General features: G+C 37.8%; 2 protein-coding genes across 5 annotated transcripts; one reads left to right on the top strand and one right to left on the bottom strand.

The window, feature by feature from the left end:
- Nucleotides 1-289: 289 nt before the first annotated feature.
- sar1b (secretion associated, Ras related GTPase 1B) lies at nt 290-11340 on the bottom strand. The gene is made up of 7 exons (XM_066646672.1): nt 11172-11340; nt 9012-9087; nt 6629-6748; nt 4815-4880; nt 4628-4731; nt 2284-2415; nt 290-2152 (listed from the first exon to the last, which is right to left on the bottom strand). Exons 2-7 carry the CDS (start codon nt 9067-9069, stop codon nt 2036-2038), a joined length of 597 nt encoding a protein of 198 aa, XP_066502769.1. The 5' UTR covers nt 9070-9087; nt 11172-11340; the 3' UTR covers nt 290-2035.
- A 944-nt stretch (nt 11341-12284) lies between these two features.
- sec24a (SEC24 homolog A, COPII coat complex component) lies at nt 12285-51042 on the top strand. Of its 4 annotated transcripts, XM_066646081.1 has the most exons (22): nt 12285-12605; nt 20825-21010; nt 21104-21316; nt 23806-23969; nt 24587-24768; nt 24943-25045; nt 25911-26037; nt 26149-26258; nt 30846-30958; nt 31043-31161; nt 32792-32847; nt 33043-33249; nt 33571-33694; nt 34745-34903; nt 35217-35390; nt 35894-36004; nt 36605-36780; nt 42937-43074; nt 46235-46339; nt 47802-47894; nt 49054-49157; nt 49251-51042. In XM_066646081.1, exons 1-22 carry the CDS (start codon nt 12548-12550, stop codon nt 49372-49374), a joined length of 2946 nt encoding a protein of 981 aa, XP_066502178.1. In that variant the 5' UTR covers nt 12285-12547; the 3' UTR covers nt 49375-51042. The 4 variants fall into 4 exon arrangements, with proteins under 4 accessions (XP_066502178.1, XP_066502176.1, XP_066502177.1 ...); XM_066646079.1 differs by having other exon boundaries at nt 20825-21316; nt 23809-23969; XM_066646080.1 differs by having other exon boundaries at nt 20825-21316; nt 25914-26037.
- The last annotated feature ends 9906 nt before the right edge of the window (nt 51043-60948 follow it).

Raw genomic sequence — 60948 nt, 5'->3', positions numbered from 1 at the left:
TTATTTTCCTGCTGGTCATGAAGCCACAGCTACCCCCTTTTCAAGCACTATTATAATAAAAAGGTATAAAAAGTATGAGGAATGTATGTATGAGTGATGTGCTTCCCAAGATCCTACATTTGTTTACAAATATATTTTTGACTAGTATCAGCTTTATCGTTAATTTTTGAGTGTGGCATTCTCCAATGGTGCTTTTCACAAAGTCATTTAAACATCATGCAGATACACAAAAAAACAAAATAAATGACTCAGTTACCTTTGCAAAATATACCTCTATAAATAAACTTGTGACAATCGTGACAATCTATAAAAAGCCTTGTTTTATTCCCACTTTTGTTATAAGTCAATTTTTTGTTTCAGTTCTTGTAATAAGTTCAATGTAATAATATTATTCTGCATGGTACATAAATTTGGGCAGATTTTCAGAATATTTTCTTCTTCTTTCTATTATTAGATTTCTGCCTACTTTCGGCAGGACAACGTTTACAACAATTTCAATGGCATTATTATTCAATTCTATTTTAAGAATGTAAATTATATTTGGAAAACATTTTTATTATGAAAAAGCATGGTTTGCTTTCAGAAAATTCACTGAAAGCTTTGGATCCTGTATAAATTGCAAACATTTATTACAATTTATTATGCCAACAACAGTGTCTCCCTCACACAGAACAACTCATGGAATGATAGATAGTACACAAAGGAACAGAACAACAACATAAAAAGCCTATTGTCTTTTCCTTTGTACTTTCTTTAAAGAAAGCTTTAGATAGACTATTCCCTACTATTATTGTTAATTTGGCATCCCTCATTTTAGAGTTTTTCATGTTATGTTCATTAAAATCAAGTGAAAAGGCATGCATAATAGTTATTTCTTTAAGTAATGCACATTGATCAAATAAAGAACTACTGTGGACACTTTATATGAGTCCTTCTGTGGTATTCATGTACATTACATACTGCCCATTTACTTGTAAGACATCGTCTTGGGACATTCCTCATTTTTTTATTAACAGCTGACATGAGATACTTTAAATGATAGTCAGAATGTGTGTTAACAAGAAGAACTGTTGTTTTTCAATTAAAAAAAACAAACAAACAAATAAGATTACCTGCCAATCAAGTTTCACCTCCCATATATACTTCTGCCATATATTCTGTCTGCAAAGGAAATGCTTGAGATTTATTGCCGTATCTGTCTTGCATTTCAGGTTATACTTACATGACTAAATATCAATAATGATTTTTTTTGTGGTTGTCTATTCCATTGGATACACTAGATCCTATATCTTTAGAAAAGGGATGGACAACTCTGGGGGGGGGGGGGGGGGGATTCTGTAGTTCAGTGTTCTTCTTGTTTAAACACACCCGATTAAACTGAGCATTAAATCAGCAATATAGTTGCTTCAGATTAGAAAAATCAGCTAATTGTGTAGTGCACCTGCCTTCTCTCCCCAACACCTGCTTTTGAGGGATAAGGTAACCAGGCACCCAAAATTAATGCAAATATATTAATTAGGTAAATGTTGTGACTGCTTATCATTGTGAGCCATAAAGCTGGGCCACAAGCTCCATGTTCAGACATGAGTGGGAAAAGATATCAGATTATGACAAACACTGGATGTCCCAGAATGTCTTCTATCAAAAATCTGTGGTGGGTGCAAGCTATTTTTTGTGTTAAATACTGTTTGAACTAGGTTTCCAAACCCATTATAATCATTTGCATTCTTTCAACATCAATCAGAAGTTTTGAAAATAATGAATTAAAAAAAATCAAAGTAAATAAGAAGACTTAAAGTAATGAAAATCTTCACCAGTTTGGATCTAACACAGTCACTGCTGTCATTCTCTTAGAAAAAGGTGTGAGAAAACACAAATTGGTCAATTTAATGTCCACCTAATAAAAGTCTATTTGAATCAAGCTTTACTAGTTTGCTGTTTTTCTTTTGAAGAGTGAAGGCAGGCTTTAGAACCGAGCATGGAGCTGAGTGTTGGTGTCTGACAACTCCTGGTGCATCCACTTGTAGCAGGGCCTTTAGTCAATATACTGGGAAAGCCAGCGGAAGCCCTCTCCATATCCCTGTCTCTTGAGCACACTGCACATGAACACTTCCAGTGGTCGTGTATTCAGGTCTTTCAAGGGAATGTTACCCTGGAGAGACACCAAACAAAAGTAGATACTGTTTGCATGAACCACATGAACTACATTTGTATTAAAACATAAATATCTTGACAGATGGTTTTCTTAAAAACGGTTTACAGAATGTGATAATTATTCCTTACCTTGCCTGTTGTATGGCCATACAATCCAAATAATTCACGCAGTTTCTCCTCACTGATGGCTTCCGGCTTGTCGATCTTGTTACCAAGGATCAGGATAGGCACGTTTCCGATAGTTTCATCTGTCAATAGTGCCTGTTGGATTTGGACATATATGAATCAATCAATTAATAAATAAATAAAACCATTTATGGTTGAAGAACTAAGAGATCAGTTTTCTTGCAACATAAAATATTTGTAATTGTCACTGTGTTATGTGGCAGCAAGAAATGAATAACAGTCACTGACTTACATAAATGTTTATTTGTACAAAGATGGCTATACCAAACAAGGAAAAATACAATTGAATGTTCTGCTGGAATATGCTCAGCCATTAAATTGATTGGCTACAGCAGCAAGCCTAAATACAGCTGTTGATATTATAATAAATAGTATGATTTCTTTAAGATACCTATACTGAACAAATATATAAACACAACACTTTCGTTTTTGCTCCCATGTTTCCCCAAATGGATTACCTTGGCAAAGTGCTCACTAACACAGATTTAGACAAATTTGTGAACAATATGAGAGAAAGGCCTTTTGTGTACATAGAAAAAGTCTTAGACCTTTGAGGTCACCTCATGAAAAATGGGAGGAAAAACAAGTATTGTGTTATTTTTTATTATTTTTGTTCAGTATAAAATAAATCCTATTTACAACTAAGTGACAGTGACACTGAAGTGATTGTGGTTGGCATGTTTGTAGTAGCTGATCTGATACAGCAGTGCTGCTGGGGTTTTTATACACAGGCTATTCTATTAGATCACCTGCCATCTTTGTCCACCTTATAGATATAAAGTCACAGACCGGACACAGGAATGTGCCCGCGAGAGGCTGTTGGTGGACTATTCTCAGCAAAAGGTGTGAAAGCCAACATCTGTCATGGTATAGCAGCACATCAGTTCTCAAAGCATGGTACATTTGCATATTTGTAAAAGTACCATTGATGCAAAGGCATATATTGAGATTTTAGAGAGACATATGTAGCCATAAAAATGTCTTCTCCCAGGAAGTCCATGGTTATTTAAACAAGACAAATACAGGCCTCATTCTGTTGGTGCTACCTAAGCATGGCTTCCTTAAAATGTGTGTGTGTGTGTGTGTTTGTGTGTGTGTATGGCCTGCCTGCATTCCACATAAAAATATAAGACATGAAGAGGAGAATCAGACAGTGGTGGCCACAGACTATTGAGCATCACAGGTTTCGTGTCAAGCAAGAATGGACAAAAATTCCACCTGAAAAACTGCTACTCATTTCTAAAACAATCAAGAAATGTAATAAAAAGGAAAGGACATGTAACAAAGTTAAGCGTTATGTATCAAACTGTGCTGTATGTATCACGTCACTCCACTGCTGTGCTCCCTTCACTGGCTTCCTGTGGCTGCCCACATCAGGTTTAAAAATCTCATGCTTGCCTACAAAGCCGAAAACAGAACAGTCCCTCCCTGCCTTATGGCAATGATCAAGAGTGGGACTGCACCTTGAGCCCTTCAAGCTTCATGTACAGCTCGACTTGACCTGCCATGACCCACTTGAGTGAGCACTAAGTGTACACCGTAACAGATTGTATTTATACTGCATTTAACTCCTTTTTTTTTGAGGTTGGAGCACTGACTAGATGCTGTGTATTGCACTTACTACGTTTTTGTTCTTTCTAGGTATCAGCACTGGCCCTTGTTCTGGCAACATCTGAGCTCAGGAGAAGTTTGGAACCTATTTATACTAGCTATAGATACACATTCTGTCTGAACACTAAGCAATTTTGTGAGTCGTTCTTGATAAGAGCGTCTGCTAAATGTTGTAAAGGTAATGTATCAAATTTGCAGTAGTGCACTGTGGTGAAATAGGTAGTGTCGCTGTCACACAGCTCCATTTTACTGTGGCTATGCTTTCAAGCCCCACTGAGTGACTGTCTGTGAGAAATTTGGTGTGATCTACGTGTGTCTGCGGTGATTTAGCTGTTATAGTATGTCCGTAGGTGTGAGTGAACTTGAGTGTGGTGCCCTCTGATAGACTGGCACCCCATCTAGGGCGTATTCCTTGTACTCAGTGATTCCGGGTAGGCTTTGGACCCCTGTGACTCTAAATGGGATAAGCAGTTATGGACCATCTTGAACCTTAATGTTTAACTGTTTTTTTTTTATGGAATTTTACTAAAATTATCCAACTTTCCCAAAATAATGTTTGTATATATTAATACAAAACTGAAACTAGTTAACCACAAGCCTGAACTGGATAAGCGGTCATAGGCAATGCATAAATGAATGAAACTAGTTAATGGCCGTAATAATAACAGTGACTCACATCAAGTTCTGTTTTGGATTCAGCCAGTCTAGCGTGGTCTATGCAGTCAATGAGAAAAACAATGCCATTGATGGCTGGGAGGTAGTTTTTCCATACTCTTCGTGCTAGGAGACAAAATAAAATATTTGAGTATTTTTGTCAAAGACAGATTTAAAAGAAAATTAAGGTATTTTATTGCACAACCTACCCTGTGCGTGGCCACCAAGATCAAAGGTGGTGAAGGTCATTCCAGCAATTGTCAGCTCTTCGGAGGCTAAGAATCAAATAGAGTGAGAGGACAGTTACAGTTTTCCTTAGCTACAGCAATACCAGACAATTGTAACTGCTGCTACCAATAATTTCTAATTGGTATTTGTTGAGCGAGAGCATCTTCCCTATGAAAATGAATCACAATGAAACTAAAATGTGTTTAAACATTTTACACAAAGTCATAGCCACTGTCCCAGATTATGGAAACACTGTAAATATGTTTACATTAGGGATATAAGCTGTATAGTAACTGCCCAGTAACTGTTCCTCTTGATGTAAATTACAGCAGGTATTTTAGAGTCAGCAGCTAAAAAAAAACTCGATGTCTGAATTAGCAGCTTTTCTTTATCTGTGAAACACTACTGAGTTAAGAAATGTCTTACTCCTGTGTGATGAAGAAAGATGAGCGCATGCCTTGATTACTTAGTTTAGAAAATTAGAATTTGTAATTCATTGTATTCAGTGTGTTTCAACAGAAACCACATATAAGTATCAACCACATAAATATCTTTGTGTTCATTATTTTCACTTTTTTCCCCCCTCAGTTTCATATATTTTTTCAATAATTGTTTTATTTAATTTGATTTGGGTAATTCTTTTAATCAAAAACATTTTTTATAAAATTCCGAGGGTGTTTCCTCACCATTTACTTCTCCCCAATCTGTTAGCATGCTGGAAACCGGTCTAATGTGTTTACAAAGCCCTTCTCATGGCAAAGAAAGGCCATCTGGAATTTTTTAGACAATGGAGAGAACTCCAAACTTTAAAAAGCACAAACAGGGGATGAGGAGGTTGTTCCATTCCTGTTCCATAAGTGGGGAATACTGACTTTCTACTGCTTCAAATTACTTTAGGTGGTAATATCTCCAAATTTGGATGACAGCTAACTTTGTAACATTATCTGTAACCGCTTATCCAGTTCAGGATAGCAGTGGGTCTGGAGCCTACCCAGAATCATTGGGCACAAGGCAGGAACACACCCTGAAGCGGCTGCCAGTCCTTCACAGGGTGACACACACACACGACATTTTTGAGTCGCCAATCCACCTACCAACGAGTGTTTTTGGACAGTGGGAGTAAACTGGAGCACCCATGCGGACACGGGGAGAACACACCAAACTCCTCATATGCAGTCACCCGGAGCTGGACTTTAACTACTACCTGCTGCACCACCATGCCACCCCACTTCATTACAGAAAATGCTAAAAAAAAAAAAAAAATTAACAACTTGTGTTTTCTGTGGTAATCCAAACAGTGATTAAAACTTACATACAAGTTAATTTTCAGCCACAGACAAACAACTCTTTTCTCTCCTGAAACAAAAATCTGTTTTGCAAGGTATATGTCCGGCAGCACTGAATACGAGGGCTACCTTTAATTCACTTCCAAGTAAAAATGTATTGCTTGACTGAAGTTGTCTGTTTCATTGCTGTAAATGGCATGTTTAATGCAATTTCAATCCCATAAATACACAAGAGAAATTAGCATAAATATTATAGCCACAAAAAATAAATAAATAAATAAATAAAAATAAAAATAAAAAAAAGCCGAAAACTAAATCTCGGGCAGCCTTGGTTAACAGTACACAACAGTTTTAATCCTATTTCACAAATAAGTGGTTCATGAGTACAACCATTTCTTTATTTTAAAAAGAAAAACCCTAATCTAAATACTAACAAATATTTACTCTCAATATAAAGACAGAATCAGCATCATATTTTAGGGAACTCACATTTGAAAAGACTGACTTACTTGGATGCAAGGTTGGCACGTGTTGACCCAATCTATCATCTTTAAGCATATGCAGTAGTGTTGTCTTGCCAGCATTGTCCAGGCCAAGAAATACTAATTTACCTGATTTCTTGTACAGCCCTGAAAGAATGAGAAATAATATCACTGTGCAGCTCAGAATTTGTTGTTTCAAGGTTAAGAAAAATCTAATTGAGAAACATAGTATAAATTTTCACGAAAACCTATAAGAAATTTAATTATACAGAGTCAAGGTGTAAAGATTTCAATAAAAAAAAAATAATTTTCACTGTTGTCAAAGACAAAACAATGGTTTTTATTATTAAGGGAGGAAAAAAATACAAACCTACATTGCCCATGAAAGTTTTTTCACACAGGGCCATGTAGGTTTGGACTTTTTCACACCACTGTAAACTTGACCAGTATAGTTCGATCAGTGTGTCTTTACTCATTTTAAATGACGATGATGATGATAATGATGATGATATGAGACTGAATTATGTTATCTCTACTGGTGACTAGTTATAACATCAAAATTTTCTGTTGAGTACTTGGAACTAGTGATCTGAAAAAACCCTTATAGTGCCATGTTTTGTTCTGTTTTGACTTGACCTGTGACTTGTGTAATGCAGTTTCTACAAAACCCAAATTCAGAAATGTTGGGACACTGCAAAAATGTAAAAAAAAAAAAAAAAAAAATGCAACAAGTGGTCTGGTTGCCGTCACAGGGGGATGAAGGGTCCTTGCACAATGGTGCAAGTGGTAACCTCAAACTCAAAAAGTAATCAAAGTAGGGGCTAGTCATGTTTGCGGACTACATTTGATGCAAATTACTTTTATTGTCTGAGAATCCCAAGAACTCATATGTCAGTCTATAGTATACATGTCTTTTTCTTAGTGGCACTATACCTTTGATTCAGAATAGCTACATTTATATAAAGAAAATCAATTTTCATCTATTATTATAGGATTCAGATGAACTGTCAATGAAGATTTAGAAAGAAATCATAAAAAATGTGTGAAAAATACAAAATAAATTCCAAAAAGGCAGACTTCCTACTGGGTGGAGTCACTTAACAATACTGCAAACACATGGAATAACGTTGGTTAGGTTCATACGAAATTTCATGGGTGTTTAAGAGAAATGTTTTGGAGAAATGTTGTGGCAATCCCTGTGGATTTAAGTGCAGCATTGAGAATGATTCACCACCCAAAACATACCTGCTCTGTGGTGGACTTTTGGGGGCCCTGACAATTGTGGCTGTGTACATCATTGTAGTATGACAGTTTTTTATATTGTGCACTCTAAGGTCAAGCTCATTCAACATTGGTGTCCAGCCTGACCCTACATGGATTGGTATTTCTCTAGATTTCCTTGAATCATGTAATAATATTAAGTGTGATAGATAATATAAAAGACAGATTCTTTGGATATTTGCATTGCATTGCAATGTCCTGTTTGAACTATCTGACAATTCTCTCATGACGTTTTGCATAAGGTAATAAGCAAAAACCTATTTTAGCTTGCAAAGACTGAGCCTTTGGTGCATGGCTTTTTAGAATTCACCTTATATTCAGCTATTTATGGTGTAATGTTCAAAACAGCAGTACATATGCTTTCAATCTTATTTTGCACCTGTTCAAATGTTTTTTGGAGTCTGTTTCAGGAATTGGATAAAAATTTAGTTTATATTAAAAATAAACAAATTTAAAAAAAAGGTAAAAAACACATAATATACCAACTCTTCTGGAAATAGGGTGTATATATCCTGGCACCTACATTCCTGTATTTCCCACCAGGTTTCAAAACATTAAACATCTCATGTGCAGGGTATGTGTGGTCTTTAACCATATCTTTAACCCAACTACAGACCCTCTCTTATTAGATTTTTTTGTATGGAGAGAGATCGGTTCCTATCATACTGTGTGCTATCTTGACAAACCTTAGCAGAGCTTTCCTAGAGGTACTGTTCATTGTTAAGAAAGATTTTGGTTTTTGAAAAATGCAAATAAAGATACAAGTAGTGAGTTTAATGAAAAGCAAAATTGATAGGTGGTAACTAAAAATTACCCCCACTTGGTCTGGAAAATCACTGCAGGCTGCACATTTAGTTTGTAATATTAAAAAGGTTGGCAACCCCTGGCATATGGTTTTTGTACCAACCCACTTGAAATTCCTAAAACAATATTAGGATCCTAAAAGCAATTTTATTTTCTGTGATAATAAACTGATTATTACTGGATTACCAGGCTGCATGTTTGTGTAGCCATAGTGAAAGTTGTGAGAAAAGTGTGTTATAAAAATAATGACATCTGCAACTTTGTGCTGTTCATACTGAGAATTCTTTACTCATTTAAAGTAATTTGTATTATGTAAAACACTTACCTAGAAACTGCAGTACACTACTGAAACCACTATAAATCCAATCAAATATGAAGGACATATCTGGGTCTTATAAATTCTGAAAAAGAAAATAAAAAGTATGACACCATAAAAAAAAACATAGCGTAGTGTACTAGATTCCTGCTAGTACACTTCTGCGTTGACTCTACCACTGTGCATAAAAGTACAGCTAAATGTATTTGCTTGTTATTTTAGGTAACTGTACCAATATAACAGGCCTGTGAGTATAGATAGAGTAAAATAGTACTGCAAATATTTTTCATATTTTTTCGACTATTATCTGGAATATTTGAAATGAGAAATTAAATGTGTGATATGTCTTCATTGTTTAGCATACAACGAAATGTGTCTTCCACATTTACCCCATCTGTGGGGCAATGGACAAACACCCAGATCGGTGGGCAGCTATCCCTGAAACCCAGGGAGCAGTTATTGGTTCTGTGCCTTTTCCAAGGGCACATCAGCCATGGATTCCTTAACTCCCACCGTCCTCAATTTCCTTGTCAGTCGTGGGATTTGAACCAATGACATTTCAGTCCTAAGCCCTTTTCTCTAATCATTAGGACAGGGCTGCCCACGTGTTGGGCAATGAAATGTTATCTTAATAATAATAATAATAATGATTATTATTTTTATTATTATTAACATTAAATATATTTCACTTTTATGACTTAATCAGAAAATAAAAAACATTTAAACTATAAAAAGATTGTCCAAAATCAGAAAATACTAATCTTCAGTACTGGTGTGCAATCAACCATCAGAAAATATACTGGCATCATTTTAGCTGCATCATTTATGACATGTGATATGAATCACCCATGTATATGAGTGCTGCATTTTAGCTGTTGTTCCTTGAATATATAAAAAGAAACAAATAAATAAATCATTACGGGAGCAGTATTAAGTTACCCCCATACATTTGTGAGTAGTCAATCCAAAATTTCTAGCACAACCAGAACAAACCTGTACTATAATTAAATATTCCAGACATATAATTTGTTTTTAAATGTGACAACATATTTAACATTTCATCTCATTTGACACATCACATTCAATGCATATGTACAGTGACATTTTACAGGGATTAGGTCGCATATTTTGTGACATGCTCTTAGGAAAGTTCTTGGAACTCCAACAAGTTGAAAAATATTCAGGTAGCGCTGACTGATTTAAGTGTAAATTTAAATTGACAAAATTCAGCTGAGGAGTGGCTGTCAATAATGTTAAACTTCAGTACATTTCTCAGTCATTTGGGCTTTAGTTCCAGAACTATAGTATACTACAATAATTATACACAAAATGAGCCCTTCAATCGTTATTTGATTCAACTGTAAACAAGTATGCACAAACAAGAAGGCTGATTAAATGTACTTTCTGTCTCATCCATGAGCGCTAATATTTCTCTTGTAGCATTAATATTGTCACTGCCGTCCACTAATCTCGAAGTTATCAGTGGCTTGTGAGTCAAGTTGCACAAGTTTAATCCTAGCACTAGGTTAAAGTACAGCCACAGCAAATGTCAGGACCATATAAATACAGATGAACTACACGTCAGCATGTCTTCCTCTTGAACCCGAGTATGCTTTTTCAGATTAGTGCTGGCGCATCGACTATATTTACGTTTGAAACTTGGAGGAGGAAATGTGTTTTTCTTTGAAACAAAACGTACATTTTCAACATGTTACACTGCTGTTAAACGTGTTGTTGAGAATTAAATGGAATAAACATAGGCAATACTAAACGTTTTGCTGAATAAAAACGGCATTCTGAACTTTAATGTCTATCTACGTGTCACTCGCGTCTGCGACGTAGCTAGCGAAATTTACAGCGGAGGTTCTTCCAACGGCAAGTGATGTTAAAACGTCTGCTAGCGAAATTTTCACCAAGATCAATGTAGCTCAAGCGGCGTTCGGGTGTGACCACACATTGACTTGATGTGTCCAAACACGTTATGAGTTAAATTACATTAAGTCCAGTACACATAAGTCAGACAGTGGAGCCGGAGAACTAGGTAAATTACTCAAGAGTGCTTTCCTTTGAACTTAGCTTGTCGGCTGTTAGCCAACCTGAACTGGCTAGCAGTAGATCTAAGTGCTGAAGCAGTTCTGCTGTCCATAAACTCAACTCATGGTGACATACCTCTTAGTTATATGTAGAACAGAGAGTGGAAGTCTCTGTAATCAACAGAATTGAATGTGAAGTCCTTAGTAAGAACCGTCTCTGCTGCCCGTGTTTTGCTCCACAGCCACGACACACAGCAATGGCCGACCGCCTGTCCCCGGGCCTGCCCACCCCTTCCTCTTTCTGTATCCAGCTAAATCTTCCGACATTGACACCATTCAGAACGGTGAAGACGGCCCGAATTAGTTAACTTACTAACGTGAACGCAACTGATAGGCCATAAACACGCTAATTATATTTTCTTATGTGAAAATATAGAATCACTGCACTTTTGAAATAAATCTGACAAGAATTGATGAATGTACGCATGCACACATTTTATATAAAATCAAGTGTGAAGAAAAAATAAATAAATCAATATATATATATACACAAAGAGTTAAAATTTTATTTGTCACATGCATTGTCATACACATGAAAAGTTGCAAGTGAAATGCTGTTTGCATTGTAAAAAAACAAAAAAGCTGCATTGCAAGCACTGGAACAAAGATAAGACAGACATGCTTGCTAGGCCCTATATATCTATATACAGTTAATATGAAAATAATTACTTTATTTGTCCATCTTTATCTCGAACAGTGGCATTACATAAAACAGGATTTCTCAGCCAGCCAGCTAACTTAAGCCCAAATTTGAGGACTATCAATCTCTCTCCCAGCTCTGTTCTTAATGGACAGTTTTTAATTTGCGCTTAAGTTACCTAGTGATTCTCAGTCTTGGTCCTCTTTGGGGTTGTAGTTTTCTCCTCACTCCATTACACCAACTTAAACTTGACACTGGGTTGTTTAATATGTCTTTAGTTAACTGTGTTGGGAGAAAACGAACGACTAAATTGTGAAGCCCAGTGGCTACCAGGACCGGAACTTGGAACCACTGCGCTAAACTGAGAAATTATGATTTGTATAATACACCCCACGTTTTAGATATCTCAACAGAAATATTCCAAGTTGTTTCCAGTACGCTTCCAAACGTGCAAGCGACAGGAAATGCCACGTGTACTAAGTGCGCATGCCTGGTGCTGAGAGTGCAGTTTATCCTGAGCGCCGCCGCTTCCTGTGAACAGAGTGATGATTCGCACAGGGACACAGCTGAGCGGACAGCAATGACTACACAATCGTATTTTCACAAATTTTCTTAGCTGTGGACTTTGATAAGTGTGTCTTTTGTAGATCTGGGAGGCACATTGTAACTCATTTTTTCTTGTATGTCAAGCTGGGACGTGGTTTGTTTCGCCGCTTCTTTGCTTTTTCCATTTTGTTTCGTTTCGTTGGATCGTGAGCTAACTTATCTCCCACGAAACACCTCAAGTTTCAGCTGGGTATTCCGATTTCCAGATGTCCAACCGTGATTATAACTCTAAAAACGGGCCTGGGGGGGCGTCGTATATAAACGGTAAGTACCCTACCTGAGATAGAGTTAACTTTTATTTGAACGGAATCTTCAGTTTGACATGGCTAGCTAATGTTAACCTGACCTGCCAAACCAGAGAGGACGACTCAATCGTTAGATCCTTCAGAACCGTAACATTTCTGTGACAGCGTAAAAAAAAACGACCTGGTTTGTTCAGTGCTAATATTCCCGTCAGCTAAAATATAACGCAGCTTTGTAGAGTTAGCCAGGTAATATGTTGAAGGACTTTTACTATATAAATATTAGCTGTTGTGCCGAGTAGTTTGTAGTGTCGAAGTTTATTACTCACCGTGGTAGGAACTAGACATAATTCAGACTATTTAAGTGAGCTGACTTAAATTTGCCAGGGCAATTGCAACAGTCGGCTGTCTTGAAAAGTAAGAAGCTTAAATATGTAGTTTAGATTTCTCACATTGCACTTTTTCAAAACTAATACAGTGTACATATTTTTGAATTGACGATCATAGCTTTAGATGACTGCTTGGTTGTCGCTTAGTTAAGAGTTGATAGTGCTGTTGTGGCAGTAAACTAAGGGCGATTTTACGTGGCCCGCGAGTCCTTTAATTACAATCCTTGTCATGCAAATAGGATTACTATTTTATTAATAATTGTACTCTCTGCTAGGCCCCTAAAATTCAATACAGATATCTTTTGGAATGTGGTTAGGTATAAAATATTCTAACTAAGATTTCTTTAATCAAATTACAGTTGGAGTAATTTGAACTTGATTCTTGAATGTGATTTGTAAACACTCATTTTTTTGTAAAAACATTCATGGCACTCTTGATAAAGAAAGAATAAAGAAAATGGAACAAATTACTCGCTCAGAAACCCATATCTTATAAATTTCTGTTATCTTCACTATCATGTTCCAGTCTGTTTTCATTAATTAAAGTCAGTTTTAAATTAAAATTTCCCCCATAATGCAAAGCAAAGTGAGTATAGTGATGTTTGATTTTTTTTTTTTTTTTTTTTTTTTGCAATAGAAATCTATTGTTCTTCTGAAGTTCTAGTATGAGCTGTGGCTTTTCTGACAATTGCATGTATGTTTAAACATACCTTGTAAAAGTCTTTTGTAAGTCTTTTCAGTTTACTCAGATGCTCTTTTTCAGTCCCCTGTGTAATTACTGGCACCCAGGTAGAGTAAAAAAGAAATAATATTCTGGTGAATTAGCTCAATTTCACACTGAAAATTGAGGGGGGAAACAGGTTAATTGAAGAAAATGATCATGACAAGAAAAAAAAAGTTTATTTTTTAAAAAAATAAACAAGTGTCACAGGCCAGATGGCTCAGCTGTTAAAAATGTCATAAAGCTTCAGAAATTAAGTATAAAGATTATTAACAGTTGAATTACGTATTAAGATAAGATGCATTTTGCACTGTGCACCAACTTTCCTGGACATAGTGTCTGTACAAGCATGTATACAGTTTTGGCATCGGCATCGATACTGGCACTTAAACACGGTATCGGTATCAGCTACAGAGAGCACTGATACCATAGTTGTGTTAGAATATGGACCACTACTCACTATTCCCTACATCTAGTACACCAATCACTTTACGGGACACACCACATGAATCAAATACTGACGCACATACATGCTGCTAGATGCAGCTCAATTTAAAGTTGGGGCAGATTATAAACAGACTGGGAATTCACACTACACAATTGTTTTTGTTGATTTTTACAGAGATTAGAAATATACCATGCACATTACACAACCCCAAACTCCCAAATCAAGCATGCAACTCATGTTTCCTTAGAGACAAACGCAGACATACAACTTGCTGCAGTTATTGTTTGTGCTGCTATTTGTGTAGATCCACAAATAAAAAAACATGTATAAATGTTTTTAGGTCATGGATGGGAAAACATAATCGGCGCAGTGTCTACGCACTGCAGATTACACACTGGAGATTAGTAGAATAGCACATAGATGCGGCTACATTCCACCTTAAATGGTTCAGAAACAGCACTGAAGCACATGCCAGTGTTGTGTCATTTAAGGTGGAATGGAAAATTAGAATTCAGTGTGAACAAGGCTGTAACAGCCTGTTGTGTGGTCCACCATTTTCTCCCTCAGGTACTACTTGTCCCTGGGGGACATGTGCATCCAGCACTCTGTAATATATTGTAGTTTTTCATAGTTTTACAGTTTAATTGAGAAGGTCAGCCCTGCAGAACCAGAAATCCATAGGGAGGAGTTGAATGTGATCCAGTTCCTCCTTCATTGTGTTGTCATTGTATAAGACTAAAACTGGCTCCTCGTAGTACAATCTAACCCTTACCCTAAACCTAACCTTCCAGGAAGAATGTTGGATGTGGGCAGAGTTGGATGTGTTCCGACCCTACCGAGTGGATTTCTGTCTCTGCAGTGAGGAGTAATGGGTTTAATCCGTACTCCACTAGCACTCCACTGCACACACCTGTGTTTTCTTTCTGTTGTCCATTCTCATTGGCTGTTGAAGGGACTCATTCAGCCTATAGTTGGTGGAGAGTTTACACTACACGACTACATCCAAATTTGAGTCGAAAACATCAAACGCTTGATATGCTGCGACTGGTCTGTAACTCAGTTTCGAGGCAAAATATTTAAAATCAGGCTATATGTTGTGTAGTGTAACCCCAGCTTAAAGTATGCCAAAGAACACTGACTTCAGTCAAGCAACCGCATAGAAGCACAGGTCAGCCGCAGTCCTTATAAATTGCATTTCACAGTCGTGACAAATATCCTCATAAAAAACTGTTGTAAATGTGTAAAAACTGTTCAGTCAGGCTAGACTATGTCTTGATAATATGTACTTGATACTGCATTGTGGAAATATTTATTTATAATTTTTTTTAATGGCTCTGAGACTTAAAATTTTATGTGCAGTTAGTAAAGACATAAATTAGGTTCATTCAAACTTATCTTATTAGCAATTCTTATTAGCAATACAGAACACTGCTTTAGCAAAGAAAATCTGTAAGTATAGCAATATAAATATCTGGATGTATAGGCATCTGTCTAGTAGTTAAGATGGAGTCAGTATCGGTGCTCGTTATCGGCTGATACTTGAACATGAAACATCAGTATCCGAAGGTAAAAAGTGCACCCCTAGTATGTACATGTCTTTAATACTGAAATGCACAGAAAGAGGGCAGTTGCTTTGATGTGATGTAGACTTTGCAACTTTCACAACAAGAACATTTTATAATACATAGTTTGATAAGAGACAATGCTAGATGTCTTGGCTGACCAGTTGACCCTGGCCTTAAAAATTGTTTTCACTTACTCTCTTTTATTTTGGGTATAATTGCAGTGTTGGGGTAATGAATGTTCAAAAATATTCAGAACTGTAATTTTTTTTGCAAATACTTTTTAATTCCTTGAAATCATATTTATATAAAATACATAGTCGATATAAACCAAAAGCATCTGGTGTCTCATATTTTTATGATTGGTCAAGAAATTAAATGGAGGAAATAATGGAAAAGATGGTGAGTTCAACAAAAGAAATCAATAATTTGGTATGGTTTTCAATGTTCAATTGAGTGTAGCTGACAAAGTTTTAGGAGTTCTGGGGTGGTTTTGAGAAAAGTTAGTGTGGAGCCCTGCTTTCATATTCCATCCATCCATCATCTGTAACCGCTTATCCAATTTAGGGTCGCGGGGGGTCCAGAGCCTACCTGGAATCATCGGGCGCAAGGCGGGAATACACCCCGGAGGGGACGCCAGTCCTTCACAGGGCTGCTTTCATATTATAGACATTAAATTAAAATAAACTTTTTTTTGTCAGCTTTTCTTTCAATTTTAATATTTTGCCCAGGTCCTGATCTCAGTCTTGTCAAGTCTTGTGTTTTGTTATTGCCATTTGAAACATATAAATTGTGTACAGTACACAGTGAAACGAAACAGCATTTGACCAGGACCGGGGTGCTACATAAAATAACTTCAACAAAACTACAAACTACAAAACTAAACTGCACAAGTGCAAATGTGCAACAAAGCAAGACAAGTACAATAACAATAAACAGTAAATACTAGGGTGGATTGATGGTTCCGTTTGACCAGTCACAGTTGAGTAGGAGTGATGTAAGTGAAATACAGTGCAGTAAACATATTTATATTGCTGATAGGGACAGATATGTAAACATTGTACACAAATTTAGCTGAAGATGGATAGCAGCAATTTAAACAGTTTAAACAGCAGGTATTTAAAGTGAATAAATGAGGAAAAAAAGTGTTAGGAGGTGTGTGAGAGTGGGTTTTCAGACTTTTGATAATTGAGTCTTATGTCTTGGGGAAGGAGCTGTTGCACAATTTGAAATTGTTGCTTTTGTACATTTTTCCAGATAGTAGGAAAGTGAAGATTGTGTGTGTGATAGTAGACGAAAATTCTGGCTGCTTTGTGAATACTGTGTGTGTTGTAAATGTCAGTGATGGAGGGGTGAGCAACATGGATGATCTTCTCAACTGTCCACACTATCTGCTGCAGGCCCTTGGAATCCAAACAATACATTTCACAAACCAGTTTAACAGTTTTCCTCAGACTTTGCAGAAAGTAGAGACAATGCTGGGCTTTTTTGGTTATGGAGATTCTTTTTCAGATGAACACCAACGAAATGGGTTCTCTTCACTATCTCCACTATTGTGCCTATGCGTGGTGATAATATAATAATAATAATAATAATAATAATTATTATTATTATTATTAAGTTCAATTTATATATAGTGCCCTTCACAAACCCAATGACGCTTTACAGAGTTTTGGGGGAGAGAGAAAAAAAATGAACAAGGATAAAGAGAAGAGGAAAGTTTTAAGCAGAGATTTAAAGGAAGACGGTGAAGGACAGAGACGGAGAGATTGAGGCAAAGTGTTCCAAAGACTAGGAGCAGTTGCAGTAAAGGATCTGCCACCCATGGTTAAGTGTCTGGTTTGAGGGACAGTAAGAAGTCCAACGTTGGTCGATCTAAGTATGCAAGAGGGACGGTAAGGGAGAATCAGATCAGAAAGGTAAAAAGGAGCCAAGCCATGTATAGCTTTAAAGGTTAGATGCAGAATTTTATATTATACATGTGAAATGACAGGAAGCCAGTGGAGTTGCTGGAGGACAGGTGTAATATGTGAAGTGCGCTTGGTAGACTTAAGAACTCTAGCTGCAGGGTATTGGATATACTGGAGACGGTTAATTAATTAGACAGGGAGGGCATAGAAAAGGGAGTTACAGTAATCGATTTGAGAAAAAATAAAGGCATTGATCAACATATTAGAGTCATTATCACTAAGCATGTTGCGTAATCGTGCAATGTTACTCAAATGGAAGAATGCCGTTTAATTGACATACTTGATATGAGACTCAAAGGAGAGTGTGAAATCAATAATACAGCCAAGGTTTTTAACAACCTGGAGCAAATTGATAGCTGCACCATCAATGTCAACAGAGAAATTAGAAACATGAGAAAGTGATGATTTGGCTCCAACTAGTAGAACTTCTGTTTTATCAGCATTGAGTCTTAGATAGTTAGTGTGCAGCCAGAGTTTTAAATCAACAATACAGGATCTGTATCAGAGGCAGGGGGAGAAGCAGTGCAGATATAGATCTGAATATCATCAGCATAGCAGTGAAAGTTAAATTAACACCATGATTATGGATAATCTGACCAAGTGAGATAATGTATGTAATGAAGAGGAGAGGCCCAAGAACAGACCCCTGGAGTACACCCTGATCAACGGTGGCCATAGATGATTTATGAGATCGTAATGCAACGTAATATTGTCTATTTGTGAGATAAGACTGTAACCAATTAAGGGCTAGGCCAGTAATACCAACAGATGATAGTCTGGAAATGAGGATGTCATGATTAACAGTGTCAAAGGCGGATGATTGATCTAGAAGAACCAGGATGTTAAGAAATCCAGCATCTGTTGATAGCAGTAGATCATTACAGACTTTTACAAGGGCGGTCTCAGTGCTGTGCATAGCACGAAAACCAGATTGAAAGGGCTCATATAGATTGTTGCTTGATAGAAATTCAAGTAACTGAGTGGCTACTCTTTCTATCACTTTGGCCAGGAAGGGGAAGTTAGAGATCGGTCTGTAATTGGCCAGAGAGGACGGATCTAACCCAGATATCTTTAATATGATGACAGCAGCTACCTTAAGGGAAGATGGAAAAGTACCTAGAGAGAAAGACACGTTGATTAAATGTAAAACAGGTACAGATATCATGGAAATAGCAGATTTAAGAATAGAAGTAGGAGCAGCATCAAGCTGAGATGAGCAGGACGATGATCTAGACATAATCTGACAGGCTGTGGAAGGTTTAATAGAGGTGAAGGCAGAAAGACAGTTATGAGATGTTGGAGAAACAGCAGCCTGTGAGAGAAAGGATAGCGTACTCAAGGGGCAATATGTTTTTTAATTCGAGAAGACTTTTGCCATATCGCAATACTGTGATGTAAGCACAAGCTTCTGATGTAGGTGCATGAACGTGACTTCAGCTTAATCTAAAGATGGGGGATATATCAATACATTCCATAGTATTTTTTTTATTTATTTTTTTTTTTTACAAGATTTTGAAAATGACCATACTCGTTAAAACAAGTATGCAGAGGATACACAGGTTTCCATCTGAGTACATTTAAAACAGTGCACAAATGTTACGTTCAGCTCAGTTTTGAGTTTAATATACTTAAATCTGAATAGTTTGTAATGAAAATCTACTGTATAATCAACAAAACTAATGTTATAAAAAGGTATTTTAGATAAACGTCTTATGTTTTCTGTAATTAAAATATGAAGTTTAAAAAATTTATTTAAGTTTTAAAAAATATTGACCTGTATTTAATATTTTCCCATCAAAAATGAACTCGAAGTGCATTAAAAAATGTTTTATTTAAAATTACATCACAGCAACAAAACATTATTTTGCATAAAATAAACTAAATATGTGAAATTGTGACTAGGTGGTGCAGCAGGTAGTGTCGCAGTCACACAGCTCCAGGTACCTGGAGGTTGTGGGTTCAAGTCCCGCTTCGAGTGAGGGAGTTTAGTGTGTTCTCCCCGTGTCCGCGTGGGTTCCTCCGGGTGCTCCGGTTTCCTCCCACGGTCCAAAAACACACGCTGGTAGTTGAATTGGCGACTCAAGTGTCCGTAGGTGTGAGTCTGTGAGTGAATGTGTGTGTCGCCCTGTGAAGGACTGGCACCCCCTCCAGGGTGTATAAAACATATATAACAGGTGATTTTGAGTTAGAAGACTGGAATGTCTTGGGGAAAGTATTTGCAAGAACAGAAATGCACCTCATTAATTCACCCACCTCATTCAACCTATACTTGTGGTGGGGATACATTCATGTCCAGGTCTCGGAATGCAGCCACAAAATTTGTGCTGCAGTCAGAGCATAGTTGTTTTGCTGGCCCTCTGAGTGCATTAATGATGCTGTTGGCAGTCCATTTCTATCAGTATATAAATTCTTTCCTGAAACTTTGTAAATGACCACTGTGCTCAAATGCTGTATTTGAGCCTCTGAGCTATTTCTTGAGTTACTGAACTTTGACACGCCTACGGATGATGTCACGGTATACGCTAAAAAAATTACTTTTGTTTGTTTCAGCTGGAAGCAAAGTTTTCTGGTTCGCGAAACCAGTACATGTCGGTGGAAAGGTGCAGAACCGTTCCAAATCCACCTTGTTGGTGGAAAAGCATGTGTGCATCTTGAATAAAATTTTTCATGTGTTGTGCTTGAAAGGGGAGGCTTCCACTAAAGGGCAGACCAGAGATGGATGCAATTGCGGAATTGGCTCAGACACAGTCTTCAAAACTTTCCACCATTGAGATGCTGTTGCTTCTTGGCACTGCCCTTACCATTTGCACTGCACCTTGTGTAGGCCTGATAACGTCTATAGTCACATAGGGAAAAAGGTGGAGCTTCAACCTGTTGTTCTGCTTTCCCACAGAGCCTTCTAGAGGTAGCAAATGTGAAGAATTCTGAATTTTTTTTTTTTAAACCTGTAACCATCCAGATTCCAGATGTTCTGATGGCACTCTTTGTAACACATCTACTTTTTTACAGCCTGGTTAACAGGTGATTCTGAGTCAGAAGACAATGGAATGAGATATCTTCTTGTCTTGTTTGTTTGTTTACCAAAAGATTAAGATGTGGGGTTTAATATGATTAGCAAATGTTTAATCTTTTGTAACCATTTAATCCTCAGGTCCCTTACAGAATCCTGTAACACTTCATCCTTCAACTCAAGGGTACATGGCAACCCGACCAGATGGTTCCAACATGACTAATTTGAAAACTACATTGCTTCCTGGTCCAGAAAAAAACAATTGTATGCCTTACCAGCCACCCTCCCCACTCAGCCCATACCAAAGCCCCAGCAGCCCGCCACAGGGTACTTTGCATCCCTTTGCACCCATTACATCTGCAGTGAATAACCACAGGATGTCTCAATCACCCCATTCACAGATTTCATCAACCCCTCCAGTGTCAGACAGTTTTTCTCAACATCTTCAGCAACCTACAACCTGGCAATATGATGGGCATGCACACATGGTCAATAAAGGGAGCCCTGTTCCAAGTTCAGGATTGAGTCAGACCACCACAGTTTACAGCTTTGGAACTCCGACACCACCTATCTGTAATGTTTTGCAGTCTCCAGGACCACCACCCACCTCTGCCAGTAATGTCCCAAAATCAGGTACAGTGAAAATTTGCTTGCATTTATTTTAAAAACACTTGGTACAGTTTTATTTGTTATTTCAGATATTTCAAGTTTATTTAGGTGACACAAATTAAATAATGTACATTTAAAAAATGTAGGCCATATGTAAATATAACATTGTTCAACATCGCAACATTGTCCAATGCATTCTTTTGTAGCTGTTTATCAAATTCAGTTAATCTCAGATATGTAATTATAGTGGTCAGTGACTAAGCACTGAGAAGAATGTAAACCTATATGCTCATTTTTCAACACTGAAGTACTTTAACACACAGTCATGGAAATACTTTAAATTAGTCATGTTCATGCAAGGGTGGCATGGTGGCACAGCAGGAAGTGTCGCAGTCACACAGCTCCAGGGATCTGGGGTTAGGGGTTTAAGTCCCGCTCCGGGTCTTTGACACATTTTTGAACACTTGGAGGAAACCCATGTGGACATGAGAGAACACACCAAACTCCTCACAGTCAGTCACGAGCAGGACTTAAACCCACAACCCCAGATCCCTGAAGCTGTGTGGCAGCCAATTAGTCATATTGCAATATTTATTTGTCAGAAACCTAATCTCAGATCCGCGTTGTGTTTTCCCCCTAAAAATATGTTTGTTAAATAGGATGTTTGTTACATAGGTTAACAAATAATATATAAAGACTTTTGTCTTCTACTTTCACTACTTCTCTACACTATAAACTGCCTGTATGGAAACCCAACAGTGCATGCCATGGACATACTATTCGGTCAATCTCACTGAGCCGTATCTGCTTCCGTGGAGACGGATGCTGTAGGCTGTGATTCGTGCTGAGACACAAACAGTCGCCTCAGCCGTGTTGTTGCATAATGGGCCTTGCTATGAGGCCTGGGCTGTTGCCTCCGGGGAGTAGTTCAGGTGTTTTCCAGTTTGAGTAAGGTTTGACGTTCCTGACTCCAGATGAGCAGGTGATGTAGTGGTCCTGGCTGGGAGAGCAGACCAGAGCCTGCAGGTGGCTAATTGGCTTTGACTAGCTTCAGAATCTATGTAGAGTCTGGTGATCCCTATCTGATTTATTTATTGACTAATCTAAGATGTGATGACTTATTCTGGCCAAGGAATAAGTTTCACATGCTTTAATCAGCCTTAATGAAAAGGTTTTACTGGGCAATTAAACAAAACAAACATATGCAATAAATTAGTTTAAAAATGTTATTTTCCTTTAGAAGGCTTAAATATATGGAGCTCAGCATGGCTAAATTGTTAGCTTAAATCTTGGGACTGGTAAGGTCCTTGGGTTTACCCAGTGTTCCCATTTCTAGCTCTTGTGCTTTTGAGCTCACTTTTCTGAAGCGAGAGCTTCAGAATGAGTGTAAGCACTTCCTCTTGGTGAGTCATAGAGGATTTCTAAGCGAGCCACTGAATGAGAGAGATTCTAAGCTTGCTCGCTGGGTCCTTAGATCTGCCCACATGAGATGGAGCTACTGTTCTGATTATTTCTTTAGGTCAGTGGTTCTCAAACTCTAGTACGTGTACTACACGTGGTACATGAAGCAGCAAGAGGTGGAACACCTAAATGACCTTGAAAATTACTACTTGATTAAGTAATTTATTCTTAACTGAAAATCAAAACTTTTTATGTGTAAAGTACATAATGTTTCACAGTTTTCATAATTAAGCCCCAAATTCATTTGTATTGTAGAAAAATATAACGTGCTATGTATACCCCGTAGTTAATTATGTCTGTAAGGGAACAACGGGACAGCATTCCTTCGTGCTTTTTTGTTTGTTTGTTTGTTTCCTCCCTCCCCCAGGGAGGGAATGCAATTTTATTATAAAAAGGGCAAAGCAAAAACAAGAAAAACAAGCTGAGACCAAGCCCCAGAAATACTCCAAAGACCAAAAGGACTAAATCCAAAGGCAAACAAAGAGAAGAACTAAGCAAGAATTCTGTACATGTGAAGACAATATAGAAGAAAATATGGCTGTAATTTGCATCATTACCATGACTTTCCATTTTGTAAAATATCAGTACAGCTTAGGGCAAGAATTGGGCTGGGAGTGAGAGCTCTGTGATTGGTTAATGCTGTGTCCGATTGCTCTATGGAAGTTTACTTTTCCTGAGAAGAAGTGTTTGACCCCGACATAAATTTGAAACTGATTTATTTAGTTGTTTTTTTTGTTTGTTTGTTTTTTATCTAAATATTTCACAACCACCTAACTATTTAAAAGCATAGTTAAAATTTAAATGAATAAATTATACCATTTAATATTTCAAGTATACTAAATGCCATATAAACAATTCATATAAATATAATTCAAATATTCAAAATGCAGATTTAAATACATATGTCAGTGAAAAAGTACATACCCGTTTTTTGATACTAAGTCACATTTCTGATTGAGTAAAACAGGATATGTTTTTATGATAAAATTTTACATGTTGTTCCTGTGGAATTAGAATTTAAAGGTGTTCTGACATTTTGTTTCTCTTTGTAGCAGTTGGTCCTTACCCTCCTCAACCAGGAGAGATGAGCAAGCCAGTTGGTACTGTCTACCATTCACTGGTGCCTGGTTACCAGAGTGTACCACATGTGCCCAAGCCATTGCCTATGCACCCTCCAACACAGCCTTATAGCTCACCTCCTCAACAATACCAGCAGGTGATTTATCTTATCAGATGTTAGCCTAATCAGGGTGAGTGTTTTGGAAGACTGAAGCTTTTAATGCTGTATATTTATATTTGAAAAATCAACTAATCATTGTAAGATCAATACAATGGAATTATATTTATAGTGCTTATTTATTATGCAATGTAATCACAAGAATTTAATGTAAAATGCAAGTACTCATTTTTGAGAGGGAGTAGAATTATATGCATGACAAAGTGGCTAAAGGAAAAATCTTTTTTTTAATTTTTTTAATATCATAATATCTCTGTGTGTTTTGCTATTTGAATTAGAATCTTTTAATTTGCTAAGTACAAGTTTCAGGGAGAGCTTTAATATTAGGCTCAGAAAATTATTAGAATATTATGACCACCACCATCTTGTTTCTGGACTTACTTTTGATTCTCTCATGTCCACTGATGATGCAGTTCTTATAACTGTACAGTCATCCATTATACCAGAAAAAAATATATATATATATACATAAAAGAACCTGTCATCTTGATGTTGCAGTTTGAAATTGGTATGAAAAATCAAAGAACAATTATATTTGTGCTTTGACCACAGAGAATATAAGAAAGCCATAGTATTTATTCCTGTCATATGTTTAGCCCTCTGTAGGTCCAGCCCAACTAAGTCCATCCTTGGCAGGATTAAGTTTGCAGTCCCAGATCCCAGAAGCCCTGAGAGTGGTCAACCTCCTGCAGGAACGTAATATTCTGCCACCTGGACCTGTTTCCATCCCAAAACCTTGCTTGCCAAAGGACCTGCAGAAAATCAACTGCAGCCCAGAGTAATTATAAACCAGAAATTTTTTTAATATAAAAACTTGTAACAAATGTAGCCATTGCAGTTAAAAGATTGATATAACTAAACAGGCAAATTGAGAAATATATTTCAAGAAATTATTAAATGGTATGCTGGAAAGTAATGTTATTTGTTTTACATTGCTCTTATCTTTCCACAGGGTCTTCCGCAGCACACTTACCAGCATCCCTCAGACACAATCACTGTTAAACAAAGCTAAACTGCCCCTTGGCTTGCTGTTGCACCCTTTTAAAGATCTCTCAGTAAGTCAAGCAATTTAATTAAATTACCCAATGTGTTGTTCTGTCTTCTTGTTTGATCATGAAGTAGCAAAAAAAAAATGCAAATCAGCAAATGAAGGCTTTTTTCTCTGTAAACTTATCTGGCAAAAATTGTTACATCAGAAATTCAGATGTTAATGAGAAACTTTTCAAACAAAAAAGTCATATCCAGAAAATTCTCCATTATCCAAGACTTTTAAAATTTATTTACTCTTATATTTATAGATAACGTGAACATATTTTAAGTATATTAAAATGACAACAAAAAATTATTTAAAATAAAATATACTACATTATCATGTAATCTGTTTTCAAATTTCTAAATGATACTATTATATTGAATCTAAAATGTATAAGGTTTATTTGTTGTGTGTTTTGTTGATCATCTTCTAGTCCTTAATCAATGGTCACTGGATGCTGCCTACAGGTTGCTGTGACTAGATATTTTTAGCTGGTGGACTATACTTTGTCCATTGATGACACTGGTTTAAAATGGTACTGTAGCACTCCTGTGTCTGTTTCACTTGTAACAGCACGACCCATACTGACACACCACCACGTCACTGTAACTGCAGTGCTGTGACCAGACAAATAATACTTGCTCTTAGGTGGTCTCGTGGTTGTTCTGACCTCAGAACATGGCAACAAACGGACTGCATTATGAAATTGTAGAAACACAGAGTGCTCCTGTATAGTCAGTGGAGCTGAAAAAATGGAGAGTTAAGTGTAATGTGGTCTTCAGTGTTATGCCAGTTATTCCCCCCTTTTCCCCCTTTTGGCAGGGCATTTTGTACTGATACAGTAGAATGCAATATTCTAATACAACAGTATTGGTTTGTCTCTGCAGCAGCTCCCTGTAGTTACATCCAGCACCATAGTAAGATGTCGTTCCTGTAGAACCTATATCAATCCATTTGTATCCTTCCTGGATCAGAGAAGGTGGAAGTGCAACTTGTGCTATCGAGTCAATGATGGTGAGCATGGTTGAAACTTGAATGAATGCCTCATATTCAGAGTACTTCTCTCATGCATTAAGCTATATTGTCTTTTGGCAAGTTTTTTAAGTACTTTTTTTGGATTTGTAGTTCCTGAGGACTTCATGTACAATCCTGTCAGCAGATCATATGGAGAGCCACACAAACGACCAGAGGTGCAGAATGCAACTATTGAGTTCATTGCCCCTTCAGAATACATGGTGAGTTGCTGTACTGTTTTGTTTTCTGGCCTCCAAATTAAGTCCCTCTCAGTCTGATAATGTCTTCAATATCAAAATAGAAATATTACTACATTCAGTTTTTAAACCATTGATGATTACAGTAAGATAAGGTCATAATTGATACAGTGCATCCACATTTAAGGCACAGTTACAGGTTTGAGCCAAATCAGTCAGCCTCAAGGAAGTGCTATACAATGAAGGGCAACATGTTTGCCCCTGTATCTGGTACACAGGGACTCATAGGAAGTACTTTTTTGTAACTCATTCATTTGTCAGTTTCTTGGTACTTGTCCATGAGCTTATAACCAACAAAAATGGTAATTAGAAGGGCTAAGCCCTTACTCCTTAGATTCTCGTGAACTTCTTGTGGTATCAAGACGTCCACAATTGCACGAAATGCTATATCTGTTAATAATTTTTTATTTTTTATTTTTTTTTTTTGCGCCATATCTTACTTAAACACCCATAATCCTCAAATTGGCTGAAACTTAGAGCCTACTTTGTAGTGTGGTATGATGAATATGTATTAATTTCTAATAAGAAATTTGACTTTTTGGGACATTAATATGCCGAAAGTTATCTTATTATGCCGAAAGACCTCTCTTCACTCTCAGTCATTCTTCTCATCACACAAGGGATAACACCCAGAGAAGTGTCGTAAACCACACTCCAAGGACCTTTTATGGCACAAGGTCTTAAAGGTCTACTCTATGGAATGCAAAAGAGACACACATAGTCACATAATATTCCACTTTTAGTTTTAACAGATGTGTGAGAGGACATTTACTCAAAGAATCACACATTCATTAATTCCTAAGTTTACCTGGTGAACAGTTGCATATGGGTACAACTGTGTGAAATGAATTCCATTTAAAAAATCAAAACGGGTGGAATTAATTTACATGTGTTTAAAATCATGTTTTAATATGAACTTATGTAGCAAACAAGGTAGCCATATACTCTGTGTGTTATTTGGTTAAGAATTATGTAAAACATGGTTTTGTCTGAATAATATTACTTTGTGTTAACATATAATATCTTATATTGAAAAGTATGATTCAAAATTCTTGGATATTCATTCAACAGGAACTTTCCTTAAGTCTTTGTCTTGCCAAGTGTTATAAATTGGGTACAGGAAACATCCAATCAGGAGCAAGAGATGCTCCAGTCCTCAATCCCAGAGGACTAATCAGGCAGGTTTCCTAAAATCTGGTTAAAACCCAGTGGTGGGAAAAAGTCCGTAGAGGGTTTTTTATTTTATTTATTTATTTATTTATTTATTTATTTTGTTAGTTAGACTCGGAGTTCAAGGAGAATTCTGAGTGAAGGGAGAGCCCGTCTCTCTCAAGAGAGCTCTCAGTTCAGAGTTCAGCTCTTCAGGCTTCTTCTGAAGCTTTCCAGATCTCTTATGTCTCTCTCTTGAACAGTCTTGGTCTCCTCAAGCAGGCTCCAGACACAACAAACCCAGAACATAGAAAGGAAATGTAGAGAGAGAAGAAACGTAAGGTCACATGGTTTTATTTATTTCATAGCTCAGGAGATTGGTGCTCTGCTCCCTCATGTATCACTGTAATCCTTTTCATTATATTAATGTATAATCAATATTCATTATTTGATATTACATTTGATAAACCAGTTGTGTGATAAAACCAATCCTTGGTTATTTGTTTGTGTGTGTACCTTTCTTGTACGGAATTAATACTTTTAGTTTAGATTCAATTTCAGAGCTAAGAACCTACAGCAGGTCAATGAGCATAATTCATTAATAATAATTAGTTCTAGCTAATTCTGCTATATAATATGTAAAGTTATCCAACATGATGACCTACATGTCCAAGCTATAATTGGGAGTCCAAACATGGAGCTTAACAAAATTAATTAAATAATTAATTATTAATCAAATAATACTAAATTATCACTGACTCCGCTATATAGCTTTTATGCCGCTGCATTGTGGGTTATAATTATTTTTACTACAACTTGGAGAGACAATTTTGAGTTAGCGTTTTGATTTTCATTCATGAGTTCTTATACGGGTCACTATATCATCATCCACAAGTATAATCAAGCTGAAATTTGACATGTCAGCACAGCTAAAACTGGGAAAATTAGGGACAAGTTGATATGGTTAAAATTGTGACCGTCATCAGCCAGTCAGTGTTCTACAGGCTTAACATGCTTACCATTGGCCAGTCACCCTGACACTTCTGATGACACTGACAGTTCCTGGAAGTCTCCGGTCCAAATTGTGTTGTTTTTTTTTTTTTTGTCAAAAAAGATTTTAAAATTTATTTAAGGTCAGGTTCTATGGATTCTGCTTATAGCACATGTCTACCCTGTTTGAAAATCCATAGTCTAATTCTCACTCAAATATTTACATAGATTTTAATTTCTAACTTAATTTACTTACCTCATTGGAAATTGGTCTGATCATTTCAAAATTTTAAACACTTGTATGCTATAATAGTCTGGAATTTTTGGTCCAGATTGGGGTTTAGGGGGACCATGTTAAAAGAATACAATGTAAGAATTATTTATTTATTTATTGGTCTCCTTAGTGCTCTCTACCTGCTGTTGAGTGTAATTCACATTTACAGTACTTTCATGCAATAAAGTCTCTCTCTCTCTCTCTCTTAAAAACACGACTGGCTCTCAGGGCTTCTGCTAACACTCTCCCCGGTCTCTCACTGATAAACACACATACACCCTTCTTTCTCACACACACAGAGATATTCAATTCAGTCACAAACAGCTTTCGGGGTTTTTAAAGTTTTGGTCTCGCAGTGGGGATATGATATTTTGAAATTCAACACTAAGGACGTACACTTTGACGATGGCCCCTTACATTGGCACCTGAAGACCTGCTTAACTCAACACTCAACTGTGTTCAGACTTTCTTTAAACGAAGAATAAAAATAAAACAAAAGTGTAGTCTTGAACTTGTGATCTCTGGAGGAGGAATAAAAGTGGAAATTTTGGAAAAGTGGAAATAAAAGAGGCATGGACAGTAGTACTGTTGTTGGATATTCTGAAGCCTTTTTTTTCTGAGGGAGTTTGGGCTGAAGCCTTTTTTTTCTGAGGGAGACCGAGCTGAGGGCGTTTGGTCTGAAGCATTTTTTTCTGAGGGAGTTTAGTCTAAGGCCGTTTGGTCTGATGCCTTTTTTTTCTAAGGGAGTTCTGAGACATGATGATGGTTTTCCCGAGACTTGTTTTGAGTTGTTTCATGCAAGGAATGATGCCGTTCTGTTCAATGCCTGAGTACTGATGCTGAGGTTTTAGGATGTCCTAAAATGTACACCATACTGGTGGGATGTCTCACTACTAATTAAGTTAAAGAGCATAGTGTCATTAACAAAAAGAAGAAAACTTCACTCTGTGAAAGTCTGCATAGGAAAATAGTGCAACAGTAAAAGAATAACATGTCTGAATGTAAACCAGCAAAAATATTGGTATTTCTTCAAAGGTATTTGCATTTAACTGCATCCCCAAATGCAAAAGATCCAAAATTGCCATTACCTTTTCTGGGCCTGAGCTCATTTAAAACGGTGAGGGAATGTGTAGAAGCATGCTGCGGACAGATTAATCAAATTTTGTAGTTCTTTTTGGAGATCATAGCTGCAGAATAGTCTGAAGACTAGAGGGACTGTCCATTTTATGTTCAAAAGCCAGCATCTGTGATAACATTGGGATGAATTTGTGTGTATTGCATGGATGACTGACACATCTGTAGATGCCCCATACATTCTGAATGATTTCTGAATGATATGTTGCTCATATGCTGCCATCCAGACAAATTCTTTCAGGGAAGGCCTTGCTTATTTTGGCAAGACGATGCCAATGCAAAATTCTGCATATTCCAAAAGCATGGCTCCAGAGCATGGAGCAAACCCTGAACTATAAGATGTGAAATCCTATGTCAAATCAAAATGGGAGAGTCAGTCGGTCTCCTCGGTTCCCAAATGTTTCTGGAGTTATAAACATGCCCCTTTCGCAACTGTATTTCTACAGTAATTTTAATATAGGATATAAACAATTTGCATTGTTTTATTTTTTTCATTTTGCTCAGTGTCAGAATTATTGTGGTTTATGTTTTTAGAAACTGGTGTATCTAATAAAAAAATAAATAAATAAATAAATAGGTGTCACAGTGAGTTTTAAAAAAATTGTTTTTTACGTAACTACTTTGAAAAGGTTAATGATTTTACTAACCTGTTCTAGCTTGGACCCAATTCAGTGTTATACTTTAGTAAACAAATTGTGATTTATCCAGGTAGTGGATGCTTAAATGGGAAGTGGGATAGAGCTGTGTTGGCATCCAGAGCTTAGTGTGTGCCATGGTACTTTTATTCAAAACAAACCAGCAGATCTCCACTTACTGGTATGTCCCTGCCTGGTGTTAACTATCACAACAGGTTCAAGTCTGCTATATTTACATTCTCAGTAATTGCACAGAAGTAGGTCTTTCTGTGGAGATTTTAGGGTGTTTTGGAAAAACATTGTTGCCTTTATGTGATTTAAAATGCATCAAAATAAAAAGTATGTTAATTAAAAATTTCTGCCATCCAGCTGAGGCCGCCACAACCTGCTGTGTATCTCTTTGTGCTTGATGTGTCCCACAATGCTGTGGAAACAGGATATGTCGATGCTGTCTGTCAAACACTTCTAGAGAATCTTAATTCGTAAGTGGACATTGTATATCAAATTATAACAAAGCATTTATGTCCTCAAACCAGTGAATGTGAATATGTTTTTCTGCTCTGTAGTCTTCCAGGAGATTCAAGAACAAAGATTGGCTTCATCACATTTGATAGCATGATCCACTTCTACAACTTACAGGAAGGACTATCTCAGCCACAAATGCTCATTGTTTCAGACATTGAAGGTAAGTAATCAATGATGAAAATTATTCTATATTTTATACATTTTATATTCAGCTTCAGTACAAACTAATTTTCTAGAAAGATGGAATTTTTATCTTAAAGTAATACTATGTAGGAATCTGCTTTTTGGCCTTCTTGCTGCTTATGTAATTAATGTTTACAATACTGTCGTGAAAACAAGTCTCACATGCACACCTCTCTCTCTCTCTCACACACACACACTCACACATGACCTGCTCTCTAGGCTTCTGCTAATGCACTCTCTCCCAGTCTCTCCCTCTCACAGACAAACACACACTTCTCTACCTCTCTCTATTTCTTTCAACTATTTTAACCACACAGCTATCCACAGAAAAGCACTTTTTACCAGAATTGATGATAACTCGAAAAAGTGAGTTAATCCAGCTAAAGTTAGCAGCTGCAAACCCTGGCTTACTCTTCAACAACTCTCGAAAACCTGATAATAAAACTTTCAGCAAAACACATCACTAACACCGCAACGCATGAATAAAGTTATAATGCAAGTTACTTGCTACACTACAGTGAGTTGAAACAAACATGAGGACAAAAGTTACTGTGTAAAACCAGTCCTGTATTAAGTCTTGATGATGATAATAATAATAATAATAACGTACAATTATTTGTCATTGTACAACATAGAATGAAATGTGTCATCTGCATTCAACTCATCTATGGCAGTTAACACACACACTAGGAGCTGTAGACACACACTGAGAGAGGCAGGCAGCTGCCCAGGGAGCGTTTTGACGTTCAGTGCCTTACTCAAGAGCACTTTAGCCATGAATGTTCCTGCCAGTCCTGGGGATTGAACCGGCAACCTTCCGGTACCAAGCCCAATCCTCTACCCATATAGCCATGTCTGCGCCCAAAGTGAGAACCATATCCATTGACCAATGAGACACAACTTTTGTGCATCCGCTTGCTCTTTCTTCTGCTTGCTCCCTTTGCCATAATGTCTGTACCAGGGAATACCGAGCTATATTCTTCTTGTAGTGAGGTAAACACCTGTGAGATTTGTGTTATGCATTTCTCACAAGAGCCCTCCACCCCATTATTCAGAAGTTGCTTAGTCCAGTAAACCAGCAATGGACCTGGCATAGCAACCACAGATGCCCTATTTTGGAATGTCACAGTCATTTAGAAGATGTGTAGAAATATTACATAGTGTTGCATTTACCAGGACCATTCTTTGCCTGTGCTTCTTGGTGCTGCTACTTTTATACAATTTATATTCCCTTGCTTATAAGGGAATACTTGAAAACAACAAATTTTGAATAATATTTAAAATATGAATTATTTTGCCCATCCCTGCTGTCTATATGTTTATTTAATTTTGAGTGTGTTGTGTGCATCAAATTTGTAATTGCAAAGTATAAAAATGGCATGAAGTGACTCCTTTTCTTTCTGAGAATAGTAAATCCCAGGTGCAGCAACCCTGGTGATTATACCATAATTATACCATAGCCGTTCAATAAATGTGTTAATTTTATAAGCCTGTGTCCACTATTTTTTTTTTTTTTTTTTTTTTTTTTTTTTTTTTTTTTTTTTAGAAAATAAGAATATATTATGATATCATTTTGCTATTTATTTTTCTCTGCTCATTTTCTCCAGAGATTTTTTTACCAACTCCTGACAGCCTTTTAGTGAATCTCAATGAATGCAAAGAGGTAAATCTTAGCTTTTACAGTGTATTCATTGTATGGATTAATTGAAAATTGTATTACAGAAAGTAATTAACTAATAAAAAAATTGATATTTTTTGGAATAACATAGTATTCAGAATACAACAGTGCCAAATATTACAGTGATAATGATGCATGTCAGGCTTTCAAAACTTGCTACCTGTGCCTTTTATTGTGCAGCTGGTGCAAGACTTGCTGAAGAGTTTACCTCAGATGTTCACAAGAACAATGGAGACTCACTCTGCACTGGGTCCAGCCCTGCAGGCTGCTTTTAAACTGATGTCACCTTTGGGCGGCAGAGTGTCTGTCTTTCAGACCCAGCTTCCAACCGTGGGTGTGGGAGCCCTCAAACCTAGAGAGGATCCTAACCAGAGATCATCAGCAAAGGTTTCTTATAGATATTGTGAATAATTTCTTGGTTACAATGGTGATTTTAATAACTACATTTTAATACAGATCATACACATAATATGGAATCATAACCGTATACTTTGTCTTATATTAACATAAATTCACCAGCTTTTTTTCTTTTTTTTTTTGGGGAAGTCTTATGAGTCATTCTTTGACATTACTTCTTGTGCAAATCATGTAACTTTTATGTCTCAACAAAACCAGTCACATTCCATTCTTTGGAGGTTTAAATATCTGTTTTAAGTTTGTAGAATTCATAGTTTGTGTGTCTGACACTTGTGTTGTGTTCAATCTCAGGATGTTCAACACCTCTCTCCTGCTACGGATTTCTATAAGAAGCTAGCCCTTGACTGTTCTGGGCAGCAGGTGGCAGTGGACCTCTTTTTGATGAGTGCACATTACTGTGATCTTGCTACCTTAGGTTAGTTAATTCAAATACAAACATACACATGCATATACATACACACAAACACAAAAAAAGAAAGAAATATATAATATAATTATAAGAAACACACAGGGCATTTGCCTGTTCTTTATTTCTTTGCAGTTTTCTTTTCTGTTTTCTGATTACAAAGGAAAGTGCATAATGGGTCCAATGTTCCAATACTCTAGTCTCTGGGCTTTTACCTGACCTTCAGCTTGACATGCAGACGGACATTGTCACTGTTTATGCTGAAGAACCTGCGATTCTTTGGTTCTAGGAGGTAGTAGACCTATCAGGTTCTGGGATATATTTATTTTTGTGGAAATGTGCAGAAAGGTTAAAAATTACATGCATAAACTGGAACAGGGCCTTTAAAATTAATGGGATAAATAACACATTTAACTTATAAGTCCATTGCAAACATGATTTGGGCAGAGATTACAATCAAGAAATGCAAAATATCATTACAGGCAGCCTAGCTGGGTTAAAATAGTATCCCTTCTACCAAATTATCCAGATCAGACTCAATCCCTTGACCTCAGTCTTGAACCCAGTTTATCTATGTTGTACCCATGCGGGTGTAATTTAAGGTGTGCTGGCTGGGTTATACTAAAGTTGTGCTAGTGATTAATCACCTAGAGAGGTGATAGTCTAGTCCCAACTTTTGACCCCAACATGTTGTTCGGATCAGACTCAATTTACAGAAATAAATAACAAAAAGTAAAGCCATATTCTAAATATTGTCTTTTTGGCAAGACCAAAACAGTGGTTTGAGTTCATTTAGTGCAGCGTGCAATGATGTATGAGCAGAACTCATAATGTTTTTTTTTGTTTGTTTGTTCTGAGGCCTTTTTTCATTAAGTCTGCTCTTAAAATTCGATAATGCCCTGTTTGACCTACTCAGGCTTATCAGGCTTTTTTTTCTTTCTTTTTACTGTCTATTCAAAGTATCTGAATTGAAACAATTGTCATTTTATCCAAAGTTCAGGTCTGCACAACATTAACATCTCATCTTGACATCTTTCTGTTTTTGCTGCTTTGTTGCAGGGTGTATATCCAGATATTCAGCAGGAAGCATTTATTTTTACCCTTCATATCACAGCCAGCACAACCCTGCACACACAGAACAGTTCCAGAAAGATTTTAAGAGATATCTCACCCGCAAGATTGGATTTGAAGCTGTTATGAGGATACGCTGTACAAAAGGTTTGTGATTCTCTTTCAAAACCTCTTTCAAAACCTAAATGAGCAGGAAAAACTAACATCAAAGAGACTTTTAAATTGCGTAGTTGCATAGTGGAAATAATATTGCAAAAAATATCATGTTTACTATTTCGCTTGTACATGTACTTGATTTCTGAAAACTGTGGATAATTGCACATTTTTCCCCCAAATTCAAATATATGAACCGGTTGTTTTCCTGTTAGCATGTGCAAGTGGTTCTTGGATGTTTGAACTGGATTTTATTACCAGTTCTGTTCCTGTGTCAAGATTTAATAATACTGTTTGTTCTTCTTAGGCTTGTCCATACATACCTTCCATGGAAACTTCTTTGTGCGGTCCACCGACCTCTTATCTTTACCAAATGTTAACCCTGATGCTGGCTTTGCTGTGCAAATGTCAATTGAAGAGAACCTGCTAGACACTCAGATGGTGTCATTCCAAGCGGCTCTCTTATACACATCCAGCAAAGGTATAATTATGTATAGCATAAAAGTGTTCTTCTGTAAGCTACTATTACAGTGTACAGTTTGGAGATATGGCAGTATTTTGTGTCCAAAGTTATATAGTCTTGCCAGTGTGTCGGCGTACAGTATTTAAATCTAGACATTCTAAGACTGATAGAAAAGGTTTCTCCCCAGATTAATTTCTCCCTGAGGTCGTAATTCTCTCTCTCACACACAGTGTCTCGTTGCAGTAAAATGTTTAGTGTTTGTAAAAGTTAATGGATTTGTAAGTTATGATATATTTTTTTTTCCTAAGTATAGATGTTTCCTTGCTAAAAGCTGTAAAATCATAGTAGATATGAGTGCCCAAACTAAACTTCACGCAGCAGTCTAAACATTGTCCCAATTAATGGGAGACTGCCTGTCTGATATGTGATGATGCTCCAGCCATCTAAGCCCTCTAGTTATATACATGATTAAATCTAAACATCTGTATATAACCATCTTTGCTGTATTTGAACTCTTCCAGGAGAAAGAAGAATTAGAGTGCACACAATGTGTTTGCCTGTGGTGAATTCTTTGTCTGATATCTTTGCCGGAGCTGACGTTCAAGCCATTACTGGTCTGGTGGCTAGCATGGGTAAGGGCTTCTATACATTTGAATCAAATATTAGTTTGAAGTAGGGCTATGAAAACTGGAATGTGCACAGTGGAAAAGTACTTGCAGATTCTTGCAACATTCTCATCAAAGGTGCAAACTTTGCGAGTGTTGAAAAAATATGTTTTAATAAAGGAGGGAAAAGAGGGAGAGCTGAAGAATGTAGGGAAATTAGTGAAGAGTTTTTCATGTATAATAGTTTGATTTTGAAGGTATTACTTCCACTAAGAACTTGTAAATGAGAGACTCATGAGTGAATGTCTGAACCTATTTCATATTTACTCTCTAACGTCTACCACCTTTTCACCTGGCACAGATTTCCTCTTCACCAAACTTCCAAATGGCTGAAACTGAGATTGTATTGCATGAATTTAGCATCACACAGCTAACCACCAAAATGCAGCCATGTTAACTGAGCGCCTTTTTATTTGAACAAGACAATGTCAGGCCTAATTGTACAGGTGCTACAACAGCATTTCTTCCCATGACAGAGTATATGTGTTTGACAGTGAATGAGTCATGACATAATTGACACAGCTTCAATTTGTGACATGCATTATTATTCTGATTTACTCTTTACAGCTGTGGATCGCTCAGTGACTGCTACCCTTAATGATGCTCGGGATGCCATGACCAATGCTGCCATCGACTCGTTGATTTCCTATCGCAACTCTGTACTTGCCATCCAACAACCTGGCCTGCTTGCTCCTGCCTGCTTGAGCCTATTCCCCCTCTACATACTGGCTTTGCTGAAACAGGTAGATCTCTAAAGCTTTATCAAACTTCTAGATAATATATTACATAGCTGTCCAGTAGTCTTTTATTGTATTTCCCTAAAATCATTTTGAAAAATTTGTATACCTAATATTTGCTCTGCCGATCCATGGTGCAACACCATGAAGCCCATTGTACCGAACAACATAATGACTTTGTGAAACAGGTACAGAGTATGTCAGTACTACAGAAAGTAGTATATATGTGTGTATATATAGTAGTAAATAATGTGGTAACTGGACGCAGACATAAAGTCCGGCGCAGAGCGGTGCAATTCCAAAAATGGGACTGGCTCACACTGAATAGTTGATCAACAGGTGTTGTCAGCATTTATCCAATCAGATTACATTTTCTCATTCCCTTTAAAAGACAAAGTGCACCAGCAACCCAATGCAATAACTTGCTATATGACAGTGAGTGCAGGCACAAACAACATTTTACACTTGTGTTAATATTTATTTTATTCTCATCAGATTAAACAAAATTATTATGCAGATATGATGACCTATAACATAAATGAACTTTATCTATACCTTCACACAACATCTGTGGCACCAATCATCCCCATGAAGCAGCTCTTGGTAATTTGATGGGACTGATTCAGCACAACTGTGGGTCCTGGGACGGTGGCAAAATTCTCAACTTGTTGATAAGCTAACAAGCAGCTATTTTCATTCATTCATTCATTATCTGTAACCACTTATCCAGTTCAGGGTCACGGTGGGTCCAGAGCCTACCTGGAATCATTGGGCACAAGGCGGGAATACACCCTGGAGGGGGCCAGTCCTTCACAGGGCAACACACACACTCGCACATTCACTCACACCTATGGACACTTTTGAGTCACCAATCCACCTACCAACGTGTGTTTTTGGACTGTGGGAGGAAACCAGAGCACCTGGAGGAAACCCACGCGGCACAGGGAGAACACACCAACTCCTAACAGACAGTTACCCGGACTGCGACACTACCTGCTGTGCCACCGTGCTGCCTACTATTTGCAAAGTAGAAATGTTCCCCTGGCACATGCTTTGACAAACCACAACCCAAACCACTCCACCAAAAAAAAATCGCAAAATGCCATGAAATGTCAAAAATCATTAACTCATTTTGCCAGGATGGAAAATACTTAGCACAATATCTTAGCAGAAATACTCCCTGGCTGCACAGAGACACCTACCATTTCACTCGGGGCAGTTTTCCTCCTTATGAAACTTCAAAATGGCCAAAATTCCACTTGCGCTGCATGAAGTTAGCACCATGCAGTTTACCACTAGAGCGCAGCCATGAAAACTGAGTCTCTTTTTACTGTATACATAGATTAAGATAGAAGTGCAACTCAAATCTAGATCTACTATCCAACAGCAACTTATTCCATGCCACATCCTTAGTTCGGATTTTAACATTTGTTTGTATAGAAATATATAGTAATTCTTACCAATGACCTTTCCCAGAAAGTTGTAGGATATTGTCAGTTTTAAAATACGGTAAACAGAGTGAGAAAGCAATTTTTGTCCATAATTATATATTTCATGCAGTAGACCTTTCCAGCTATCTATTAAAGGAGGCTTGGGAGTACGCCAGCATAAAATAATAATAATTATTATTATTATTATTACTATTTTATTTTATTTTATTATTATTTTTTTTTTTACAAGCAGATATCAAAGCCCAAAACAAGTATTTATCTGGCCCTTCCCATTTCCAATTCCCTAGATACAAAACTTTAAATTGAAGTGGTATATCTACACAGAATATTTCCATCAATGCATTATGAACCTCCAACCAGAAACTTTGTAGTACTGGACACTCCCAGAATATATGCCAGTTATTGGCTGTTTGTTTCCCGCATAGCCTCCAACAATCTGCTACATTACCTGTTAAGTGTACCTTTTGTTGAGGAGTAATAAATAAACGAATCAGGCACTTCCATCCAAACTCACGCCATGCATATGAATTAGTTTGTTTCCACTGAAGATCACAAACTTTGCACAAAATAGCAAAATTGCCTACTTTTAATATATATTTATATACAGTGTGGGCCATTTATATGGATACACCTTAATAAAATGGGAATGGTTGGTGATATTAACTTCCTGTTTGTGGCACATTAGTATATGGGAGGGGGAAAACTTTTCAAAATGGCTGGTGACCATGGTGGCCAATTTGAAGTTGGCCAATTTGGATCCAACTTTTGTTTTTTCAATGGGAAGAGGGTCATGTGACACATCAACCATATTGGGAATTTCACAAAAAAACAATGGTGTGCTTGGTTTTAACATAACTTTATTCTTTCATGAGTTATTTACAAGTTTCTGACTATTTATAAAATGTGTTCAAAGTGCTGCCCATTGTGTTGGATTGTCAATGCAACCCTCTTCCCATTGAAAAAACAAACCCATTTTGAAAAGTTTCCCTCCTTCCATATACTAATGTGCCACAAACAGGAAGTTAATATCACCAAACATTCCCGTTTTATTTAAGTGTATTCATATAAATGGCCCAGTGTGTGTGTGTGTGTGGATTCCAAAAAAGTTAGGACACTAAACAAATTGTGAATAAAAACTGAATGCAATGATGTGGAGGTGCCAACATCTAATATTTTATTCAGAATAGAACACAAATCACAGATCAAAAGTTTAAACTGAGAGAATGTATCATTTTAAGGGAAAAATATGTTGTTTCAAATATACATGGCGTCAACAAATCCCAAAAAGTTAGGACAAGGCCATTTTTTACCACTGTGTGGCATCCCCCCTACTCAACAGACGACTGGGGACAGAGGAGACCAGTTTCTCAAGTTTAGAAATAGGAATGCGCTCCCATTCATGTCTAATACAGGCCTCTAACTGGTCAATTGTCTTGGGCCTTTTTTGTCACACCTTCCTCTTTATGATGCGTCAAATGTTCTCTATAGGTGAAAGATCTGGACTGCAGGCTGGCCATTTCAGTACCCGGATCCTTCTCCTACGTAGCCATGATGTTGTGATTGCTGCAGAATGTGGTCTGGCATTATCTTGTTGAAATATGCAGGGTCTTCCCTGAAAGAGATGACGTCTAGATGGGAGCATATGTTGTTCTAGAACCTGAACATACTTCTCTGCATTAATGGTGCCTTTCCAGACATGCAAGCTGCCCATGTCACAAGCACCCATCAGTGATGCAGGCTTCTGAATGGAGCGTTGATAACAACTTGGGTTATCCTTGTCCTCTCTGGTCCGGATGACATGGCGTCCCAGTGTTCCATAAAGAACTTCAAATCATGACTCATCTGACCACAGAACAGTTTTCCATTTTGCCACACTCCATTTTAAGACCCCTGGCCCAGTGCAAACGTCTGAGTTTGTGGAGCTTGCTTAGAAACGGCTTCCTCTTTGCACTGTAGAGTTTCAGCTGGCAACGGCGGATGGCACGGTGGTTTGTGTTCACTGACAATGCTTTCTGGAAGTATTCCCGAGCCCATTCTGTTATTTCCTTGACAGTGGCATTCCTGTTTGAGGTGCAGTGACGTTTAAGGGCCCAGAGATCATGAGCATCCAGTAGAGTTTTACGGCCTTGACCCTTACGCACAGCAATTGTTCCAGATTCTCTGAATCTTTTGATGATGTTATGCACGGTTGATGATGATAACTTAAAAGTCTTTGCTAGTTTACGCTGGGTAACACCATTCTGGTAGTGCTGCACTATCTTTCTGCGCAACAATGGCAGGAATGAAATTGAACACCCTTGTCTTGTTACCCACTTACCTTAATTCGTGCTTTTGGATTATCATATAAAGTCTGAATTCCTTTAATGATTTGGTCATAAAACCCAAACCTTTTGAGAACCCTATATGAAAAAATGCAACTTACAGAGACAAAAGCCTTTTCAGCATCCAAACTCACTAAGCAAGTTTCCAAATTCCATTGTTGAATATGGTTTAATGTATGTAGCGTACACCTAATATTATCATGAGTTTGTCTTTGTGGGATAAACCCTGTATGATCATTATGTATAAACTGAAGAAGAAACTTTTTTACTCTGCTGGCAAGAATAGCTGTGTATAGCTTATAGTCTACGTTTAGAACCGAACTTAGCCTATATGATGAACAGTCTTCTGTTATTTCCGCTGTCCATTCTTATTTTGCTCTTATGACAGGGCAGGCAAATGAAGAGATTCCAAAAAATATTGATCATCTTCTAGTTGTGGCTGAGAGTACAAATATTTATAGTATTTATTTTTATTTATTTTATTTTTTTTTGTGCTTCCCTATCATGTAATATGTTTTAGGGTCTACATCTCTGATTTTGCAAATCATATTTTATGCTTGCTGTTTTTGTAATCTTCTTGCCAATAGTTTAATAGCTTTCAACCCTGATTCATAATATTTTTGTTTTGTGAGTAACTGCTTTTAATGTGTCCCACACAATTTCTGAACCCACTTCCACATTATTGTTCAGTTGAAAAAAGTTTTTATTTCTTCAGCCATTTGTGCTTTAAATTGCAGGTTATTTAAAATACTTAAATTAAGCCTCCACAATGTATTTACAGTAGTTCTATTAATTTGAATCACTAATCAAATAAGTGCATGATCAGACAAATCAGTTGTTTCTATATCATTACAATGTATTCTATGTTGGTTCCTTTTTAAATATAAAAAAAATAACCAATCCTTGAGTAAGTATCATGGTGTGGGGAGTAATATGTGTAGTCACGTCCTGTTGGATTAAAATCTCTCCAAAGATCTATTATGCCCAACTCCATCATAAGTACACACAATGCTTTCACAGAAGGTTCTTTACTAGAATCTAACTTTGAATTAAGATGTTTATTTCAATCTCCCCCACAAATTTATATTCCATCGGCTTTTGCCATCCAATCAAACATTTTCCTATAGAAGGATAAGTCACTACGAGGTGGAACATAGACATTCAATATTGTTATTAAAGTACCCTTTACCTTCCCTGAAACCAAAACATATCTTCCTTCCTTATCTTTTGTTTTGGATATTTGTTCAAATGGTATTATTGGAGACAAATATTACAACCCCTCTCCTATGGCCCGATTTATAAGATGAATTGTAAATTTTTGAAAAACCCTTTCTTTTAAGTTTCTCATGTTTAGAAGTGCTAAGATGTGTTTCCTGCAAGAATCTCACTTCTCTTTACCGGGTGTGATATTCCATTTACGTTAGATGGAATTACTTTGCGGTCTTCTCAAAATTTCCCTACCTCTCTTATTCAAGCTTAAACTCCTGTATGTCCCCCTGCCTGTTATGAACATCATATAACACACACATAAAATGAAAAACACATAAACAAAAGTATAAAAAAACAAAGTAACAATGTTACATTCTAATTGAACAGTAACTTCCAAAATTGAGGCTCGTGTTAACTGAGCCCTTTGGGGGCTTGGGAAATCAGAGCACCCATTAGAGAATGACACATTCTTTACTCCGAGTAGGGCCTTCTAACAAAGTTCCATGGTAACATATCCCGACTTATTTATCTAAGTCAAAAATTTAGAGAGGGTAGACCTTGTGCCACTGCTAAATAATCTAAAGTCTTAAATGACTGAAAATAACCATGGATATTTGGATGTCTTATCTGTTCCCATTGACTGAATCGAGACATCTGTATATATTTGTCCTCCAAAGAGGATCCTTGCCTGAACTCCCACAACTTTTCCCTGTAGTATAATAAAGCAAACTTCTCTCCCTTTGTGTGTGCTTTAGCTGTAGCTTGGCCCGGTGATTTGGTAAATGGCTAACTTTACAATTAGCATGACTTCTTCCACATGTACTTCTCATTAAACCTATGCCTGCATTTATGAACTTATAAGGCAACATGGCAGCTGAATGCATGCTGTGTCTATGCAACACTATTGTAGCTTAGGAAGAATTAGATGAGAAATATCTGATAGCTCAGTAATGTTTGAATGGACACAGTTAGCTTAATGTGGATAATATAGCCATAAAAAAGAGAATTTTATGCTGTTATTGTTTTAAAATGTATTTAAAACAAAAATGATTTTGTCCTATTCGTCACGCCATTGAAACTATAGTTAACTTTATTTCTTTTTTTAATTTCCAATACCACTGCTACATTTGCTCCTTCATTACTGATAATAAAATATGTTGGGGCCTATATTTCTTTTGCAGGAAGCATTTTGGACAGGGTCCAGCACAAGACTGGATGATCGTATGTTTGCCATGTGCAAGCTAAAGTCCCAGCCCCTGGCCTACATTATGCTTATGATCCACCCTTCTCTTTACAGAGTGGACAACCTGACTGATGAGGTAGGATAATTTTCAGATTTAATGACATCTTCATGTTAAAAAGATGTACTTACTAGTCTGGTTAATACAGTAAAATTTTAGTTCTTCGTTCCATGAATTCCATGATGTTATTCGATTGCAGTTAATAATTGCATACATGTACTTTTTTGTTGTTAATCCATATAAATTCACTTAATATGGCTGCTAGTTACAATATTTCATACTTAAGCTCTATATGGATGGGATTAGTTTTGTCATATTACCACATGATGCCAGTAGTATTTGATGGTAATGATGGATTTGCACTGGATAGTGTAGAGATGGGAATGGCTGCTGGATTTACTTGAGATTTTAAGACTGTCCCTGCAGTCCACCTTTGGGGTCAGAAAAGGGTCAAAAAGATTTTGAGTTTGTAAAACAGTACTCACACATCTAACGGACTTTGTAACTGCGTTTGAGTAATTACATACATGTAAAACTAAAATCCACAAATGTATTGGAATGCACAAATTTAAAACAACAACAACAATAACTTAAAATCACAAATGTGTAAAAAAAGATTTGCATTTGTAAATCAAATGTGGTGAATATGTGAATCAGTACCTTTTTAAACGGCTTAAAACGTGCAAGAGCAAACCTTTTTAAGGTTCCAAATGTGACAGTGGGAGTTTTTGAATGAGGTGGAAAAAATCCACACATTCGCCTTCTCTTCTGCGTGTGCAAATCTCTTTTTGCAGTTGCGGATTTAAGACCCTATTTTGACGGCCAATCAATGGACCAATAGGAAAGCTTTAGCGGGACCAATCAGATCGCGAGGTTTGTTTAACCAATCAGAACATTAATTTGTTGCTGTCATCCATAGTGTTTTTCCACAAAATGGTTCTTTCCAGTGAACCGCCGCGTTTCTACGGAAAGCGGAGAAACGTAACCAAGAGCCGAGGCTCTGACCAACGCGCATGGCATCGCGCCTAACTGCACCAGAGACACATAAAAAGGGGGCGTGTTTTTTCCCTATTATTTATTTATATGAAACGTTTTAAATGACCCCACTGTATTTGAAGCTCTGAGCTCTTGGTTACGTTTCTCTGCTGTTCACAATGTCAGCAGGACGCCTCTGAACTCGGCCACAGCGTCCCCCGCTCATGACGTATTCCTGGTCCCCCTCTAAACATGTAGAAACGCTGCAGTTCACTGGAAAGAACCAAGGTTCCAAGAATCAGGAACAGAACCGGTTCAAGAACCGGAGTTCTTTTGGTGGAAAAGCGCTATGGTTGACAGCAACAAATCAGTGTTCTGACCTCGCGATCTGATTGGTCCAGCTAAAGCTTTCCTATTGGTCCATAAATTGGCCATCAAAAGGTTTGCTCTTGCACATTTTTAAGCTGTTTGAGAAGGCACTGATTCACATATTCACGACATTTCATTTACAAATGCAAATCTTTTTTTTACACATTTGTGATTTTAAGTTATTATTGTTGTTGTTGATTTAAATTTGTGCATTCCAATACATTTGTGGATTTTAGTTTTACGTGTATGTAGTTGCTCAAACGCAGTTACAAAGTCATTTGTGAGTATTGTTTTACAAACTCAATATCTTTTTGACCCTATTTTGACTCCATATCCACCAACCATACATTATCCTCAGTGAGTTTATCTTCTAGTCCATCATAACATGATAATAATAATCCCTGCATGATTATTATTATTACTGCTGTTATAAACTGTTTAATGGTAGTAACTTAACAAATTATATAAACATTTATCACACGTCAGTAGGCTGCTGTTTTGCCCAAAAATCCCCTGTGACAGTCAGAAGATTTTCTCTTCTGTATAGTATTTCAGGTCTCAATTGAGGGTGGTGTGTAGTTCAAAGCCTGAGGTTTGCCACATATTTGACATGGGTATTTGAATCAGAATTTTGAATATTTGAATTATGTTTGTCTGAATATTACATATTTTAAATTTTCAGATTAAAAAAAATATTAAAAAATACAGAGCCATAAATTAATGTCTAAAAAATTCAGATTGCAAAAATACGAATCTAGGCCAGCAGTGACCTAATGGTTAGAGACCAGCTTGGTACTGGAAGGTTGCCGGTTCAGTCCCCAAGACCAGTGGGAACATCCACGACTGAAGTGCCCTTAAGCAAGTCACTGAACCCACAACAGTTAGGCACATTTTGTTGTACAATGACAAATAATTGCATATAAATTTCACATATTCATTAATAGTTTGGAGATCTCACCTGTTTTTGTGTAAAGTTAATGAGAAAAGCTGCGGTGAATTTGTCAGAAAGGCAGCAACAGTCTGTGAAGTGAAAGTGCATGTGTCACAGAAACACATTTCTGCCAGCGTGTCCAGTATATCACTGAAACATTAAGCAGAGCTCGGCTAAACATGGCGTTAAAGGTATTTAATGCACAGTGATAGACACAGAGACTTTATCCCAGTTCTACTCTCAGACCCCTTTATCACTTGAACACTGGTTCCCTTTTGTTCATGCTTACATTGTCATTAAAGTGCCTACTTCAAGGAAGTACTTAGGGCTCAGGGCAGGAATTGAGATACTGCTTTGTGATTGGTGGCTTTGAGAAGAGTGCACTGTGATTGGCTACCTGCTGCGCCACCGTGCCACCCTCAAGTTTATCAAATGCCAAAAAAAGAAATTTGAATATAAAATTTTCAGACAAATGTAATTAAAATATTCTAAATGCAAACAAATCAAATTTAAATATTCAAAATTCAGATTGAAATACTTATGTCATTTATTTAGCTCCATACTGAATGATGCATCAGATTTGCATCACTAAATGTCTCAAGAGCCCCCATTACAGAGAAAACCTGTGAAAATCTGCTACAGACTATACCCCCACATGATAGTTCACACAGGAGTAACATTACTCTGGTTATTTATACTGTACGTTTTACAGTAGGGGAAAATTCTTTGGAATTGTTCTTAAAATGGGAATGTTCACTCAAATAAAATTATTGCAAGTATCTATTCAGATTGGACTAAAATCACTGAGATACTCTGGCATGACATTACTACATTTCCATTTTCAGGTAAAACTAATCTCATCTGCAGGTTTTTTTTTTGCTAAAGCAACTTTGCAAATATGTTTTATATCTTATTTGGTCTTGTGATGTAATAAGCCATTTTTTCTTTTCCTCTTGTCCACAGGGGGCGCTGAACATCAGTGACCGCATTATACCTCAGCCCAGAATGCTGCAGTTGTCTGTGGAAAAGTTAAACAGGGATGGGGCCTTCCTTATGGATGCTGGCTCAGTAAGGGCACATAGTGCACACACTACACCAGTGTTAACTCCTGAAGTACACACACTTGGTGTCCAAATCAAAGCATTTAGGAAGTGTCCATTTCATTATATATAATGAACATACAGGGTTTGGACAATGAAACTGAAACACGTGGTTTTAGACCACAATAATTTATTATGGTGTAGGGCCTCCTTTTGCGGCCAATACAGCATCAGTTCGTCTTGCGAATGGCATATACAAGTCCTGCAAAGTGGTCAGAGGGATTTTAAGCCATTCTTCTTGCAGGATAGTGGCCAGGTCTCTACGTGATGCAGGTGGAGGAAAACGTTTCCTGACTCGCTCCTCCAAAACACCCCAAAGTGGCTTAATAATATTTGTCTAACTTGTGTGTGTGTATATGTGTGTGTATGTGTGTATGTATATATATATATATATATATATATATATATATATATATATATATATATATTATAAAAATTAATTCTTTACACATTATTATTATATATTATTTTTTATACATTCAACATTTCACCTTCTCTAAATGCTTAATCCAGCTCTTAATGATAAATACGTTAGGAAAGCAAATTTTGCCGTTTTAGTTCTGCATTCACTTTAGGTTTGCTGTTTTTCTAACACAACTGAATTTCCCCAATTTTAAACTGGTGCTGACTGCTGATTTAAAAAATCTGATGGTATTTCAGCAGGTAAATTACCTTAAAGAGTACTGACCAAACCAATAAAATTAGCTATGCTTGGCTTTTGAGAGAGTGCAGGGAGTATAAGTGAACTGGTGCAATCAATGTGTATATTAGATATATAATTATTATAAAATTAAATAATTCGAATTAGCAGTTAATTAGTCCAGCAGGTCAAAATATTCTCACAAAGTGGGGCATTTAAAGTTAAATAACAAGTTATTTCTACATATATGGTATCAGTGCACTCATAATGCTAAGAAATTCAGAATGGGATTCCAAATGTTGCTAAACTGCTGCTGTCTGTGTATTGTTTGTAAGGATTTTTTTTTAATGAGACGTAGTCATTTAGTAGAAAAACGTAGTATTTCTGCCCAGAGCTGTTTAACCTGTTCAGTACATATGGTTGAGCACTCCAAATATTTAAATTAAGTTTGTGGATCCTTTGGGTTGGCACAAAATTCTATTAAGATTAAGATTTCTCGATTAAGTGCATTTACATAATTTTCCTTATTTACAAACATTTACATTTCTTCAGTGTTATTCATGAGAATAAGTTTTAAAATAGTTAAAGCATTAAAATTGTTACATACTTTTCCAAATTATCCACAAAGAAAAATAGACATAGACAAAAGAAACATCTAATAAAAGCTGTTACTGTGTGGAACATTTTTGATGTAACATAAAATGCATAAACACCTTTAAAAAATACAGTTGAAATGGACAGTGCTTACAAAAGCTTTATAACACGGATGTGAATGCCTTTTATCTTTCAGGACATGTATCTCTATGTAGGAAGGAACTGCAGTCCTACTTTCCTGAGACAAGTGCTGGGAGTTCAGGACTATCTGAATGTTCCTGTGAACATGGTTAAGTACATCTTTTGTCATACATCCATCAGTTTTACATTATATTATAGTTGTAAACATTTATGTCATATGTAAAATAAGGTTGAAAGGGGGTTTCTGGGATGCAGACAGAGTAGACAGAAGTGTGTGCGACGCTCTCCAGCTAAAACTTGATTATTCTATAGCTAAAACTTGTTACTCATGTAAAGAGAGATCTACAATACACCAAAAGGGCCATGACTACGTGGCGGAGATCATTCAAAAGCGCAGAGAATATAATGAGATCAAGAAAGCTCTAAAGGAGAGGAGCATTCGCTTCCAGACCCCTTACACTAATATGAGAATCCATTGGGATAACGGAATCCAAACCTATAGCAGCGCACAAGAAGCAGGGCTGGAGCTGAAGAGGCTTCAATGTGGCGGTCCCCGCAGCAAGGGAGGAGGACGACACGGCTGAGACACGACTGAAAGAGCTATTGGGCTGCCAAGGGAAAGATCCACAAGGAAAGTAGACTTATAGCTGCGGGGAGAGCCAAAAAAAGCTTTGGGAATTCCAGAGGAAGCTCCCAGATTGACAGAAAGAACCAGTGTAGGAGCAGCTATCAGTCAGATGAGTATCAAGCTTCAGAGGTTCACAGCTGGGAGCAGCAACATAAAGAATAATGAATGCTGGACACATAGGATGGTGCTTATTTCACTATTAACCTCCTACCTAGGGCCTTTCCTTTATGATAGGTTATACCCTCGACCCACCAGCAGGGTTCTGAAGGAGGACAGGTTTCAGCCTCAACATTGGAGCTCACAGTATTTTATGTTAGATTTTGTTCCATAGTTCAGGTCTTTTGTAATATATGTGTATTATTTAGAGGGATGACTGTTATATTAATTATGATAAAAATTAATGGCACATAAGGTTAAGATTGTGTCCTGGAATGTCAATGGCCTTGGTAATCCTATAAAAAGGAGCAAAGTCATTGCAAAACTGAAAAGGGTAAAATCAGATATCGCGATCCACCAGGAGACGCATATGTCGAGGAATGAACACGAAAAGATGAAAAAGCTAGGCTACACTAACTAATTCTACAGTTCATGCAAGAACAGTAGAAAGAGCACTAAATAAAGAGTTAAAAAAAATAAGTTTGAAAGACCTGTGTGTTAAACATGGCTTTGTGTTTCACAGAATCAATTACCAGAACTGGATACAGCAGAGTCTACAAAAATAAGGGCTTTCATTGGATGGCTGAGAGAGCAACGTCCATTCTACCCTGTTTTACATATTATCAGGTTGCCATTTTTACATTGAAGTGTAACAAAATGTATGTAATAAAACATATTTAAGTGTAAAACCACAAATTTAACTTTCAATTTCTATTACAGGGATGAAAGTCCGCTCAAGGCCAGATTTATGCAGAGTATGATTGAGGACAGGACTGAGTCAGCCCTGTCTTATTATGAGTTCCTCCTTCATGTCCAGCAGCAAGTCTCCAAGGAGGCCAAATGAACAAAGCCTCAGTCAAATGTGGCCGTTTGAGAGCCGGATATATTTGTTGAACGCCATGATCTGTTTGTGATTGTTTCTTCAGCACAGTACTGAGTACACTGACTTAATCCTGTTCATGTTTTTCTTAACCTGGATACAAAGTCTTTTACTAATCTTATATTTTTTAACAAAACGCGCAATACAGATTCTTATTTTTTCTTAATAAAAATTAATTCAGTATTATTTTTTTTTCTCATTTTGCGAAATATTACGCATACAAAACGTTAGCAAGATCAGTGTGGTGTTGGACATACATCATACAACCCCAATTCCAATGAAGTTGGTATGTTGGGTAAAATATAAGTAAAAACAGAATATGATGATTTGCAAATACTTTACGAATTATATTCAATTGAATATCAAATTCAGAATGAGTGAATATTTGCAAAAAACAATACATTTGAACATTAAAAATCTTGTCTTTTTAGTGTATTCAATTGAATATAGGTTGAAAATGATTTGCAAATCATCGTATTCTGTTTTTATTTATGTTTTACACAATGTCTCAACTTCATTGGAATTGGGGCTGTACACAAGCCCGGGGGAAGACACACATTTTCATGTAAATTATGAATCTTTGTGAAGAGTATTGGTTATTTATGTTATATTACACCACTATAACATCAGTTGAATGTAATGCAGTTATGTTGGGAAGTCAAATTTCCTTACAAGTTGAACAAATATGTAGCCTTGTGATTTATTTATAGATTGGGGAATGACCCTTTTTTTTCCTTCTTTTTTTTTCTTTCTAATTTATTAATTTTCTGTTGACTAAGTGAAAATTATTTAGAGACATTGTTTGTTTGTTAATGTCTGTGTTGTTTTGTTTTTATTTTTTGTTCTTGCTTGTTTTATTTCCTGAGAATCCCAATTAAGTTAGGATCTGTATTTGCCTTGGGTGGTAATTTGGTATAATGTACATGCTATATATATATATATATATATATATATAATTTTTTTATAATGGAATGTGTGAAAATCCTTTAACATGTACATATAACATTGTGATTAAAAAAAAAAATCTTAATATCCTGTCTGTGTGTGTGTGTATGTATGTATGTATGTATGTACACACGTGTGCGTGTGTGTACACACAACACATTCAGAACAAACTAAGTAGCTGGGCCTTTTGTATAATGTATGAACGAATGAAGATATGTCTTTCAATACTACTTTTGAAAATGTCCAAGTATTGATTACAAAAAAAAACCTTATCATGCATTTATGATAGTGATTATGTCTTTATTATGACTTGTGGAGTCATTTCAACATGCGCATTGTTTGTCATATTACTTATTTTTCATAAGATCACCAGTAATATATTGGCAATATGTTATATTTAAAAAAAAATACTTTTCACTGAATCATAGTTACTACTAAACTACTGTTTGGAAGAAGTCATTCTAAATGTTTAAATAAGCCTTTGATTATAAATAAATGAAAATATTCTAGAAACTGCAGAGAATTGCTTAAGACATATCAAAAATGAAAATGATTTTTTTTCTTTTTTTTTTTTTTACCCATGCCAGTTAAATTCTTGAATTTATTATAAAATCAATCCAGACATTTGTACCAGCAAATAAATCATCTGAGAAACAATGATTGGTATGTTGTCAAAAGTTTTGTAAATGTGTAACCATTAAAGGATTAAATAATAGTTGTTAATGTTTTATGTTTTTTCAGTCTTCTTAGTGTGGAAAATTTGCATGTTATGGTTGTAATTAATTTATGCTTTAAATTATATTCCCATAGAAGTATGTCCCATCCTAATGTTAACTTACATGAACCTTTGCTACTTTTGCTGTTTCTTTATTTTTGTTTCATCTGTGTTCAAAATAACATGAGGTCTTTCAATGTTTCACAAACACATCTTTACAAACATAATACCCATAATACCATGTACAAGCATTTTAGAGATGGTGTGATAAAAGATAAGTAAGATGTAAGGAAATATGACTTCTAGTCATGATTTATGTGGTCCTAATGCAGGTCTGCAGTTGGAGCCTCAGTGCAGCCAGTCTTCTGTGATGTTAATCGTACAGATGTTCAAGATATAAAAGATATGAGTCTAAGCAATTAACGTGTTATTGCTAGAGTGTATCAAAGTTGTGATTCATCACAGCCTTGATGTAATTTGTCACACAGTGGCCTGGAGTTGTGGGTTCAAGCCCCACTCTGAGTGACAGGATTTTGGTGTGTTCGTAGGTTTCCTCCAGGTGCTCCAGTTTCCTCCCACAGTAAAAAAAAAAAAAAAAAAGTAAATACACACACACATTGATAGGTCGATTAGCTACTCAAAATTGTCCCGTGTGAGTGTGTGTTGGCCTGCAAAGGACTGCCAACCCCCCATAGCAGTAACATCCTCAGCATATCCATGTTATTTGTAGTAATGTAGAATTTTCAAGTGTACTAATGCTTTCGTATTCAAACAAATTTTAACAACTGTTGCTGTCCCATTTGAGCATGCAGATGTTAGTGTTGAGAAAAACTCCCTACAGGCATGAGAAAGAAACCTTGAGAGGAACCAAGAAATGAACCCATCCTCCTCTGTTAGACCCAGGAGTACAACAAAAAAAAATAAGATATAAAATAATAGTTTATAGATCCTGAACGAAAATGTAGAACAATATATGAATCTTTAAATCTTCAACTGTTTTCTTGGAACAAGTATGTTTTGTCCAGTGGTCAAGACTGGTCGGATATCAAGGAGATGGGGCACTCAATTGGGAACTCTTTCCCCAGCACCAAGCAGTTATTTAGTTCTATATTTCTGATAGTTCAGAGTAAAGAACCATAAAAGATTTATTACAGTTGTAGCTCCAGCAAGCCACATTAGAACAGGATATTTAAATAGAGAAGCATAAACATAGTAGAAAGATGAGAATGCCCTGATACATCAGTGAACCACATCATGTTTAGTAGAAGGAAGTTTTACGACATCCAATGCTTCACATCTTTTACACAGTCCTCCATTTAGTTTAGTGCTGGTTTGTCATCTGGTTTGGCTGATAAGTATAAATGTGTATCATCAATGTAACTGTGGAAGGTAATGCCATGTCTGATAATAACTCTGCCCAGTGACAGCATGCATAATATGAATAATAAAGGTCCTAAAATGGAGTCTTGGGGAATTCCAAATCTCATTTTTGTGTGAATAGAGGAGACATTATTTACTTTTACAAACTGACAGCGATCTGTAAGGTAAGGCTTAAGAACATGGTTGGAATCACAGGAACGGCCCTTTCATGGTTTTAGTCTTTCTAACAGAATAGTATGGTCAACTATGAAAAGCTGCACTGAGGTCAAGTATGCCAGCATGGATACGCAGCCTTGATCAGAGGCAAGAATAAGGTTGTTATCTTAACTAAAGCTGTTTCAGTGCTATGGTGTGGTCTATAACCAGATTTATATTTTTCATATATGTTATTATTATGTAGTTATGAGCGAAGTTGTTGGGCTACAACGTTTTCTAAGATCTTAGATATAAATGACATGTTAGAAATGCTCTCTGCTCTCTCCTGAGTTAATTACTGCCTTTCTGCCTGGTGTGACTCTGTTGGAAGACTCTCTCTCCTGCTCACCTGCCCCAAGACCAGTTGGCGTCTGCTACACTTCACACTTGCTACTTTTTTTATCTCTGGCCGTTTGGTATCTCAATGCGCACTTGGATATTTGATGGGACTGATTCAACACAGATCTTAGGTAAAGGCCTCCACTGATAATACAGGCTCAAGGCTGCTTCTACCTTTGTAATTTTAAACTAAAGCTGTTTTATTAAAGATTGTAATTCGTTTGACGAGTAGAGGATGGGTTGCTTTTGCAAGTTGCGTGGGTACCATATTGGGTACAAATTGTCAGGTTTCAGAGCAAAAGAAAATGGGGAAGACGAACTGGAATATTTATTTCACATAATGCTTCTCTCTCTGCACTGAAGAGTTTTACAACACTCAGAACCTCTTTGTGTCAACTTCTTTGCACTGTGTAGAATAATGAGAATGAAGAACTCCTCTGTTCTTCTGTTTGAATCTAAGTAAGTATTCATGAACAGATTATATAAAAGATCCAGTTATTATCATTCACTCCTGTGTTGTTTTAGTCTGTAAAACACTACAGAAACAAGCCACATGTTCCTTTGTCACATTATTTCATCCCTGTTTACAGGGTAAATAATTTCATCCTGCTGTCTTTGGGCCCCAACAGTGGAACGGATTCTTGGAGGATAATGTTTTATCATGACTGTCTGCCTAGATAATTCCTCTGGTTAGGCTTAAAGTTTAATAAAGAAGTTCTCCTAGATTTACATACAACATTAAAGCTGGGGCGCATAAGAAATGTCTGCTTACACTGTCAATAAGGCAACGTCAGTCATAAAATAAGAGCATCCAATTGCACTAAGTCTGGTTTGACAGACGGGCGCGCATCCAATGCCAGGGCAGGCCCTGCCTATCCCAGCAGGCATATAGGACCCAGTCGTGCCACACATATCCAGTGAACATATTCACTTCTCATGCAACAAGCAGGGATTTCTTGGTGGATCTCTCTACTCGACATTCCTATAGTTCTTTTTTCTCAGGTTGAAGATCCAATTATAGGAGATATAGACAGCTCCCTGATTGCCCTAAACACTCACACTGAGACAGTCTGAGCCAGGTAAAGATGGTCCCTTCGTAAGTGTGGTGCTTGACTCATTCTTTATAATAGGTCCAGCCCATGTTAACGCCATATAAGGGGTGATGGGGAAAGATAGGGGAATGAACATAACATTAAACAATAAGTGCTAGGGCTGGGCTATTAATCGAAATCATTCAGAACTTCTAATCGACATAATCTTGTCTATATTGATTATATCAATTATTTTGAACTGTTTTTTTTTTTTATCATTATTATTATTCTGTTATATCGACCTTTGTGGGCGGCATTGTGGCGTAGCAGGTAGTGTCGCAGTCACACAGCTCCAGGGGCCTGGAGGTTGTGGGTTCGATTCCCACTCCGGGTGACTGTCTGTGAGGTGTTTGGTGTGTTCTCCCCGTGTCCGCGTGGGTTTCCTCCGGGGGTGCTCCGGTTTCCTCCCACAGTCCAAAAAACACACGTTGGTAGGTGGATTGGTGACTCAAAAGTGTCAGTAGGTGTGTGTGTGTGTGTGTGTGTGTGTGTTTGTGTGTCTGTGTTGCCATGTGAAGGACTGGCACCCCCTCCAGGGTGTATTCCCGCCTTGCGCCCAATGATTCCAGGTAGGCTCTGGACCCCCGTGACCCTGAACTGGATAAGCGGTTACAGATAATGAATGAATCCCCACTATGTGATCATGTCCCTTTAACACCAAGCTGTAGTTAAGTGATTCTGCCCTATCATCCAAATGGAAGCAACCTAAATGCCTAAGCAGACCAAGTGCTCATACCAAAGAAAAAGACAGCACCTGTGGTTTGACTATATTTAATACGACACTGAACAAAAAGTCACATGTAAATGCTGAAAAAAAAATAAAACAGTTTAAGTGACCAAAGCACAATCACACACCAAATATAAGCAGTGCTCAAAAAACAAGTGAAGAAGCAGCTCCCAGCAACATTAGAAAAAAATATCCCAGCTTTAATATTGAAGCATATTTACAGTACAAGACTTGTCACTGAACTACAAGGGTCAAAAATACAAAAACAAAATAATTGTTCATTAATGGTAATCTTGGTAAAATGTACAATTAATAGTGATATTGATATGCGCTCCTATCGCCCAGCACTACTAAGTGATAAAAACCAATATGTCCAGCAATGCAATTAGGGAGCTACTGTTACGAACCACTCGCGCTCCAACTCAGGAGAGTATTAATTAGTTACACCTGCACCTCATCAGCCACACCCCGTTGGCAGCCTTTAAGTTTCCTCTCTCCTCTCTCTTCCTTGTGAAGTATTTCCCCTATCATGAGATTAACTAACCTGTCAATTTGTCTTCTCTGCCTTCTGGTGTTTCGGTTTTTCCCCTCAGGACCCGTCTCTCACCTAGCCCCTCGGATAATCTCTGGACTCTGCCTCCCCGGTGTGACCCATGCTTTCCCTGACTACGCTTACTGGAATAAACCCATCTGGACCATTCAAGTCTCTTAATTCTAACCTTAAATAAAACTCCTGCAATTGGATCCTTGAGTTTCTCTGTGTTTCTTGGGACGTTACAGAATACTTCGTCTTTAAAAATGTATCCAGCGGAGTTGTCGGCTCGCCTCGCTCGACAGGATGCTACTATCACTCAGCTCCAGGAAACCATTCAAGGACTCATTAACCCTACCCAAACTCAACCTGCTTCTAGTTCAACCACCATCTCTGGAGCAAACTCTCCTCACGTCCCGGTGTTACACCAAATTCTGTGACCGTCGAATTCAGCTGCCGTCAGAATTTGTGACCCCCACTGAATCTCCATATAAACCTTATAAGCATTCCGGTTTTAAGTACATTCATGTAATTAATATTCAGTGTGGTCACAAATTCTGACGGTAGCTGTCAGAAATTGTGACCCCCTATGCCAAAGCTATGAAGTAGCGCCCTCTAGGGTCACAGAACTCGACGGTCACAGAATTCAGTGTAACACCAGTAGCTGTACCAGAGAGGTATGACGGTTCTCCCAACCGTTGTAAAAATTTTGATGCAATGTTTGATGTATTTTAATTACAATACCTCTCAGTTTGTCACGGAGGAACAGCGTGTCAATTTCATGTTGTCCCTCCTCACTGGAGAAGCCGGGGCTTGGGGAACGGCACTCTGGGACAGTGGGGATTCCTCTCTCCAATTGATTTCAGCATTTGTCACTCAGTTTAAGACAGTCTTTGACCACCCAGCTGACGGCAAGGACCCCGGTACACGCCTATGTTAGATTCAGCAAGGTAAACATACCGTAGCCGCATATGCAAGGGAATTCCGCACCATCGCCACCAGGAGTGGGTGGAGCAACCCAGCCTTGAAAACAATGTTCTGCTGAGGGCTTTCTAGGGAGCTACAACTTAAACTCACTTGCCATGGGGATACTAGCTCCCTCTCAGAATCCATCCAAATCGCGATCAACGTAGACAACCTGAAATGCACGCAACAACCAAGAGGTAGGAACCGAGAACCTTGGCCACTGCCTCTAACTACGACTACCTCAGTTCAGGGTTTCTCGGAGGACACTACCGAACCCATGCAGCTAGGTAAATTCCCCCTGTCCGTGCAAGAACGTACCAGACGCCTGTCAGAGGGACTATGCCTGTATTGTGGGGGAAAGTATCACTTTCAGGATCAATGTCCTTGATGTCCCATCTGATTAAGAAACCACCCTCATCGCGTTACTCAAGTAAGGTTATCCTCCCTTTTAAATCTCATAAATCAACAGCTTAATTTACCTGTCCCCTGCCTCCGTGGATGTCATCGCAGGTCCCCCTGCCTTCGTGGATGTCGTTGCAGGACGGCTTAACACTGCTACTCCAGAGTGTGCAGCGCCTCCAGCCGCTCCTGTCCCTGTGAAGGCGGCAAACCCCACTGCTCCTGTCCCTGTGAAGGCGGCAAACCATTTCCATTTCTGTCCTCTGTCTTGTCCCCAGTCCCATCTCCTGTTTCTAGCCCTGTCCAGTGTCCGTTTCAGTCTAGTCTCTTGTCCTCAGTTCAATCTCCTGTTTCTACCCCTGTCCTGAGTCCAGTCTCCATTCTAGTCCCGTGTCTTGTCTCTTGTTTATTCCCCTGTTCAATCTATTGTCTGGTCTCAAGTTTCTTCTCCTGATGCTCCCCTTTATCAGTCTCCTGTCCAGTCTTCTGTTTGTGGTCCTGTCAAGTCCCCAGCTCCATTTCCTGTGGCTGTTCCTGTCTTGTCCTGAGTCCTGTCTCCAGTTGGTTTCTTGTTTTATTTTCCTTGCTCTTCTCCTGCGCCAGCTCCTGGAGGTTCTAGGTTTACGCGCCCTGGGAGTTGCGCGTTTTGGAGGGGGCATCTGTCACATCCTGTGTTTGTTTTCCTAGCTATGTGCTCATTTAGCACATGACTCTGTTTATTCTTCCTGTCCCTAGCCCCACCTTAGCTCCGCCCTCTCGTCAGAGTCTCCTTTGTAGTCCTGCCCTCTCGTTATTGTCCCCAGGTGTTCCTTGTCAGTGCTCTGTGTGTATATAGTCCCTTTGTTTCAGTGTTCCCTTGTCGGTTCTTGTGTGTGTAGATGTGTTTCTTTGTCTGTTGTGTTACACATTACCACCAGTTCACAGTTATGTTCCACTGAGTTCTAGTTTGTTTTCTTGCCTCCCTGCTCCTGTTTGTTTTCTGTTTGTTGTGTTTGCCTTGGTTTTATTTAAATAAATCTTCCTTGCATGTACATCCACCTCCTCATCTTCCTTCAACTGTGACAGCTACACCCAGAACAGAGTGAGCTACTGGGATCCTGGTAACATCAAGCCAGTAATATCTCACAAAGGAGTGAGGAGAGGCCCAGCTGGCAGCTCAGCAAATCTCCTATAATGAGATCCCATGTAATATGGCCCAGGGCGTAGACGTTGCCCTAGTGGAATGCGCTCTAAAGCATAAGGGAGCTTGGAATCCCTTAAATAATATGCCAAGCCTATGGCTAGTACAAGCCAGTGAGATAAGCACTGCTTAGAGATAGGCTTGCCTGTATAAGGGTTGGAGGGGGGTGGCAAAGAACTTTTCAGTCTTTCAGAAGGCTCTAGTCAAGTCCATGTTAACATGGAGGCACAGGACAAAGTGCATTCAGCATTTGAGTTTTGGTAGAGGAGAATGGAGGTTGATTAAAAGGTAGAGTATGGTCGAGTGCATACATTACTAATGAGGTGTTCCAATTAAGGATGAGTTGCTTATAGTGCTTTTTCCACTGCCTGGAACCTACACAACTCTTTTGCTTTCCACTGTCCAAATCTGGACAGGTCCCTGGAACTGGGTAAATTTTCAGTCCCAGCTCACTCTGGGTTCCAAACGAGCCGAGTATGTTCTTAATGGTAATGTGTAAACCCTATAGAGCGCTGATTGGCCAGAGAGATATCTATCACCACATAATGCAGATGTAACCCACAGATAACTATGGTTGTAACTAAAAAATTATTTTTGATCTTGTAAAACACAAAAAGAGTTGTTGGTTAATAGTTGTGTTTTGTTTATAGTGAATTATTGTCATGGTCGACAATTAAAGAGTTAACCCCCCTTTCTGAGAACGGAGGTATCGCTCTTAGCCAATGGGTTGCTGCCAAACGGCACATTGTCCCGCCCACTGCTTTTGCCTCCAAGTGCGGGCCTGCTCTCTCTTTTCCGGCTGCAGTTTCAGTGTTGAGCGGGCTTATTGAAAAAAGGAGACAGAGATTTGCAGAAAAAAGAGAGTTAGATTAGAGGCGGCGCCATTTTTGTGCTGCTGCGCTGGCCTCTTGTGAGATCGGTCAGGTTTATTTTTCCTTGGTTTTATTTTAATTGTGTCGCTTGATGCGATTTGGATCACTCCATGATGTGATGGCGAGCCAACCCCACAGACGAGCCGGTTAACCTTTTCCCGTGCTGCCCTGCACAGTGTGGTAGGCCAGCTCCAACAAGGACCTCTGCTGCACCATTCTGCACCTGCTGTCCCTTCTTCTCCCCTCCCCCCACACACGTACAGAGACATTCCCTTGGACTTTTGGATGCTTTGCTGGGACCTTTAAGGACATTTTGCGGACTCTACACATTCCACACAGCAGGAAGTGGACTTGGTATGGACAGGTTGGATCCATCCCTCCAAATGAGGTTTTGTTGCAACAGTTGGTGAGATCAATGCAATTTGAGATTTATTTTGAAGTTGAAGTGGTTTTATTGTGAACTGAAGCCTATTGTAAATTAGAAGGGTGCACCCAAATAAGTTGAAAGTATATATAACTGTTATTGTGAAACAGGATTGTGATTGAATAGAACTATTGATAGCAAAAAGAGAACTTTTATTTAAGAAAACAAATTATTTTATTTTATTTGCTCCAAATATTTTATTTATTGTTTTGTTTTGTCTAAATACACAAGCCAGGCATGTACAAAAACTTTAAGCTTTTGCCTGAGTCTCATTCTTTTCCTATCTCCCGCATGAGCCGAACCTTCTGGCCCAAACCAAACCAAATCAAAAATTAAGTATTTTACATTTATTTTAGTAAAGTGAAATCCTTTAAGTAACTTGAGTGTTACACGTGGTGAGCCAGCCAGGAGATTGCATGAGACTCAGTTTGTTAAACAATTTTAACAATCAGTAATAATCAAAACAAAGTCTGGTAAAAATGGAAACCATAATCAAAGAGTCAGTTAGAATTCCTAATTCAGTAATCATAAATGGGCTTACCAATAGTGAACTCGACGAAGAAATAGCTACTTACCTTGCAAAACATGGTTCAGTTAACCGCCACATCCGTATTGATGACCCACATTCAGAGTTTCCCCGGCAGATGATAGCAGAGTTTAGTCATGCTAGTGCAATGAATACTCTAAACCCAATTTTGCCACTTACTGTCCACTGCTATGCTCAGCTTGAAATTACATTTGAAATTAAGAGCTTAGCTGAGGTATATGAAGCAAATGTGCCCACATGTTAAACCCTCTGACTACCTGAAGGTACTAGATTCTGCTTATGGAGCCGCCAAAGATGGCGATGAGCTCTTTGCGCGATTTATGAACACACTCCAGAATGAAGGAGAAAGACCATCTGCCTATCTGCAAAGATTGCATGGTGTTCTGACAAAAGCTAGGTGGCGCAGTGGTGTCAGCGCATCAGAGTTTGACAAGCAGTTGTTAAGACAGTTCCTTCATGGCTGCTGGCAGGACAGTCTTATCAACGACCTCCAGTTAGGGCAAAAGAAAGAGAGTCCACCTTCTTTCCCAGAAATACTCTTGCTTTTAAGAACTGTAGAGGAAAAGCAAGCAGCAAAAGTCAGCCGTATGAGGCAACACCTTGGTCAGAGCAAACCTGCTTCAAATAATCCAAAGCAGCGAGTTATGTCAAACACACAAACAGTGAACACCAGTGAATCAGACTTCAATATTTTAAAGAAACAGATAGCCGATTTGAGTGCACAACTGAACAGCTGAAAAATGGAAAATCAGACACCAAACCCAGTCAAGAAACCAAAGTGTCAGACAACTAATGCCAGAGTTGAAGCTCGTCCCATGGGGAAGAAGGCTTCAACCACACAGAGCCTTGCCAAAACAAATGTGAAACCATGCCCTTGGTATTGCTTTCACTGTGGCGAGGATGGCCACATTGCCGCTTCATGTGAAAATGAATCCAACCCGTCCTTAGTTGCAACCAAGAGAAAGCTGCTGAAAGAGAAACAAACCCGTTGGGAACTCTCAACAGGAGCCAGTGACATGTCCCATTTAAACTGATCCCAGCCTCCAGTGTGGGACAAGTGGGGGCTTCAGGAAACAATTCTCGTCCCAAAACACGAGGATTCTCTCTAAGGAAAGCTGAGTCAAAACCACACTCTGTTAACCTTCCAAAAGGGTTGGTTGGATCCAGAACCTCTGCTATTGTGACTATTGCTGATAAAGAAGTGAGCTGCCTCTTAGATACAGGGT

The sequence above is a fragment of the Hoplias malabaricus genome, chromosome 15 (assembly GCF_029633855.1).
Source record: "Hoplias malabaricus isolate fHopMal1 chromosome 15, fHopMal1.hap1, whole genome shotgun sequence".
NCBI classification, from domain to species: Eukaryota; Metazoa; Chordata; class Actinopteri; order Characiformes; family Erythrinidae; genus Hoplias; species Hoplias malabaricus.
This window is presented reverse-complemented; position numbering and strand designations above follow the sequence as displayed.

What these genes read in the sequence shown, in the direction of transcription:
- sar1b (XM_066646672.1), bottom strand. Translation starts at nt 9,069, where the DNA reads ATGTCCTTCATATTTGATTGGATTTATAGTGGTTTCAGTAGTGTACTG. An exon ending in TAGTGTACTGCAGTTTCTAG is followed by an intron (nt 6,749 to 9,011) that starts GTAAGTGTTTTA and finishes TCATTCTTTCAG; the next exon opens with GGCTGTACAAGAAATCAGGT. An exon ending in AATCCAAAACAGAACTTGAT is followed by an intron (nt 2,416 to 4,627) that starts GTGAGTCACTGT and finishes CAAATCCAACAG; the next exon opens with GCACTATTGACAGATGAAAC.
- sec24a (XM_066646078.1), top strand. Translation starts at nt 12,548, where the DNA reads ATGTCCAACCGTGATTATAACTCTAAAAACGGGCCTGGGGGGGCGTCG. An exon ending in CTTCTAGAGAATCTTAATTC is followed by an intron (nt 30,959 to 31,042) that starts GTAAGTGGACAT and finishes TCTGCTCTGTAG; the next exon opens with TCTTCCAGGAGATTCAAGAA. An exon ending in ATCTCAATGAATGCAAAGAG is followed by an intron (nt 32,848 to 33,042) that starts GTAAATCTTAGC and finishes TTTATTGTGCAG; the next exon opens with CTGGTGCAAGACTTGCTGAA.